At 38.0% G+C, this 50701-nt stretch overlaps 1 protein-coding gene across 4 annotated transcripts; it reads right to left on the minus strand.

Moving 5' to 3' along the window:
- Positions 1-726: 726 nt before the first annotated feature.
- Positions 727-31718, minus strand: Wtap (WT1 associated protein). 4 transcript variants are annotated; one of them, XM_003466336.5, is made up of 8 exons: positions 31529-31718; positions 22649-22686; positions 19571-19626; positions 17022-17080; positions 15898-16025; positions 9921-10099; positions 3800-3954; positions 727-1996 (listed from the first exon to the last, which is right to left on the minus strand). In XM_003466336.5, exons 2-8 carry the CDS (start codon positions 22676-22678, stop codon positions 1413-1415), a joined length of 1191 nt encoding a protein of 396 aa, XP_003466384.1. In that variant the 5' UTR covers positions 22679-22686; positions 31529-31718; the 3' UTR covers positions 727-1412. The 4 variants fall into 4 exon arrangements, with proteins under 4 accessions (XP_003466384.1, XP_013004339.1, XP_063089175.1 ...); XM_013148885.3 differs by having other exon boundaries at positions 31517-31696; XM_063233105.1 differs by lacking the exon at positions 31529-31718 and adding an exon at positions 31247-31364.
- Between the last annotated feature and the right edge of the window lie 18983 nt (positions 31719-50701).

Here is a 50701-nt window from a genome sequence, read left to right on the forward strand (position 1 = left end):
AGGAGAAATGTTTCACATTAACCATACATGAAGAGCTACTGATTCTAAAGGCGTTCAGTGCCATAGACCTTGATAGTTAATGTTTAATTGTGTTCAGAAAATAATAGGGCAAACTTTTGTCAAGTCTTACACCTTTAAACATTTTCTCCCACAGAATATATAATACATGGAAATAGGTAGTAAAAACCAGTAAGAATTGGTCAGTGTTTTACTGGTGTTTTAAAACTATCACTAACTACACAGATATATTAGTTACCTGAGACCAGATCACTAAAATTCTGCTTTTCAATTAAAAGCTAAAAATGATTTGGGTGACAATTTCCTTTTGACATTTTTGTACTTTCAGTATTTTGTTAACTGTTTTTGTATGTCAGGGAAAAAATTTAAACTATAACTACATTTTCCAAAACAGAACAGAAATTAAAAATGTACAATCAAAACTGACAAACAGAATGACCTATATTTCACCTTTATGGTAGATTCGAGGACGAATAGAAATTCAGCAGTTCAGCCAGATTTGGTGGCACATGCATGCAATCCCAGCACTTGAGAGAGTGGGACAGAAGGTTCTCCACAAGTTTGAGGCCTACGTAGTGAGAGGCCAGCTTGAATTACAAAATGAGACCCTGCCTCAAAAACAAAAACAAAAACAAAAATAGAAACTTAGCAATTCAATGTAAATAAATGACAAATGCCAAACACACATAAAACAAAATGAAAAACTAATGAAGTTACAATAAAAATTTTATTCAGGTTGGTCAGTACAGGTAAGATATACTGGAGTCACAGAGCAATATGCATTAACAGGATACAACAGTTCATAAAAACTGAGTAACTATGCACACATATTTCTTAAACATTCAGTCACCTAAAGAGAAAATGCACAGATGTATGGTGGGAAAAACTGTTATCTAACATGGAAACTACTGTAGGACTCCATCAACAAGTCCAACTTTTAGTGATAAAAACTACTGTACTGGGCAAACTTGGCAGTCATAAACCCACATCTACGCTAACAAATCTGAATGGTGCAGAAGTATATAACAGCATGAGTAAGAATGCCCTTACACAGCACAGGTTTTAGATAGACACAGATTTATACAGACAGCATTGTGTTATACTTTAAGGAAAGATTTCCATTTACAACTTCACATTAACGCATATAAAAATAACTTGACCCTACACAAACTGTCCTTTTAGCAACAGTCAAGAAATTAACTGGTACAATTACCAATGTGGCAGAGATATTGAAGCCAAAAAAATCCCCCCAAACAAACAAACAAACAAAAAATAAAAAAACCAAACAAAAATACTCACAAAAAAGCAAGTTGTGACAAAAGTATGCATTAATTTTCTAGACAGTATCTTCTCCCAAATTAAATGACACTGTATAAAAATTTGCTGGAAAAATGTTACAAAACAGAACCCTGTACATTTACACTTGAGTCCAAGCCATTCTGGACATGGCGGGAACCCACAGTTCGGTTACCTTTCCCACTCACTGCTTTCTCCTCTTGAGGGTCATGACTGGAGTCTGTGTCATTTGAGTGGTGTGTGAGAGAGTTTTCACTGCCCGTGGGAGAGTCTACACTTTCATACCCCACACTGAGCTGGTTCACGTAACCACTACCTCCTCTGCCAGTTCTCTCCTCTGAGCTGTCGGAGGCCTTATTCCCACTCCCTGGAGAAGAAGCAAAGTCATCCTCAGGTGTGTTCCCCTCCCTGTGAAATCCAGACCCAGACGTCCTCTGACGGGAGGAGCTGCCATTACTTGGTCCATTTGCCAGACGACTGCAGTCTTTATTTGTCGCCTCCGCCTGTTCTACAGCTTCTGAAGATGTAGTCCTGCTGGTGCTTGGGGCGGAGGCTTGAGACTGCTGCTGCTGGTACTGAGCCAACTGCTGCCGAGTCTCCTTCAGCTGCTGCTGAAGAACCAGAATGGTGCTCTGCATGCCCTCTACTTCTTCGTCAAGTTGAATGATGAAGTCATTGAGTTCTGTGCAAAGAATAGTCAAGCCTCCTTTAATATGTTTTATAATAATGTATTTGAAAATATTAATCCTAACTGCCTGCCACAGGCAATTAACACTTCATTACAATTATAAATTACACAAACAAGTGCAATTCTAAAACCACAATATATTTTACTTGGCATTTTAAAGTAGTCAGTTAGGAATGAGTTTTTCTGGAGGCAAGTCAAATGCTTCAAATAACGTCAAATAATTTAAAACTGACTCAAAGTTGGACATGGTGGCACACATCTGTAATTTCAGCAGCTGGGAGGCAGAGATAGGAGGATCACCATGAATTTGAGGTTAGCTTGGCTAATAATGAATTCAAGGTCAGTGAGACCCTGTCTATATTTAACTCACTTTTTTCACATGTACTGATTATAGACAGACCAATAACTACCTGTGGGCCTAACACGGCCAAAGCCCTACCTCTTTACTTTCTTAGTTAAGTGTCTTAGCTCTGCAGCAGGTTCAGGCCTTAGGACACTGTGGTTCTCTAGTCTAATCCTTCAAAGAGGCCTATCTTCTCACCAAAAATGTCCCACAGGGCTGGGAATGTGGTTCAGTGGTAGAGTTCTTGCCTTGCATGCACAAGGCTTTGGGTTTAATTCCCATCACCACAAAAACAAACACGAACTGCACCACATATAAAATTAAAACAAACAAAAACAAAGTAATTTTTAGAGACTATACAAAACCTTCTACTCAACATGTTTATAAGTAATAAGAGCTAAGAACTATCACTCTGAAAAAGTTTTAGACATTACTGCTTCTCTTTGCAATTAATCAGATTATTAATTCTCAGTTTAAATTTTCAGTTTTTCTTTTTAAAATATAACAAGTACTGACGATCACAGGATGTAGCAGGAACAGGGAAAAGGGTGAAGGGAAAAAAAAAAGAATGAAGAAAAAAGGGATTCAAGCACAAAGAGGAAAAAAACTACTCAATTTTCAGTTTGGCTGTTTCTTACTATTAACATTCACAAACAGAAAAAACCAGCATAAATGCAGACATACTTGCTCCAAAAAAGATGGAAGAGAATAATTAAGTTTGGTTGCCTTAGCAAATACAAGTATTAAATCTCTTATTCACTAAATAGGACCTGAATAAGTACGATCAATTACAGTATTTTCTGACCACTGGAAATTCCACTTTTCTAAGATATAAGGAGAAACGGTTACATCTGTTCAGGAACTTTATTTGTCTGCAAACAATTTGCAGAAGTGCTTGACAAAACTTTTGTTTTCGTAAGCAAACTCTGTATTGCATAACAAACATGACTGTGACCATCTTTCCCAAACACAAACATGGCTATCTTTTCCAAAACCACAGAACAAATGAAGTTCGTGAACCTAATTACCACTGTACCTCTTTTCAAAGCACCAATACAAAATTTTATATCCTTTTTGTCATGTTTTTTAAAGACAGGGTCTTGCTATTAGGCTGGACTTGAATTCAATGGCGATCCACCTACCTCTGCCTCCTAAATGCTGGGATTACAGGCGTGTGCCATTACACCTTGCAAATGTTTACATCTTAAATACAGTATCTTTTCCCTAAAAACAAAATCTTAAGAAACTTGAATAAGCAATTAACAGAAAAAAATCCTTTAAAATTAAATGTTTTTGTTTGCTGATACATCTAAAAATGGTTATATAATTTAGTAATTTAATATAGCCACAGGCAGAGAACATTATGTACAGAATCTAACTTATTTGTCGCTGGCAGTTCTTTTAAAGCCAGTGCAAAATTAAGCAAATTTTTCAAAAATTTTAAAGCCCCTTACCATCCTGACTGCTCTTAAGCTCCTCACTATATTTCTTCTGTAAAGCCAACTCTGCTTCAAGCTGTGCAATACGGCCCTGGGACAGTTGCCTTCCAAGCTCCTGGTTCTCCTGGATAAGCATTCGACACTTCGCCATTAACTTTTTGCCTGTTTGGCTGCAAAGGAAAGAGCCAACCATCACAAAATGTAGACAAAACCCTATAACCTTCTTTGCTTACAATTATTACAGCAACAAATATAACATGAATGGAATGTAACTACATCACAGATGCCAACCTATTTACCATCTTTGCAGGAACATGTTCTCCTTCTGCTTTTCGGTATTTTGCCGATACAGCAGGCAAAATGAAGTCCTAAACAAAAAGTGCCCAAATAGTCACTTTTTGTTTCTATCACATGAAAAATCTATTTTCATCCTTAAATATAATCTGAAATACAACCGGTATTGTGGCACAAGCCTGTAAACCAAACACTCTGGGCAGCTGAGGAGGGATGCTCCCAAGTTTGAAACCAGCCTGGGCAACTTAGACTGTCTCAAAGGTCTGGCTAAGTTCAATCCCCAGTACAAAATAATAGTGACAACAACATTTTAAAACAGAAACACACCATTGAACATACACCTTAAATATACCAGTCTTAATATAACACCAAGACACTTAGTTTTATTGAACAGCAGTTCTTCAAAATGTACATGAACTAGCGATCATAAATGTATCTACTTTATAATAATACCTCCTCTAACATATCTATAATACCCAAGATATATTTATCCTCACTTGACAAATACATACAAGTCCTTGTAACAGTAGCTCTCTGGTACATTCATCTTCCATACTTCCCAAGAATATGGCTTTTACAATAAATGAGGTACTTTCAGTATTTTTACCCCCATATTTTTCAGTACTGTGGATTGAACTATTCTAGACAAGTATTCTACCACACTGTTACATGTACATTGTTTTTCATTTTTTTGAGACAGGATCTTGCTTAACTGCTTAGGTTGACCTTAGGCTTGTGATCCTTCAGCCTTAGCTTAAGAAGCTGGGATTATAGAAATGTATCACCATGCCATGAGCTCTTAAATCTTAAGACTTTCTGGTCTGGGAGGTAGCTCTGTGGTAGAACCATTACCTAAAAACAAACACAAATCCCCAGTTTAACCATCAGTACCATATAATCAGGAGCAGTTACTTTTTCTACTCAATTCTTCTTTTTTTGGGGTGGTACTGGAGAGTTGCATCTTTGCACATCTAAAGGATCCTGCCTTTTTATAAAAAATCATTTTAAATTTTGAGACAGGGTGTTGCTGAAGTCACTAAGTTGCCCAGGCTAGGCTTGAACGTCTGTTGCTCCTACTGCCATAGCCTCCCACAGTGCTAGAATTCCAGGTTTTGATTTTTTTTTTAAATTGTGGTAATGGCCATTAAACCAGGGCTTTGCAATGAGATACCACCACCTCAGCCCTTTTGAAAATTTCTAGTGTCTTGATAAGCTGCTTAACTCTACAGGCTAAGCTCCGAATCACAATCTTCTTGTTCAGCCTCCCACCATAGTGCTAAGATTACAGGTGTGTGATACAATGCCTGGCTTCATATATCTTTTTTATATGATTAATACACTGTTGAGCTGCCAAATGGGCACTGAGGACTAAATTTAAAAGAATTTACTATTGATACATGGCTAAGATTTTACTGACATTATAAAAAGATCAAGTTACTTATTATAAGCAAATATGATATGAAAGCATCCGCCAAATCAGGAGTATTGTGCCATCAATATGTGTATTTCCAAATGCTACTGCCATATACTATAAAACCTATATACATATACATGAAGTGTAATTCAAAGTCCAACTGTTTCTCAATAAAATTTACTACCTTCTTTCAGCCTTGCAATAGCAGAAATTATAAATCTTTAAGAGATGTAAGTACACAATTATATTCACTTTGAGACTTGAATGAGGAGGATATGACATTCTTGTCATTGTGTTTAGTCCACAGGAACGTTCTGTGTTAAATTCATTTTTTATCCTAGCATTTCCTTCTTCTAGGGGGATTTTGCCTAATATACTGCTTTCAGGGTAGATCTAATCCCATCAAACCTTAGAACCTTGAAACTGGGAGTACTTTGTCAGCAATTCTCAATTCTTTCAAGTAGTGCTATACAGGGTTCTTTTACCTGTCTGTATATGTATTCTAATCTAACAAAAAGTTTGGTAGCTGGGTATGGTGATGTATACCTGTAATCCCAGCACTCCTGAGGCTAAGGCAAGAGTATCCCTGTGAGTTTGAGGTCAGCCTGTGCTTAAATGAGTCCAATGCCAGCCTAAAGTACAGAGCAAAAGCTTGTTTAAAAAAAAAAAAAGAGCTAGTGTTTGGGATTCCAAACAATACATTAACATTAACAATAACCTGGTAAAGTAAAATCTGGCTCACTACTGCCCAAAGACACCCCTGTGGCTTGAGAGCCATTGTTAGCACATGATAAGGGCTCAGGCAAGGCAATTCTAAAACTGTTGGTGTTCGTCATTGGTGCTGCAACTTTAGATTTCCCCTTTCTCCCATGGGAATCCTGAAACTTCCAGTGAATAAGCATTTCAAAAAAAAAATCAAACAATCAGGAAGACACAGTCATCATCATTACAGTGGAATCCCTGCCATTTGGCTGCCGATGCTCCAACTTTGCTTCTTGCAAAGCACACAGCATTGGTGTTTTAAAAACTAACCTTAAATTCTCTCCTTTTAGGCAAACTACCTAAAGACTAAGGACAAAATAGACAGCTGTAAAATACAGTTAGGACTTAACCTAATGCCACTGTTTTCTGAAGCATTCTATAATTTCGTGTCATTTTATTAATCACCTCATGTAGAATTTGTGTTTTGCTCATCTGATCACAAAAAATGAAGAGTGGGGGGTTTATGCACATGTGTAGTCCTGGTTTCAATTCCCATCACTGTCCCTCCATCCCACAGAAAAGAGCTGGTTATATAGCTCAGTGATACAGCATTTACATGAGTTCGACCCAGCAACACAAATGAGTGAAGCCAGGTGTGGTGACGCACTCCTGTAATCCCAGCACTCGGGAGCCTGAGGCAGGTAGATCATTGCAAGTTCGAGACCAGCCTGGGCTACACTTTGAGCCCAAGGTCAGCCTGAACTGTGTAGTGAGACCCTGTCTCAAAAAGACAAAACAAAACAAAAACGAGTGAATGAAAAGAACTGCAAATAAATGTTTATAGAATAATTTTTTAAAAATCACAGAATGCTTACCACCCATGATGGCAAATATCTACAACCCTAGCTACTCAGCAGGATAAACAAGGAGGATCACAAGTTTAAAGTCAATTTTGGAAAGTTAGCAAGACTCGATCTCAAAAGAAAGAAATAAAAGGCCTAGAAATATAGATGCCTAGGATTTGGTTTGATCCCCAGTACTGAAAACAAACAAAAAAATACCCAACCCATTTCTAAAATCAAGTTACCAACCAAGTGAATAAGTCATAAAATACTTTTGAGAGAGGTTTATAAAAAAGAATGAACATTGTACATTCATTATAAAGGTAAAGATTGCAAGACTATTAAAAAGATACATATACAATTACTAAAGTGATTAAATGCAAACTAAAAACTGCCAAAATATTGAAATATCCCTTTTCAACACTGTAAAATGAATCATGAAGTATTTTAACTACTGCAGAAGAGAATTCAGGGAATCTAACTCCTTCAAAACAGAAAATAGTGAAGTGTAAACCCCCAAATTTTACAAAACAACTATTTGGAGATGATTAAATTATGATTAATATAACAGCTTCTAGGTAATCATTAAAAATGTAATACAGATATATTAAAAAGATGCTCCAAAGTGGGAGGACAAGCTGCTGCAAGTTATGTGTACGAACAATATAACATTTAATACATATAAAATAACTGTATGGGTGTGTGTATATATGTATATATACACACACACAAAAATGATTTTGATGATACCCAGTTTAACATCAGTTACTGCTCCTAGAGAGGAGAATGTGTAAGGTGGAGATCATGTCCAGGAGTGACATTCATTTTTCGTATCTACCTCTGTCTGGTATTTCAATTTCATAAATGAACATGTATTATCTTAAAAGAAAACCTTAATAATAACAAGACTAAAAGTCCAATATCTCTAAATGACTGGCACCTAAATGGCTACATTTGAGTATACAATAATAATACATTTTATGAATTACTTGGCCTGTTAAAAATATACTTAAGCCATTACTAGTTTTAAAAGGTGTAAAATATATACAAAACACTTAATATGGGCATAAGCTAAATTCAAACAGATTTGCTTTACTTACCCTCCACACCTCACAAACAGTGAGAATTTCAGAAACAAGTTTCTTGCTGAAGTCATATAAATCACTTCTTCAACCCACCCTCTCCCACAATCAGTTCTCTAAGCACAAACATGAGATACTTACAATTGATTTGAATGATTAAGAGAGAACTTAAGTCACCCTTGTTAAAAATGCACTTAAACGTTGGGACAAGCTGGAACATTTATCTTCCACTCATCTTTGACTTCATAACCACCAAGCGTAAATTCAAATTGGTGACTTATAAAATGATCTGACGAAAAAAATTCACCTCCAGGATTGGATGGACGCATGAAGAAAATAATGCCTTATTTATCTAAATGATCAAATGAATTTGCTAGAAATGGTCACTATTCCTTGTTTTTTTTTTTCAAATTCACAAAAATGCCTCACTTAGGCCAGCCCACAGTTCCAACACATTATTTCCCCAATCTTCTGGCAGGCACCTTGTGAGACTGTCCCACATTAGTTCTACTGCAATATCCAGGGACAAAGTGTCAAAATGCAACAAGTGTCATGTCTCCTTGTCCTTTAGGTACCAGCTGGAATAAAGTACATCTTTTAAAAATGAGACAACCTTTTCCTTCACTTTGAAGAGCACAACCAATTTTCCAAAACGAATCTGCTCTCCACAGCCCCCCATTAAAATGTTAAAAGAGTACAACAAAATCATCATAGTATTCCTTAAAACTTAAAAAAAAAAAAAAAACCAACTATTTCAAGGCACATTTAATTTAATATCAGAAGTGTTAACACAAAAGGCCCAAATACAATGAAGGAACACATTCCCCCATTAACACCAAAGACAATGCTCTTTTAACATGTGCCTGTTGAATGGGATGAGGTTTTTCATAAAGTTCACTACTAAAAAAAAATAACGCAGTGATTCTCATCACAGCCAATACCCTTATACAATCTAATTGTGAAATGAATGTTCATAATGCGTCAAACAGTTTAAGCCTAAAATTTGATACCACTCCTTCATGTTTGTACAGTCCTTAGTTAAGATTATCTACAGTTTTTGCAGCCATTCAAAGAACACACCATTGATTAAAATCATATCAATTTAGGCTCTATTAAGTAATAGAGTCCTAAGCTAAATGGTTAAATATATGTGCTACTTTACCAACATGTTACTTCTCTCATGACTATTAAAGTTGGTTCTTAGCAATAAACCCTTTAAAGGCAAAATTCACCTCATTTGAGCTTTGACCCAGACGTTCAACAACAATCACGAAGTCCACAGTCTTATTGGCAAAACTGATATACAGTGTCTCTAAGTCACTATGCTCAAGGTTAAGAGCGATGCGTATTCCGTTTTTACATTTAACTGGAATTTTACATGTTCAATTCATGATTTGAAATCTCTAGGTTTTCAATCCTCCAAATGTCTGAAGACACAGTGTGCCACAGACTAAAGACTTCTGTTTTTCCCTCTATTTTCTTCAAACAGAAACATTCCTCAAGTGTCTACATGTTCTAGAAGGGGAATTTTTCGAAGGTGGCCACTTCTTCGGAATAGTCCGACGGCATCAGGCCTCTGAAGCAAGGGGAAGGGGGAAGAGAAAAAAGCTGAAACACAAGGTTCATCTGGTAAGTTTTATATTAACCATTACAAGCTGGACAGTATAAGAATGTGGCTTTTTTTTTTTTTTGCTCAAAAAGTCTGAGTCTTGGTGTGGAAACGAGTACTTGGCTGTCCCACCACAGCTTTCTCGTAGTGGGACTGTCAGGGAAGTCTTGACTGGGGAGTATGATTTGTTTACCTATCAGGCGTAAACTTCCAGGCACTCAGTTCATTTTGGGCTTGTTCCAGTTTGTCTTTAGTCTGTTCCAGTTCACCTTTCATTTTTAGGAAAAACAAGTTGATCGCTGGGTCTACCATTGTTGATCTCAGTTGGGCAACACTCGGCTGCTGGACTTGCTTGAGGTACTGGATTTGAGTCTGTGCAAGGCAAAAGAAACAATTACTACCAAATCGAAGTACGTTAAGATAAGGAAAAGGCCTCATTCATTAACTTGATTTATCAGTTCATTTATTAAACTTTATACTCTTTCATCTTAAAATTCTTCCTATGGGAGGTCTATTTCCACAACACAGCACACTGTGTGCAAGGCTCTAGGTTTAATCTTTAGCACAACAAAATAACAGAGATAAAAAACCTCCAGAAAAAGTACAAATTAAAAACAAGTACTCATAGGAAAACAAAAACAAAAACAAAAAAAGGATTCACAGGAATTGTGTTCATCTGATTTGGACTTTATTTTTTTTTTATTTTTAAAGTACTGGTGATCAAACTCATGACTTCATGTTTGCCAAGCAGGCACTTAACACTGCTGAGCTAACCCCCAAGACTTTTAAATAAAGCAGTTATATCTTTAAAATCAAAGCAGCACATTCCCACTAAGTTTGTATTAAAGATCGTGACACCCCCTGGGGAAAAAGAAAACCAATTAAATTATCAATTATAAAAAAGCCAATGAAGTCTTAGCTCACTTGCTTTGTTTGGTCTTTTGAGTCAGGGTGTTGCTATACAGTTCAGGCTGGCCTTGAGCCCACTTTGCAGCCTATGCTAGTCTCAAAAGCAAGGATCCCCTCTTGCCTCAGCCTTGCAAATGCTGGGATTATAGGCATGAGCCTCCACACCCAGCTTCATTTGCTTTGGTTTCTGTTCACGGAATTATTCTACATAAAATTTCTCTAAAAATACACCAGAAACAAAATTATGACTTAAACATTAGTATTTCTTTTTTTTTTTTTTTTTTGTCTTTTTCCTTTTTATCGGTACCAGGGATCGAACTCACGACTGCCTGCTTGCAAGGCAGGTGCTTACGCCGCTGAGCTAAACCCCCAGCCCCAACATTAGTATTTCTTAAAACTGAAAGGTACACAACTATATAAGCTGCCAATCTAACTTCGTGAAGAGCAAACTCAATAATTGAGCACCTGAAATTAAGACAAAGTATATAATTTATCCTTTTCCCCCATGAGTAATTTGAATCACAGAATTATTGACCTAGTCCAAAAGGCTGATTTTTGAGAGATCAACTATGTTAACTGCTTAAGGATACAGTAGGTCAGTGTGTGCAATGTTACTAAGACTCTAGTTCTCAAATGGGTATGGTGGCTCACACCTGTAATTCCAGCACTTGGGAGGCTGAGGCAGGAGGATCACTATGAGTTGAGACCAGCTTAGGTTACAAAGTGAGCTCAAGGCCAGCCTGACCTGCATAGACAGACCCTGTTTCAAAAAGACAAAACAAAACAAAACAAAAAACCCAAAAAACCCTAGTTCTCAAAACCTCCTGACTTCAGGTCTAGAGTTTCTTTCGTCATTTCAGGACCCCTCTACTAACACATATGAAACCTTCACATTCAACTTCAGCTGTACTATTTCCTAGTACACTAAAAATATTTTCTAAAATATGAATTATTAGCACTTAATCCATCCATACCAAAAGTAGAACTGTTTTCAAGATCCTGCTGCACCACTAAGGCTTAAATGGGATAAAAGTTAGAATTTCTACATTTAAAATAAGGCACAAATATAGTAAGTGCATTAAAAATATTTTAAATTATTATTTCACCTTACAAACAGAAATGTTTGACTTTTAATAAAGATTTTTTAAACTGCAATTCATTTTAAACAAATACAACTGCTTCTTCAATGTAAGGCTAACTACAAAAATAAATTTAGACAAGGGTGGGTGGCACCTGTAATTCAGCATTTGGGAAGCTGAGACAGGAGGACTGCAGCAAGTTGAAGGCCAAACGTGGGCCACATAGTGAGTTCAAGGTAAGTCTGCATTACAAGTGAGACCATGTCTCAAAAAAAAAGCAAAAGGAAGTTGTGCGTGGTGGCTCACGCCTGTAATCCCAGCACTTGGGAGGCTGAGGCAGGAGGACTGTTGTTTGAGTTTGAGACCAGCCTGAGTTACAAAGTGAGCTCAAGCCTGGCTTGAACTGCATAGCGAGACCCTGTCTCCAAAAAAAAAAAAAAAAAAAAATTTAACACAGAGAAAGTAAAGCATGTCTGCTAGTATATCCTATATAGTAATAAAATTTTTAAAAAGTGTCTACAGTACTGACTTGGACTCAATTACAATTTAGGATTGCACTGTTCTAAAACACTATTTTCTGGTCATGTAAAGAGAAGCACATGTTTAAAATAAACTCCAAATGTTAGAGAAAAGAAAACTGAATAAAGTATCTTCAAAAGTCAGTTTTATTTTCAAGCTATTTTGAAGTGACTAGCAAATAAAAATGGAAAACATTTCCATTCTAATGGTCCCCAAGAGGCTGGAGACCATTTTGAGTTCAGTGTGAAAACAAAAATGGAAAAATAGGAAATCACCAAGAAAAGCAAAACTGATTTTTATTTATAAAAACAGAGCTAAACAAGTATTGTAAAAATGTAAATGATGGGCTGAGGTGTAGTTCAGTGGTACAGTGCTTGCCTACTATGCTCAAGGCCTGGGTTTGCAGGCTCAGGACCAAACAAACAAACAAAAAGCAGTAACTTTGTTTGGCTAAATTAGGAGCTGGGTTCCAGTACCACAAGACACTACCAAATGACTTGGGAAATATGAAGAAAAAAATGAAGAATTTATATAATCAAGAGCTGGGGCATGATTAGTATCTCTTGCCCAGAATATAACACAAGGCTCCGGGGAGAAAGTAAGTATGTTAGGCAAACAGAAGACCTATGTAGATTTCTTTAAAAAACTCTTAGCTTACTTTGCAACACTGAAGATAAAACTGTCAGATCCTTTTTCAAAGATAGAATACAATGCTTAAATAGTGTTTCTTACATTTTCAAGGGTACAAAGAGAACTCTCCTGGCCCATGGTCAAACCCTTCAACTACATTTGTTTTGACCTGTTCATCCCTTCTCCTCTGACAGCTTATTCCCAATCTTTCTATCCTTTGAATTTTGTATATCTAAACTACAATACTGCCTCTAGAGCCTAAAATTTTCTAAAATGCCTCACCTTAAACTCTCTCAATCTTGTACAACTACCACCTAGAAACTCTTCAGTACTAAACCTTATTAAAGAAATAATCTTACCCATGTCTTTATTTGATGCACACTAACTATTATTCATTGATTGGTAATCTTGCTCTCTTCTAATCCTCTCTCCTAACTGAAACAGATTTCACTAAAGTGGCCCATAGCCTAATTGCCAAATCTAGTAATTTGAAATTAGAATTTTAAAATTCGAATTTGAGTTACTTTTAACATCAATATCCTTTTATTGCTTTTTTTTGGGGGGGGGGCACACGACAGGCAGCCTAACATTATATTCTGCTCTTCTTAAATATGCATTTTTGGGGGTTGGGGATTTAGCTCAGTGGCTTAAGCGCCTGCCTGGCAAGCATGATATCATGAGTTCGATCCCTGGTACCCCCCAAAAAAAGTGTTTTTTTTTTTTTTTCTGTTTGCGACAGGGTCTCGTTATACAGTTCAGGCTGGCCTTGCCTGTCGAGTGCTGGGATTATAGGCATGCACTACCAAAACCAGCTCTAAATATGATCTTATTGATAAGTTCTACCTAGTAGCATCATTCCCAGTCACACAAAAGAGAACTTTGATAATCTGTGACACTTCCTAAAATGTACTCATTCCTTCCCCAACAACACTGAACTGAGTTAAGTCCTATAGATTATGCCTCTACAATATGCTATAACCCTCTGCTACCAGTGGCTTTGTACCATATCTGCACTTTTTTTTTTTTTTTAATTCTTCTGGACTATTTAAAGAATCTTCCAGTTGAGTTTTCTTGTGGTGGTCCTATTTTTCTCAAATCTATTATCCTCCATACCCAAGCCAACGATTCACCTAAGATGTTTATCTGATCCATCACATAAATTTCCTGCTTAACAATCTTTTGGTGGCTTCATCTAACTTATCAAAGATCTCAAGTCTTTTGTGTGTGTGTGTCCTACTTTTTTCAACTTCACTAGAAATGTTAACTCTACCTGCTATATATAATCTACCCTGTTCCTTGTGTTTTTGTATAGTCTACCCTACCTGCCATACTTCATTATCTATCAGTGAAATATACTGCACAGGGGAGAGCTATAAAAAAGTATGGCTGAAAAAGGTTTTATTTGAAATCATCTTAAAACTCAGGTTGAAAACGAAAAAGGTGACTGAGCATTACTTACCCAGGTGTAATGATCAAAACTGCCACTACATACAGAACATCTGTGGATCCTACTGTGAGTCAGTAGCAGATAATCTGGGAAAATGTTAAGAACTGCCTAAACTACGGTATAAAGAGCACCAATCAAAAGAATTTATAACTAGTTGTTGGAGACCAGGCTATACAGGGTTAAACTATTATGCACATGGATCTCTGGCATATGCACAGTGCTCTGAAGTCAAAATAACCATAGGTGAAGCAACCAAGGACATGGGTTGCTGACAACCCCTATTTCAGAGCAATAAAGCTGTCAACTTTAGAGATAAGATAGTTCTCTTAATTGGCAAAAAAGTCTTTGAACTGACTCCCAAGGTCCTGCTCAGTTCCCAGACTTGCCTCAGTATCCCCTTCCTTTGTTTACAAACCAAATAAATATGGGCTGCCCAAAGAAGTTCTTTGCTTCAACCCCCAAGGAATCTCCAATTCCTTGAGAAGGTTTTGATCTTTCCACAGCCCTAAAAATCATACTGTTTGTCTTTTTTATTTAAGCTGCTCACTGTCTACTTATTTAGGAGGTTGTGGGCCTGATCTTTGTTATCTAGTGATCTGAGATACTGTTACCACCCATTTACATTCGCCCAAGTGCATTCTGAGAGTAAGATTCATTTTTACATAAAAGGGAAATAGGTTAGTAATGGTGAAGAAAGAAGTAGCAGTAGTAGTGAGAATCAAAGTTAAAATCAGAAACAAAAGAATAAAAAAGACAAGGTAGAGAAAACAAAAGGTTACTCTTTGGCAAAGTAGGAGGTGAGGAAGTCATCTTTAAAAGTGAAGAAGGCATAGGGACTTTTGTGGAAACGCTGACAATCTCTGAACAAGAAGAAAAGAGATAATGATGGAGTACTAAAAAAATGTCCTATGGGAAGGAGAAGAAACAGGACTGTGGCAATATATTTTTAGTGTCTCTAGGGACCAGAACACTATCTTTCACAGAAGATTTTAATAAATATGTATCAAGCGAATGGAGAGCAAATGAGTTTAAAAAGATATTCAGGTTTTAGAACTAGAAACAAGAATGGGTAGGGCTAAGATTATCAAAGACAGCATAAGACTGACACAGACAGATGATCAAATGTCATTAGATTTCAGATCTCTGTAGACATGGCAAAGAGCACACGAAAGCTCTAATGACTAGATGGAAGTTGCTGATAGTAGGACAAACAGTTCAATGTGGAGGGCCAAGAGAGTAGAATATACTACTCACCTCCAGAGAGTGGAAATTAAGCAATGAAGACCACTTTTTATTGTTTATACCCCCAGATTATAAAGCAATTTGAATAAATACCTGGAATTGATACAGCAATTCTCAGCATGGAAAATTTAAAGAATGTTTTCTTGCTTACACACACAAAATTTTTTCATCCAATGATGAAACACTATGTATGAGTTTACTGTTAGCACATTGACAACTAACATGTATATAACTTTAATAAAATATACACATATTTGCTATTGCTACAAAGAATTTAAAACTGGTGTGGGACAATTCAGATTAATCTAACTCAAGTAGAAGTTTACACAATTTAAAACACTTACAGTACACTCTTGCATCTCTTGTTCTTTAGTTGCTAGCCGCATCACGAGAATGTTTTCCCTGCGTGCAGACTCTTGCTGTTGTTGCTTTAGCTTTTCTTCAGATTCCCTTAAGCCAGTTACATCATTTGCTGATTAAAAAAAAAAAAAAAATTATGAACATAATTTCAAGATCAAACTAACCAAAAAGTTCTATTTCTGCCAAAGTAATAAAAAAAGCTGGCTGAAAAAATTCATCAAATTTTTAGGTTTTGCCGTATTTTTGCAAAAAGAATTTGCTCCTGATGATGAAAACTCCTTTAGGAAGCAATGGTACTGTTACTTCACACTACTTAACACTAGTGTAAATTACGGGTTTCTATTAAGCTAGGGTTTTGCTAGGTAGTTTGGGCTAGCATATCATGATGTCTATAGTACTCACAAAAATCCTGATTAGCGCTTTCCAACGAATTCCATATAAAAGAGCCAATAATGACATGAACAACTAGCACTTAAATCTTCTATAATGTTCTTAACATCTATGAATAATATAATCTTATATTATTAAAATTTCAGGGTATTAAGCTTTTGCAGTTTGAAAGCTATAAAAATGTCACGTTTTCTAAATACAAACTATTATTCTAATTCAATGAGAAGTGACACTAAAATCATTTAGAATTATTAATTTTGTTGGTAATACTTTCCAGCAGGTTTTTAAAAATCTATAAAGTTGTATCCTAATGTTTCAATTTAAATTTTCAAAAATCTATTACTGGTTGCTTCTACATACCTCCCTTATATACTAGTAAATTCATTCTTCAATTCAAACCCCTAGGTATGGGTCAGGCATGCATCAAGGAAAGTTTGTGTTAGTTTCAAATTATCCTAATAGTCTCTTAGAACCTTGCCCTTAAATTTGCTAAAAATAGTCCTGCCATTACACGATTGGCTGTCTTCCTCAATGACTGGAAAGTACTCAAAAGATCATGGTGCACTTATCATCCAACAAAATGTGTACACATACATCTCATAATAAAACAATTGAGCAAAAACTACATTTGCTTAACTAAAGGCAGCTATCCCATGTTTATACAACAATGTAAAGAAGATAACTATTCAGTCCTAAGGAAGCTAAAACCCAAACTTACAGTTAAGATCTGTGTACTTGCCCTCCAAAGCTTGAACATATGCTTCATATTGTTTCCATCTAATAAAAAAAAATTCACATCAGCTGTTACAATGAAACTTTTATTAAATATGCCAGATAATCATTCACAATCTTTTAAGTACTTCTGAGACTTCTGCTGAATTATTTTTTTTTTTTCAGACCTCCTCTGTGGTAACTGAATTACTTTTAATTGAGCTAATTATAAATCTAAAGGAACCAATAATAAATCAGTCACCTCACTATTCCTTAATTTACAGGAGACAAGTGAAAGGAGACATACAGAGAAAAGTCTTTTCCACTAAGTGTTTTTTTCTGGGTGAGATCGTATCGCAGATTCATTTTTATATCACTGATACATGAGACAAAGCATAGACTGCAGATGTTGAATGACAACCATACACTACAGATATGATGTTCCTGTAAAATAAAAGGTATATAAAATATGTACGTCTAGTTATACGGGACTAAATAAGGGTCCTTCTGTGATAATACACATGCCTCTCTTTAAAAACATTTTTCATTTGTGTTTAGAACCTTCAAATGTCTCTCTTCTAGTTCTGTGTAACACTATTAATTTCTGTCTGTAAAAAGACAGCCAGTCATGGCAGCTCATCCTTGTACTTCTAGTACTCAGGAAATTGAAGCAGAAGGATCTAGAATTCAAGATCAATCTGAACTACGTGACATCGTCTCAAACAAACAAACAAACAAACAAAGACAGGTATAGTCCAACATACCTGTCTGGAGTCCCAGCACTCAGAGAGGCTAAGGCAGTAGGATCACTGCAAGTTTGAGGCCAGTCTGAGCTACACAATGAGTTCAAGGTTGGCCTTATTACATACAGACCATATCTCAAACCAACCACCAACAAACCAACCACAACAAAAAAAAAAGATGGTGGCATGTGCCTTTAATTCTAGTACCCTGGGAGATCACAAGTAGCCCATCCTGGGCAACTTTGCAAGACCATTTTAAAAATTATTAAAAGGGCTAGAGGTCTGGGATACAGCTTGGCGGCAGTGTCTGCTCAGCAAGAATGAGGCCATGAATTCAATCTCCACACACACACACACACAAAAAAAAAAAAACAAAAAACCACACAAAAAATTTAGCCAGGCATGTTGTGCTGGCACAAATCTGTAATCCCAGCACTTTGAAGGCTGAGGCAGGAGGATTGAGAGTTCGAGAGCAGCCTGGGCTAAATAGTGAGCTCAAAGTCAGCCTGAACTACATATAGCAAGACCCTGTCTCAAAACACAAAAACAAAAATAGGACAAAAAGGTTAGGGATACAGGTCAATGTGGAATTGCTGGGTTCAATCTCTAGTACTTACCAAACAAAAAAACAAAAAAACCTGAAAACAAATAAAAATACAGAAAACATATAATTGGGAGGAACAACTGGCATATGCTATCAGAGTGTGAGGGTACTTTTCTTCCTTGTTGTAGCCCTGTATCTCAATATATAGGCTATTACCCCCTGGAAATTACTGCAGATAAATAATAAACATTTACCAGTTGCCTAGGGGTTAAACAACTTCCAGCAAAGAATACCTTGCCCTGAATGTGTACTATCCTGCTTAAGAGCTAGGTTTTCTAGTTGTTCTTCCAATTACAGCTAATTAAAATTTTAAACTAGAAAATGACTTTGTTTATAATCAAGGTATGCTGTAAGATTTATTAAAAATTATGAGCAAAAACATACTTTATACCAACCTAATCAACTTTCTGTATAATGACTACTATCCAGCTAACTCAACCCCTTCAATTGGTATAAAAGCAAATGAAGGACATTAAGTTAAATGAACTAGCCTCAGTCATGCTTAGAAGAAAGAGTAACTTCATTTCATTAGTATAAAAAACGTATTTCTTCCACATTAGAAATCATGTTTTGGGGTTTTTTGGTTTTTTGGCACTGGGGATTGAACTCACAACCCTGTACTTGTCAGACAGATGTCTGTGCTGCTGAACTACACCCCCGCCCTAGAAATCATGTTTTATGATCATGGTTTTTTCAAATGCTACATACGGAAAAAACAAACAAAACCAAAAAACCTACACCAAAATAAGTCTATTAATTTGTTAAACTGAAAGTATCTTAAGAATCAGGTCTTTCCCCACAAGATATACACTATGTACAAATACTTCTTGAGTAACAATTCTGAATATTTTACCTGCAGGGGGGAAAAAATTCAGATTCTGTTCAGGTTGACCTTAAACTAATTATGTAGCCCAGGCTGGTCCTGAAATCATTACAATTCTACTGCCTCAGCCCCACTACAGGAATTTACAGATGTATGCTACTATGCTCAGTCAGGTCCTGTTTAAGTTACCCAAACTAATGTAGTTCTCAGAAGTGTTGTACTTTCTTAAGTGTCCTATAATGAAGAAACAGGCCACAGTAAATATGTTCAAAAAGTACTTAAACTTGCTCAAAAAAGTAACTTGACAAAAACAAATTTCATATAAACTCTGCAGCATAAATCACAATGATTTATAGACATTTTTATATTTTGATAGAACATTTTACCTTAGAATTAACTCATCTCGCGCCATAACTTTGAAGTCTGTTTCACTCAGTCGAACCTATAATGACAATTTTAAAAATAAACTAAATACTCTTTTGAAGTTAACATTTGCAAGAACTCTTAAGCCAGGCTGGTGGGTGAACATCTATAATCCCAGCAAACCCAGAACTTGGGAGGCCAAGAGAGGAAGATCTTGAGTTTAAAAAGCCAGCTTGGGCCACATAGTGAGTTTAAGACGAGCCTGTATTTATATTGCAGGACTATCTAAAAAAAATCAAAAGGGAACACTGTAATAAAAATATTTTATTAGAAATTTTAAAAGGTGAACTACTGGAGATGTACATAATGATGCATGCCTGTAATTCCAGCTACCAGAAAGTCTAAGGTAGGAAGATCACAAGTTCAAGCCCAACTTGGGTGAGACCCTATCTCAAAATAACTCATTAATCATCCATAGTCATAGTGCAGGGTATGTAGCTCAGTGTAACGGTACTAGGTTCTATCCCTGGTACTGGGTTGAAGGTGGGTATAAAAAGCGAGAAACAAAACAACAAAGCTACAAATGGGTATTCATATAACCCAGGAGTCACCCTGATCCACTCCACTTAGGGCCCTCAAAGCCAGGGCCTCCTCATGTATGATAGGCAAGTACTCTACGAATAAGCTGTATTTCCAGCCCCTTCTATTTTATATTTTGTGATAGGATCTTACTGTCCAAGCTGGGCTCAGGTTTACAATCCTATTGCCTCAGCCTTCCAAAACAGCTTGATTACACGTATGCATCACCATGCACGACTATCACTTGTACTCAAACTAAAAACCACTCAATCTTTAAAAGGTCAATGTCTGTAAAACTGACACATCTACAGTATGGAATATTGTTTAGCAAAAGAAAGAGACTATTGGTATATAAAACAATTTGAGAAAATTACACTAAATGAAAAATATATTTCATGGCCAGGGATACAGCTTGGAGGCGTAAGTGCCTGCCTGGAAAGCACAGTTCAATTTCTGGCAATAAATAAATAAATAAATAAAACATTACAATATATAATTTCAAAAAGAAACTTACTTCATGATTTGCTTTATATAATACTCATGAAATAGCAGTTATAGAAATTGAGAACTAATACTTCCCAGAGATTTAGGGATGAAGGAAAATGGATATAGCTAAAAAGGAGTAAGTCAGGAGCACCATCCTTTGGGGTGATGGTTAGGGCATGTCTTGATTGCTATGTCTGCAATAAAACTACACAATTATAGAAATACAGAGTATAGGTACAGTTGATAAAACCTGAATAAGCTCTATGGATTGTACCAGTGGCAATTTCCTGGTTTTCATAATGTCTGAAACATACATAGTTCAGAAACTTGTGGAGATCCTCCTGCCTCATTATCTCAAGTGCCGAGATTACAGGCATGTGGGTCAACACATCTGGTTAGATGTTAACATTGAAAGAGGCTCAATGACGTATGCACAGAATTTCCTTCCCTGTGCATTTCTTTACATCATCCTGTGAAATCTATTAGTTACTTCAAGAGTTAAAAAGGAGGCATAAATTGAAATTGTTTCATAAATTCATAAGCATTGTTTTCCCTATACCAAGTAGTGATTGCAAAAGTGAGGTACATTCAGTTATAATAAAATTTAAAGTCCTATTAATTTCGCTTTAAAGATACATTGGTTGAGCCAGATGTGGTGGCACATGCTTATAATCCCAGCATTTGGGAAGCTAAAACAGGAGGATCACTGGGAGTTTGAGATCAGCTGGGCAGCAAAATGAGCTCAAAGCCAGCCTGAACTGCATAGTGAGATGTTGTCTCAAAAAGACCAAAACAACAACAACAACAAAAACAGAAGATACTTGGGTTGTAGCTATGTGCTAGAACACTTGTCCAACAAGCCTGATACTGTAGGTTTGATCCCCAGCACATCTCAACATGTTTCGAAGGGTAATATTAACTAATAACAGTTGTGCTGCAAAAGAAAAGCAGGGGCAACAGGCTACAAATGAAGACTCCCAAAGGAAGCATACAGTAATTCTCATATTTCATGAATAATTTGATTCCAAAAACAAGTATAGAAAATTCCATAACACATACCCAAGTACTCAGTTGTTCTACTCATCGTGGGCATATGCACTATCTTATCTATCTATTTATCAACAGAGAAAATAAAGGTTAAAGTATCAAGTGGGAAAAGTTAGGTTAGAAAATAAATTTTCAGAAAAAAAAGGTAGATTTTTAGTCCAGATGTAGTGGTGTGCACCTGTAATCCCAGCACTTGGGAGGCTGAGGCAGGGGACTACTGCAAGTGAGGACTGCCTGTGCTACATAGTGAGTCCAGGCTAGCATGAAATACACAGCAGGACCCTGTCTCAAAAACAAACAAACAAAACAAACAGACTCGTAAAAACTAGCTATTCTCAAAGCAAGGTGTGGCGGCACACCTCTGTAATCCCAGCACTTGACAGGATGAGGCAGATGGATTGCTGGAAGTTCAAAGGTAGCATGTAGTACAAAGTGAAACCCTATTTCAAAAAAGCCAAAATTACTACCTAATCTCAGCGGGCGTGCTGGCTCCTGACTATAATCCTAGGATTTGGGAGATTGAAGCAAGACTACTGCTGAAAGTTTGGGGCCAGCATCAAGTATATAGAGACACTGTCTCAAAACAAGCTAATCTGAAATATATGCATACAGTTTTAAAAATTATAGTCATTGCTGGGTGTGGTGGTGCACTCCTATAATCCTAGCACTTGGGAGGCTGAGGCAGGTGGACCACCGCAAATTTGAGAACAGCTACAAAGTGAGCCCCAAATCATCCTAAACCTCATAGTAACACCCTATTAAAAAAAAAAAAAAACCAAAAAACAAAGTTATACAGATTTAAATTAAGAAAAAAGCACATTAATATATAATATATATAATTGTGAAATAACTTTCTTGTGGTATATATATGTATTTATATATGTATTTTAACAAAGATTACTATTATAAATGCAATATATGAAAATGAAGCAAACAATAAGCCTCTTAAACTTTACCATTAAAAAGTACTTAAATGCTGAAAAGCATACCTTTTTGGGAAGAGGTTCTTCGTTGGTCATTTTGAATCCTGAAAAAATAAGATTGGGGAAAGGTAGTTCAATTGATTTTCTTCCAATTAATGCAGAAACAAGTTAACTAGTTTTTTCAAATCAATTTATCAGCATACTAAATTATACCAAATCTACAGATTTTTAAAAATATAAATCTTTTATTTTGGAATCATTTTAACTTATAAAAAAGTGATAAAATATGAAGTTTGTGTATAGTCAAAAATCTACTTTCTCATTTAACATATGTCATTATTATGGCTGTTAAATAATTTTAATTTTGTATCAAAATCTTACCTGCCCCAAACCACTGTGAAACAGAAATTTGAGAGTGAAGCCCCTAAGTATGCTAAAGTCAGATACTGCCTCAGGCAATAAGCTAGGCATACTGGTGACTGAATACTGGAAGGTATTATCTGTTTCTAAGCCTTTCGTTTTACAGCATTATGCTGTTACAGTAAAGTAACCATAATTATGATTCTACCCATAATTATGATTCTACCATAATTATGACAGCTCATTACTCTCCAATGGCTCCGTATTTTAAAAATATGTATTTTCTGCCTGGCAAGTATGAGGTTGTGAGTCTGTTTCCTGATACAAAAAATTTTACATCTTAAAACATTCCTACACTTTTATGCCACAGAATGTTTCAAAATTAGCTCCTTTATAAATTTATTCAATGTGCTTAACCCTGCTGCACCAAAAAAAGTAAATGTAAGTGGAAAGTCACTTTAGAATAGTCACTGTCTTTTAGAATAAAGGTCAACAGCAGTTATTACTTAACTTTCACACACTTAAAAAAACTAGTTTGTGCTGAAAATAATAATTTATGTAAGTTAAGAAATGAAGCTAGATGTGATCATAAACATCTATAATCCCAGCACTCTGGGAAACTAAAGCAGGATCACAAATCCAAACCTGTATTTAGAAATAGTGTGCTAGTTTACCAAGTAAAAGCCAAATCCTATTGATTTTTTTTATTTGCTTTTCCTGACAAAATTATCGTATCTTAGAGTAAGACATCTTGCACATTTGACTTTCATAGCAAAATATAGGTCATTTTTGAAGAAATATTCAAGAGTCCCATTAATTTTCCCAAGGGTCTGTCTTTATCCTTTGATATTCAAATCCTTTCCTTTTTTAATTAATGGATTTTATTGGTACATTTTAATTATACATCATGAGCACATTCATCACAGGGACTTTGTGCCTATCCATGACATACCTTAGTTCCTTTTTCCCCATTCTCCTACCATCCCCCAATCCCTCTTCTCTCCTTAACTTCAAAAGCTTTGTTTCCATTTTTTCCTTTTCCCTTCCTTTTCCCCTCCCCGCTTCCTAGTTCCCCTTCCTATTTGAGCATTTTCTTCCTATTTCATAATATTCTGGTCCTTAATTTATACTTTTGGTTTCTCACAGTAGGTATTATTTCTGACAGCTCACTTATAAATGTTACTATATTTTAAAGTATTTCCAGCTGAACTACTAAAAATTAGACCACAGTACATGTTCAATCAAGTTTTTTTTTTGTACAGCAGAGCAAACTCATGACCTTATGTTTGCCAAGCAGGCACTTACGCCCCTGAGCTAAACCCCCGGCCTTTCAACCAAGTTCTTAAAAGGTACATTGTTTCTTAGTGAATATAAGACTTTTCAAAAGGAGAGTTTTCAACATTATTTTTTTCAATACCTCTTTTACACACAACCCCAACTCTATAAATCAGGTACTCTAAACCAGGAGTGATGGTGTACTGTAATCCCAGCATTCGGGAGTCTGAGGCAGGAGGACTGTTTCGAGTTTCAGACCAACCTAGACTACAAAGTGAGCGCAGGCCTGCCTGAATTGCATAGGAGACCTTGCCTTAAAAGAAAAAAAAATCAGGTACTCTACTTATATTGTCATTAACCCTGGTTTTCAGATTATGTTGTACTAAAGAAGTCAACTGTTTTGGGGAGAGGGAAAATCACAAACTGACCACATCAAATTACTGGCTTGCTTCCTCTTCCTTTAAAAAAAATTATACATTGGCTGAGTATCACTGAGTTCTGTAATAAGGCACCTGTCTAGCATGAGCAAAACCCTGAGATAATCCCCAGTGCAACCAAACAAATGAACCAACCCAAATCTCATGAGATATAGCAAATACATAAAACCTAAAGGTATTATTTGTTTCTGAGTTTATTAATACAATTTGTTTACTGTTTGTTTTGAGAAGGGGGTCTTTTGAGATGAAGTACTGCTATTTTACCCTGGGGGTCTCCCAACTCCCGGGCTCAAATGATCTTTCTGTGCTAGTCTCTCAGGAGCTGGGATTATAGGTAAATGCAACCATACTTGGCTCTGTAATTTGTTTTGTTGATCAAGTTTCTGTCCTATGAAGTCATGCTCATATTTCTACAACATAAAGTTTGTCTTTTTGTTTTTTAAGGAATTGATCCTTACTTTTCAATCCTTATTATCTTATTTATATATCTGCTACAGTAATAACAGACTACTAAGTGACTATCTTACTCTGATAGTAGTCCCACAAATAGCAAAAAATGTCAGGTCCAGTGAAGAGACCCCTGCATCAGGATCCCTGAAATGACGGCAATGGACAGGATGACATTCTCCTCCAAGGACTTTTCCTTCATCAGGGAACACTGTCACAATCAGGAGCAAATGCTCCCATGATCTCAATACATTTTCCCCTTTAGTGTCCCACGTGTAAAGGACAAGTTTGCAAGCACTCCTGTAATGTAAATAGTTCTGTGTGAAGTTTTTTTGGTATGTTACAATTAAATGGCAAGCACTATGACAACTTCTGTTTGTTCCCATTATTTTATGCTTTAAACCTCCACTTGGCAACTTCTAGGAAGATGAAAACTTTGGCTTTAGTCTTTCCTATGTATATTGTTAGACACAAAATCTTTTTTTGGGTCTTTTTCCTTTTTATCAGTACTGGGGATCGAACTCACCACTGCCTGCTTGCAAGGCAGGCGCTTATGCAGCTGAGCTAAATCCCCAGCCCCCCAAATAATTTTTGATCAAAAGTTTAAGCCAAGTGAAATGAAAGAAAACTATGTTATATATGTTTAAGCAGGACATGTCCTTCCTTTTCTGGTGTTTCACACATCAGAGCTGCTTATATAACCTGTACATATGTGTGTGTAGGGAATTGGGGAGTGTGTTTTTTCCAGTTAATTGTTAGAGGTGTACCATATGCTTTCTGTGGTTGAGCTTTGTTCTTAAGATCATTACATTTCTTTGGTGTGCATTTTCATATCCAGTGATGTAGTTATTACAGTAAGGCCTTTTTTTTGTAATAAAAAATCATTTTGTTAAAAAAATGAACTATAATTAGCGTATATGTGCATTTACGTGTTGCTTCTCATTTCATCCAACAGTACATCTTTTGCTATCGTCTCACGTTGGCCCTATTTTTCTTCATAAGTCTTAATTGAAGCCTGGCATTTTACATACATATTCTGTTTTCCTAAATTAATTTTGGGGGTGCTTACCAGGCAAGCACTTGAGCCACTGAGCAAAACCCTCAGCCCCTTGTTTTCCTAAATTATAAAGTAGCAAGCTCCATAATAGAATTGTTTCATTCTGTGGGCGCTAAAACACATTAAATGAAAAGCATAAACAAATGATCTTGTTTCAGTTAGTAAAATCATGAAGTTAAACATGTTTGAATAAGCCAACCTAACTTTTTTTGTGCCCTAATAGGATGCTCATACCATCACATAAAATTTTAAGAATAAACACAAACCTAAATGTAACAGGTACTATGACAGAGTTCTAAGAACATTTCTTTTTTATTGGTACCGGAAATCGAACTCAACCGTACGCTTGCAAGGCAGGCGCTTATGCTGCTGAGCTAAATTTATCCCTAAAGCTATAAGACAAGGTCTTGCTAATTCTATGAGCTGAGCATATAAATGTGTGTGATCCTTCTGCCTCAGCCTCCCAGAGTAGTGGAATTAACAAGTGTGTGCCAATATGCCTAGCTGTTTCCTTGTTTATTCCCCTAATATATGGTTATGATTTTTAGCCCATAAAAAATAAAATTAACTGAGAAACACAATGGCACATATCTATAATTTCAGCACTGAACGAAGGAAACTGAAGCAAGAGGACTACAACTTGACACCAGCCTAGGCAATTTAGTGAGACCTTGTATCAAAATAAAAACTAGCTAAACAGTAGATCATCCCTGAATCCACAAAACCACACAAACAACCAAAAAACAAACCAAACATACAAACAAAATATCCCAAAAATAAAATGCAAGCTTAATTAGCATAAAAGAGATGCTAGTTTGCTTTTAATATCTGGAAGGACCCGAAAACAAATGAAGTTGTGGTAACACTGGTTTTCTAGAAAAGACCACTAAACTTTGATAATCAAAAATGGTTAGGCAGAATACTGGAGTACCAATTTTTCCATCTCAAAAAAGATTGTGACTATCAAGGTCCAAAATTATAGTACCGTTTTTGAAGATGGCACATGAATGGCATGATAGCATGGTGAATGGCACAAAATAGACATTTAATTATGTTTCTTTCTCATCAAATAAAAGACATACTTCTAATCAATGTTCTTTGAAAATCCCGAAGGGAATTCACAGGACAAAGATTACAAAGAGTATTCCTATCTCTATCTAAATTTTATTGAAAAAATCTTTGTGAACTCCAATTTTCAGAATTCTTAATTACTTTTATTTCTAACATGGGCTTCTCAAAGTGTGGGGGCTGGAAATGTGACTGCCTAGCCTAAGAAGCCCTGGATTCAATCCCAGCATTGGGGGAAGGGGTCGCATGCGGGGTAGCACTGGTGTTGGCCTGTGCACAGTGGTACACATCTGTAATCCCAGCTACACAGGTGGCTGAGGCAGAAGGATCACAAGTTCTAGCCCAGCCTGGGCAGTTTAGTGAGACACTCTCAAAAGCAATAAAAAGGAAACACAGCTGTGAAGAGCACTTCTCTAGCTTGTGTGAGGGCCTGGGTTCAACCTACAAAATTAGGGGAAAAACAAACAAAACAATCACCACCACCAAACTAAACCAAACCACCAAAAAAAACAAAAACAAAAAAACAAAAAAAAACCTCCTTCAAAGCCCTTGATATACCCCAAAGTTAAACACAATCTGACAAAAAGCTAATTACAATAGGTTTAAAATTTAAAAGCATCTAAAAACTTCAACTACTTGAGTCAAAATAAAACCTAATTTTCAACTTTGACATTCACTTTACAGGAATGTGGTAAAGAATCTTACTATTCTCCACTTTTCAAAAAAAATTTTGACAGGGGCTGGGGATTTAGCTCAGCAGCGTAAGCGCCTGCCTTGCAAGCAGGCAGTCATGAGTTCGATCCCTAGTACCGATGAAAAGGAAAAAGACAAAAAAAAAAAAAAATTTTTTTTTGACAGGCACAATAACTACCTAAAGTCAATTTTACCTAAAGACAAATGATATTCCATTTTCTAAGGCCAAACCTATTTTTATATCAGAAAAATGGAATGACTAAAACATCATTTGGAGTCAATTAAAGTTGAACCCTAAATTTTAAGAAAAAAATGAATATATACCAGTGCTATGAATCAGACATCTAATAATCACAACTGTTCAAAGTCAAAGTTAGTCCGTATTTCCCAGGATGAAAATGACTGAGTTATTCAGTGATTTTTCTCAGGTTAAAACAACCATTAACAACTGGTTATTATGGCACTAAATTCAGTGTCTCTCAAAGGCTGGTAATTCACAAAAATGGGCACATAATTCTATTTACCCATCCTCAATAATGATTAAACTCAGCTGGGGTAGATATGAAGCTATAAAGAAAACCAAAGCAAGATGAAAAAATTCAAACTTGGCCAATCTGGCTACCTCTCAGATGTTTAAGATGACTGATTTTAAAATTACATAAAGGGTTCAGTTATTTTGTAAAAGATTTAGAAACATTTCAAATTTAGAATATCATCAACACTATCTACTCAATGCTTTTTAACACCCAGTAGCTTAGGAGGCGGAGCTCAGTTTTGGTTGGCTGGGTGCCTAGCATCCACAAGTTTCTTGGCTCTTAGCATTATGATCTTAAATTAGGCAATTCAGGTCTCTGTAGAGAAGCAAGCAAATTCAATTTCAGCAAGTACGAAAGTATCTCATTGAAATAAGTCAAACATGTATGAAATCAGCTATCTAATTACAGTAGTAGCCTTAAGCATTACAGTAGAAAGGGTTCTGGTAGAGAATTAAAAAACCATCTTTTCCTTACTATTCTATCAGTCATGTTTGTGATCTTGAGCAGGTCATTCATTAACTCACGGTCTCGTCTCCCAAGTTTCTAAATCAGCAAAAAACGATACATACTAATTTGGCCTGCTTCACAAAGGGCCATAAATCTCAATGCTTTCAATCCATAAAAATACTATACAGGGGCTCGGGATTTAGCTCAGTGGCCTAAGTACCTGCTTTGCAAGCAGGTGGTCGTGAGTTCGATCCCCGGTACCAATTAAAAAAAAATACTATACAGCTAAAAAGTGTGATGGACAGGCCACAGGAATCTGAGAGGCTGAGGCAAGAAAAGTCCAACTTTGAGGCTAGCCTGGGCAACCAAGCAAGACATAGACTCAAACCAATAAAAATGGGAGGAGGACACAGCACAATCATTTTTTTGCCTAAAATCAGAAAGCCCTCAGTTCAGTTCACAGTGCCACAAATAAAACAGCTATACAATTAGCAATTTTCAAAACAAGCAAACAAAAACTTTAAAAAGCATTTCAGAAACATTTAACTTCACGCAACTATATATTCAAAGGTGGAGAACATTCATTTATAGCAATGCATTCTAGTCTGATGGTACATCATAGTGTTACATCTATAATATTTATACACTATTATGTGTAATATTAAAAGTTTTTTCTCCAAGTTTAATAACTACAAGAAATATAAGAATTGGTTGGGGATATAGCTCAGCAACACATGTCCAGCAAGCACAAGGTCCTAAATTCGATTCCTGTTACCAAATAAATAAATAAAATGTTAAGACAATAACAAAAAGATACTCTACAAAACTACACACACATTAAAAAAATACAAGTATTTAGAGGCAGAAAACTGAGAATTAGAAACAAAAACTAAACACCACCAAGTCTTATTTTATTAAAGAACTCAGTAAACTTCTGAAAAGCAACATACACATAACATTATATAATAAAGAACTAGATCGCTAAATACAGTATTTTCAAGGCAATTCTACACTACATGCATGTGAGACATAAAAGACCTTAAAAGCTGTAACGTGCTGCACAGACATAAGTATCACAATTCTCATTTCCACATGAAAGGACAACTATAAATCCTTTAGGACATTAGAAATTTTGTAGTTTTCTTGCCATTGAAAAGATGTTGAAAATACTGATCTGCTTAGGCTACTGAAAATCCAACAGCACTCTTAGAAATACACCTACCCGGGGCTGGGGATTTAGCTCAGCGACATAAGCACCTGCCTTGCAAGCAGGCAGTCGTGAGTTCGATCCCTGGTACCGATAAAAAAAAAAATAAATAAAATAAAATAATGAAATACACCTACCCAAGCTCTTAAAATTCAACCTTAATCCCATCACAAAGCCACTGAATAGACTCATCTTTTCCCAATCTATCTAATCAGATGCTACTGAAAGAAACATTGTAAGCTACTTTGAAAACATTTTTCCCATACAGTATTTTTAATGAGGTTTTAAACATTTCATGTCCATCATAGCAACCTAGAAAGCTAAAACTGTTAAATAAAAGGAGACTTTGTGATGACGGGTCTATGATTTCTGCAAATCTTCCGAGGCAACAGAATTTAAGTGAAAATGCAGATGAAACAAGCACAAATACAAACTCATGACTGCAACACGGTCATCGAAGCATTTTCCTACTGGGCAGAAAGAACCGTTTTTTACTTTACAATGACCGTACGATTTTCACAGTCCTTTTGGGAATCAAATGAACTTTCTTCTATATCAAAAGGAATTTGGGTTTTCCCATTATGTCTTCACTGACTTATAAAACAGTTCAAAAATCAGGTAACCTAAGTTTCATACGAGTTCAAGATGAGATTAAATTCACAAAGATTTTCCAATTTGTGAAAGCTGTCCTAAAAAACCTTAACGTTCTTCCTTCCAAGGCATGCACTCATTTAAAAATGGAAGTCCAGCGCGAACGTAGCTGCAATGCTACCCCACTGCGTGACGTGAAATGTGGCACACACACCCTTCCTCTTCTCCTGGCAGACCTCGTCGGTGCCGCCAAGTCCTCGGGAGCCGGCCCGGGACGGTGGGAGGGAGCGACAAAGGCGGGGAGAGGAGGAGCGCGGCCAGCGGCCCGGAAAGGCGGCCTCTTAGTCTCTCCAGACGCTAAAGGGGGAGGGAATGGCCTCGGGCGCGGAAACCTCTCTGCAGGCTACAAAGGGCTGCGGCCAGCGGCGGCCGGCGCCGCCTGAGGCCTGAGTCGCCCTTCGGCCCTGTACACCCCTTCCCAGGCGGAGGTCGCCGTGACTCGGCTCTCAGCAGCCCGGGTCGCTCCCGCCGCCCGCCCGCACTTACCTCTGCAGACCCCGGCCGCGCGGGCGCCGCCAGTCACCCAGGCCGAGGCCGCACTGCCAGTCGCTGGCCTCGCCGCCCTTCTTCCGTCGTACCCCGTCGCTCCCCTTTATTTGTGGATCTGGCTGCCACAAAATGGCGCTGAGGGAAGAAACCGGCCCTACCGACCGGCCCTGCCCCGCCCCACCCCGCCGCCCGGCTCCCTACGCCCCGCCCCGCAGCCCGCCCGCTCGCGCCGCCGCCGCCGCCCGCCATGATCTCCACCCAGCTCACCAGTCCGCTCACCGAGCAGTCTCCTCCAGGGCGTGGCCGCAGTCACTCTTGCCCGCGGCTAGGCCCCGCTGGGGGCGTAAGGCGAGGGAGGCTGGCGGCTGCTTCAGCCGGGTCGGGGCTTCAAGACGCAAAGCAACAGCCGCAGCCCACAGAGGCGACCCTACTCAGTCTTGGAGTCCGTCGCGCGCCCCGTGGCTGCCGGGGCTCACCACGCTTGCTAGGGGCGGGGAGGGAGGAGGCCGAAAAGAAGGATGGCCTGAGAGGTCGGAGGTCAGCCGCAAGGCATCCCGGGACGGCAGCCCCCGGTGAACGCGCTCGCCGGAGCCACCTGCGGCTGCGGCGCGGCTTCAGGCGGAGGGATCTGGGCAAAGGAGGCGCGTGATAGGTCACGTTTTGGTGCAGCCACATCCGTGATGCTTCCGCGCGCTGGCGGCCAGGTGCTGCCTCAGAGCTCGGCCGGTGGGCGGGAAGTGTATTGTGAGTAAAGCGCCGCCTCGTGTGAGTTTTGAATCTCCTGAAGAACGCTGACCGCGCTTACTTCTGCCTCAGCGAGTGGCGTTTGGGCTGCTAGATGCCTGTTAGGGCAAAGGCGCGGAGCTATTGTTCTCTGGTGGAGAGGTTGTTCCTGTGTTGGTGCCTCGGACACTTTACCTCGGAACCGAGGTGGAAGGAGAGACCCTAGAGGTTTTAATGAACCCGATGAGAGAAGCCCCCTGGTCGAATATCCCTTAATCAAGACTTGGTGCCATCTGGACTACTGAGCAATAACGGTGTTAACCTGTAAACCAGCAACAGGCCCTTTAAATTTGCTGCAGGGCCAGACAGTTCTTATTGGTAGATGTACTTAGCCGCTTTGCCAGAACCGTGTGTTCCCAAGATGTCCTGCCATGCAGTGAGTCCTGATATAAAGCCCCACTCAGTCTGGAGAAATTACTTTCATTTGCCCTCACAGGAACTGGGGAAGACTAAAAAAACAAAAGATCCAAAGGGGAAAAACGGAGAATTTGAACAGATGATTCTCAGAAGAAGGGGTGGAGATGCAATGTCCTTTAACATGAAAGGTGCTCAACAGAAAAAAGGGAAACTATCGGGTGTTGTGGCACATGCCTGTAATCCCAGCACCGGGAAGGCTGAGGCAAGAGGATCACTGCAAATTCGAGGCCAGCCTGGGCTATATAGTTCAAGACCAGTGTGAATAATGGGAAGGCCCAAACTAGTGAGTGTTACTTGTGCTAAGGGCATGTGGCCTGGCTAGAATACAAGAGAGGAAGAGGGCTACTAGCCGTGTGAGGTGGCACACACCTGTAATTCCAGCACTTGGAGGCTGAGACAAGAGGATCACTTTTAAGTTTGAGGCTAGCCTGGGTTATACAGTTCAAGGCCAGCATGAGCTACGTAATGAGACCCTGTCTCAAGAAGACAACAAACAAAAAACCAATAACAAAACAGGGTTGCTGTCCTTGCATGCTGCTTGCTTCTTGTTACTTTGCTGCTTTCAGCCTTGTTCCCTTCAGTCTGCCATGAACTGTTCATCCTCAGCACTGCCCGTTTCTTGCCACCCTGCTTTGGACCCAGCTGATTATGGATTGAAATATGGATGAAAACTTTAAACTGAACTAGAACCTTTGAGTGTTTTTTAATTTTTAATTCTTTTAATTTTAAAAACAATAAAATGATACAGAATTAAAAATAATAAAAATGATACAGAATTTTTTTAAAAAATAGGAAATTTGGCCGAGGGTTTAGCTGAGTATAAGTGCCTGCTTGGCAAACATGAGGTCGTGAGTTTGATCCCAGCACACACGCACAAAAAAAATTAAACTAGTTAATATAGTGTATACTACTATCTTGAAAATAGTTGTTCAGATTACAAGATTTAGGCTTGAAAAAAATGATCAAACATAATGAAAACAAACATTTTTTGTGTTTACCGGTACCAGGGATCGAACTCACGATCACGTGCTTGCAAGGTTGGCACTTATGCCACTGAGCTAAATCCCCAACCTCAAACAAACTTATTTTTAATGACCAGAGATCAGTAGTATAGTTATCGTGCATATGTTTATGTACACACATACATTTGTGTATATATAATCTTTTCTTTCTCTTCTCCTTTTCCCTATCCCGGTTCTTTTTTCCTTTTGAGCCCTTTTTTCCCTTTTGTTTTCACAATATCTATTTGTACACTTTGAATTTTACTTACTTTTTTTTTTTTTTTTTTTTGAGATAGAGCTTACTATGCAGTTCAGTATGACTTTGAGCTCACTTTATAGCCCAGGATGATTTTGAATTTGCAACCATTCTCCTGCCTCAGCTTCCTGAGTGCTGGATGTGTGTCACCATGCCTGGCTTGCTTTCTGATAGGTTCTGCTAGCCTGGGGCTTAGCTATCTGTAACATGACATCTGCCGCCCCCCTCCCAAGAGAAACAATTTCTCTCTCCAAGAGTAACTTCTGTGTTCTAGTTCGGGAAATAAACCTCCCATTCCCTTTTTGTGTGTGCAGCAAACTCTCTCTGATCCCAAAACTCCACAACCACCCAAGCCTCCACCCCTATCCCCCAGTAAATCTTTCTGTTTCCTGTTTTACACAGGCAGATGCTCCTTCAAATCAGCAGTTGATGTCATTTTGCCCACCTCTCAAACTCCTTCCCACAGCTAAAACGGATAAAAGTAGTCCCACTTCTTTGCTCTTTTTGAAAGCTGGTATACCCCTATGAAACTCTTCTATGCCCACATTAAAAGCCTCCTCATCTCTCATTTCTCTGGGCAACTTCAGATTGAGTGCCAAAAATAATCGCTTTCTTCTTTTTTTTAACAGTAGGTTGACAATACAATGTTTACACATGCAAGTATGATTTATTTCGTTTATGAGTATGGTTTCTAGTTACATCCATTTATATATAAAAGCCTCAAGTTTATCATTCTTTACAGTTAAGTATAAAAACACCACTACAGGGCTGGGGAGTTAGCTCAGTGGCATAAACGCTTGCCTGGCAAGCACTGAGGTTGTGAGTTTCATCCCCTGTATGACAAAAAAAAAAAAAAAAAAAAAAAAAAGAAAAAAGCTACTACAAAGACACCCACCTTATGTTTGACAAGGGGGCTAAACGTTCACTGGAAGAAAGATAACCTCTTTAACTAATAGTGCTGGAAAAATTGGTTTTTCACCTGCTGAAGACTAAAACTAGACCCATGTCTATCACTATACACTAAAGTAAAGCCAAAATGGAGCAAAGATCTAAATATTAAAACAGAAACACTAAATGTACTGAAAGACAAGATAGGTAGAAATCTTGAAGACATAAGGGTAGGCAAAGAGTTAATGAACAAAACCCAAACTGCATGGGAAGTACTTCAAAGAGTCAACAACTGGGATCTCACCTGATCTTTGCACATCTAAAGGAATTACCACTGGGGATTTAGTTCAGAGGCATTAAGCACCTGCCTGGCAAATGCTAGGTCCTGGAGTTTGATCCCCAGTACCAAAAAAAAAAAAAAAAAAAAAAAAAAAAAATCACCAACAAAGTGCAAGGAAAATATGGAAAGAAAAAAAATTTTACCCAACTGTCACTCAGAAAAAGTACTTCTACCTAGAACATACAAAGAATTGAAAAACATCAGGCCCCTCAAATCTTTGAACCCAATCCAAAAATGGGCAACTGAGATGAACACAGACTTCTCAGAAGAAGAAATACAAATGGAAAATAAGTATATAAAAAAATGTTCAACATGACTGGTCATTCAAGACACGCAAATTAAAACAACACTGAGATTCTATCTCACTCCAGAAAGAATGGCTGTCATCAAGAAATCAACCAATAACAAATGTCAGCAGGGCTATGGGAGAAAAGGAATCCTTCTCCACTGTTGGTGGGAGTATAGAGTGTCAGAATTTTTATCTCAGCAGTAAACCAAGTAAGCAAGACACTGTGTGACCATAAAAAAGAATAGTGTTGTTTTGGGATGAGTCCTAGCTTATTTTAAGTGCAGAAAGCAAGGCACAGAAATACTTGTTTAGAAGCTAAGGTTTTGGGAGGATATCCAAAAAACAATAAGAATAATTACTTATATACAGGGGGGAGAGGGGAGATGGAGGTAGAAGTAACACTTCTCTGATGTTGAACTGTCAAAGTTTTGTGTAGTGAAAAGGTAAATAGAAAATGAAATTGTTTCAAATTGAGAGCAAATTGAAACAAAACTTCAAGTCAAACTGATAACAACTTAGATACATAGTGTAAAGCATTATTCTCTGGGGCTTTTGAATATGCTATTTTGGTAATGTATTGGTAGAAAGATATATTCTAAGAATAAGAAAGAAACACAAAGTACTATAATCTTCAGTTTTACTCAGTGATGTATAATTACAATAGTATCATTTGTCTTAGTTGTTTTTCTTTCTCTCTCTCTCTTTTTTTTTGTTCTGGGATTGAACTCAGGAGCTTGTGCTTGCCAGGTAGACACTGTGCTGTGCTGCCAAGCTAAATCCCCAGCCCAGTTACTTTTCTCTTATTGCTGAGACAAAACACCTGACACCCAGTGTTAAGGGGATTCCATTTTCCAATAAGAAGACCCAGAACTTGGAGAGTTGGCTGATTCCATTTCTGGAGAGAGTAAGTCTGATATTTTGTTGTTCTCAGTTGCAGAGGAAGTGCTTGGGCTAATGAGACCATGTCAAAAGGATTTAGGAGAAAAGACAAAATTAATGCACTGAAAAGACAAAATTAGTGCTAGATTTCAGATCAGTAGTTGGCTAAGAGGAGAAATCAATTGGAAAGAAAAAGGGAAAGAAAAATTGGGGGATGGTAATAAAAACGCTGTTTGTGGTTACCAAGTAAATGTACTTGTATGTGATGGTTACCCAAGTATACACATTGCTGTAACTCTCACTACAATAAATGCATCTCATTGCATGTAAATTATACTTCAAAAAAGTGTGGAAACAAACCACTGTAAACTGAGAAAAGCAGAGTTTATTTGTTGAGAGTTTGCTATAGCAAGTGAGAGGGCCGTTGACATTTGTGTAGGCAGAGACCCAAAAGCAGGCAGATGAGGGAGAAGGCTTCACAGTGGAAAAGAATATCTCAGCTGTGCTTTGGCTGGAGGCTTGTGGCACTGGAAACCAGAGTCAGACGATGAAGGAAGCAGGGTGTCCTGTGTACTGGGTTAGAGGAGTATATTTGTCTTTCTCTGGCCCTAAGTTGGAAGTAAGAACAAAGTGAGGGAAACTATCAGTGTTTAATCAAGTCCTGGCTACTCTGAACTGATTGTTACAGAAATTAATAGCTGCATGGATTATTATAGAGCTAGCAGTCTGACTTTATGGCATGTTGACTTCCCGAATTGGTTATTGTTGAGATGTCTTCAGTTTCCTGGGCTGTTGTTATAGGTTATGGGTTAGAATTGTACTTTTATGCAATATATAATCTGGCCATGGTGCACTAGTATATTTAATCACTCTAAAGTAAGTCTTAAGTCATAGGAACCAGTTTGAGGAACTTCTCACAGGTCCAAATTTGGGACAATTTTATCATCAAAAGGAAAATGATTATAATCAATTACAAGTACTCAGCAAATTAAAATCTATGACTCTATACTTGAAAGTGGGGTGACTATCATCACTGAAAGTAACTGTTATACAAGTATATTGTTTAAAAATTAGATACTATAGTGTGGATAGCATTTACCTTAACTTTTTAACAAAAGAACTAAGGTTCATCCTTAGTTCATGAGGGAATACTTCTACAAAACAGTGCCAGTTAACAATAGAATTAGGAAATAACCATTATCCAAACTCCAATGAAATACTTAAGTCAGCAGGCATGGTGGCTCATGCCTGTAATCCCAGCACTCGGGAGGCTGAGGCAGGAGGATCGTTTCTAGTTCAAGACCAGCCTGGGCTACAAAGTGAGCTCAAGGCCAGCCTGAACTGCATAGTGAGACCCCATCTCAAAAAAGACCAAAAAAGAAAAGAAGAAATATTTAAGTCATACATGGATTACTAGTGGACTTTAAAACTTTTATATGAGACTGGGCATGGTGATGCACACCTGTAATCCCAGCCCTCAGGAGGCTTAGGCTAAAGAATTGCTGTGAGTTCAAAGCCAGACTAGATTACAAGGCCAGATTTGCTAGATTTCATAGCAAGACCTTGTCTCAGAAAGGGAAAAAAAAAAGAGGAAAAACTTTTACATGAAGCCAGGTGTGGTGAAACATCCCTTGAAGTCCAGCTACTCCAGCTGCTGAGGCGGGAGAGTTGTGAGTTCGAGGCCAGCCTAGGCAGTTTAACTTAAAAAAAATTAAAAAGTCTGAAGATGTAGGTCAGTACTTCTTGAGTTCAGTCTGTAGTATATGGACACCTTTACATATAATATAAGACTGCTGGGAAATGCAATATTCCTGCAGCACCACGTACGCTCTTAAGTAATTGTAGAGAACAAATCTTTATAGTGGAGCTATGTGGTGGTTGCCCTCTGGTGGTCATCAGCTGAAATATTCATCAAGGTTAGGATTATTGATATACCATGGTAGGACAATCTCTAGCTTACAGAAAATAGAGAAAGATTTGTAGTGCAAATCTAACCACTAGAAAAATAATTCCAAAAATTTTTTGAGACTTTTAAGTATTTACTGAACAGTTGAATTAGTCATATCATAGTCTCAGTATTACTATCCAACCACGTTCAACCTGCCATTTCAAATAAGATATCAAAGTATAAAGAAAGTTATTTGCATATTACTGTATTAAATAGGATGTATGACTGAGTTAGACTTATTTAGCTAAATTGGCCACTTTTTTTCCCATCAGCCTAATACTTAGCCTATAACTCATTTACTAATTCTTAGCATAACTTAAATTCCTAGTATTTTAATTTAGGAATCACCTAATAAAATATTCAGTAAGGAGACACCTGGTTCACTCAGGCTGCTATAGCAAAGTACCATAGACTGGGTAGCTTATAAACAACAAATCTTATTTCTTCCTCGTCTGGAGACTGGAAGTCTGAGATCAGGTTTCCAGCAGTGTCTGGTTCTGGAGGGCTCTCTTCCCACTGCATAGTGCGGACTTCTTACACCTTCACTTGGCAAGAAGAGCATGAGCAAACTCTCTGGGAGCCTATTTATAAGGGCAGAAATCTCATGCATAAATGTTATATTCTTTTTATCTCATTTATCTCCCAAGGCCCTGCTGCCAATATCGTCACATTGGGAGTTAGGATTTCCACGTGTGAATATGAGGGTACATAATCTAGTGTAGGACAGAGGAAAAAATAAAGAAAAAACAAAAGTCTCACCTTTGGTATTGGCATTCAAGGGATACTGGATACAGAACTGAAAAGACATTTAGAATGCTTTCATGAACTCAGCTGTTGTGACCATGACCATATGGTACTATTTCACAAGGCGGTACCTTTGTTAGGTCGGTCCTTTTTTTTTTTTTTTAAATTGGTACCGAGGATTGATCTCAGGACCACACACTTGCAAGGCAGGCGCTTATGCCGCTGAGCTAAATGCCCAACCAGGTCCATCCTTTTAATCTGGTATTTTTTTCTGCTCTTCCTAACTGGAAAGATAGCCTATGCCTCATTATCAGTTGCCTTACAGGACATTATTTTAGCATCCTTTTAACCTGGAATGTTTTTTCTACTCTTCCTAACTGTGAAAGATAGCCTGTCTTTCATCAGTTGCCTTAAGGGACATTATTTTAGCCAGGCACAAAAAAGACAAATACTGTATGTTGTCATTCAATGTGGAAGCTACAAAAATTGATGTAATAGAAATAGAGATTAGATCAGTGAGCCAGGCCTGATGCCACATACCCCTACATGGAAGGCTGAGGCAGGAGTCATAGTTCATATATATATTTTAATGCTAACGAGGTCTGTGCATTTCAGGACACTTAGCATTGCTAGACCAACCCCTACATGCTGGTATCACCTTCTTGAGATAACTCACAACATCCTTCCACATTTCCAGACACTCATGGCTCTGATGAGAACATCTAGTGTAAGATAAGGGTAAATACCGTGATCTTTTAAATAAATAGTGATGTTCACAGGCAGTGTGGAGCAATTCTGGCTGGAACAACAACAACAAAAAAAGCCCAGGGCTTCCAAGAGAGAATTTCCTTCCTTGGGTAAGACAGAGGCACAGAGGAGAAAGTATTTTTCCCCACTTTTCCTTTCTGTTTCAGGTTGGGAGGAGCTGCGGTGCTTGCTCATACAGAAGCCATTGTGTAACCCTGAGGCAGTAGGTTGGGGAACTAAATCATGCTGCTGGAAATGCTGAGTCAAAGATGGAAAGTCCCTGGCTTCAGGATGAGGCTGTTGAACTTCCAAACTTACACAGGGATTGTGAGTTTGGGACTTTTTATTAAGTGAGACAGAAATTTGTTTTTGTACTTAAAACTAAGTACATCATGATTTCTGTGACTCATAGCCAAACACATTCTAATGATTCATGAGTTAAAGAAAGTAGGAAAAAGAAGTGGCAACAAATCTAAGACCCATCTCTTAAAGTTTCTTTCACATTTTGCTTTATTGTTGTTTTTAGGTTATCGTATGATGTTCAGCTCCATCACTATTTAGTAGTATGATAAAACAAGCATTTAAAGATCACTATTCTGGGGCCAGGGATTTAGCTCAGTGGTGTAAGTGCCTACCTGGCAACCTGGCAAGCCCAAGGTCGTGAGTTCAATCCCCAGTACCTGCCCCTGTCACTATTCATTGCCCCCCAAGCCCCACAGTTACATAAGACTTAGCTACATTAGACCTGTATAAAACTTAGCTATATTAAGACCCTAAGGATCTTGGAGAACCTTCAGAACTTTTCAAAATACTGTTCTGTTTGCCTCCAGTGCTTGCTAATTATGTTTAACGTTATGGATACAACAGGTGGAAATCTTACTTGACTGAACATGCAGTGAAATCGTTCTTCCTATGTAGTGCAGCCCATCCCAGGTTGACCTCAAACTCAGTATCACTCAGTATCCTGAGTGCTGGGATTACATGTGTGTACCACCAGCTGGGCATCCCTTCTAATTTTTTTTTGTCTTTTTCATTTTTTTTATCGGTACCGGGGATCGAACTCACGACCACCTGCTTGCAAGGCAGGTGCTTATACCGCTGAGCTAAACCCCCAGCCCCTATCCCTTCCAATTTTTAAAAAGGACAGGTTCCTTTTCTTTACAAATTAAAGACTTCCAAGCTCAGGAGACCATAAGTACATCTGAAACATGTACCTATTGGAAAACTGCAAATTGTAAATTTATATACTTCTGACAGAGAAGAGTACTAGACTTCAGACAGTTGTTCTACTGTGGATCATGCAGACCACCTGTTACAGACACTTGTTAGAAATGTTGGCCTGAGAAAACAGTACCCAAAGAGTGGCTCTTTGACAAACTGAGCTGGAAAGAGTCTCAGAGTGAAGGTCTCACTGACCTTCCACCACCTTCTATTTCTGATTTTCCTTTTCTTGCCAAAGCTCAGGGCAAGATTTCTCTTAAGTCTTTCTGTGTATACAGAGACCAGATCCACCAAAGAGGAACACAACTGTCTTCAATGTTTTTACTAAAATTTTATGAAGAAAAACTAAAGGCATATTACAGAGGACAATATTATAGTAGACAATACTTTTCCATTTTGCTGTCACTAAGTACAACTAAAAATCTTGGGCATAAGAAAACTGAAATGTAGAGAGAAGGAAGCAAAGAGCTTCAGGACTGGCACCTCCTGGGTTTCCTTTTTAAAAAAAAAATTTTTTTTTTCATTACTGGGAATTAAACCTAGAGTCTATGCACTGAGCTGTTCTCCTAGATAATTTTATATTTTAATTAAAGACGAGAGGCCCTTGAGTCACTAAATTAGCTAGGTTGGGCTCAAACTTATGACCCTTCTGCCTTCGGCCTCCCATAGTACTGTAATTCCAGGTGTGCACCACCACCTCTGGCCCTGGGTTTCTTTTTCTGCCTCAATATTCAGAAACCAGCCGGCTGGAAACATCAGCAAGCACACATCAAAAACAAAGAAGCAAACAAGCAGCCCTAAAAAAATGCCTGCTGTCTTCCACCAAAGGATCGGGAAAAGGGCAGCAAATCAAGACAGACACCTTTTAGATGGTAACTGGTGTACTGTGCCAGGCAAGGGAGAAAAATCAGTTCCTCCACCCATCCAGTCCGGGAAGGCCTACTGCGGAAAACACCGGGGCGCTGGGATGCGGTTAATGAGGCAAGACCTTGCGGTAGGATTTCACAACCTGGCGGAACTGCACTGAGCGCCACCTGGTGATGCAACTAAGCAAAACAGCTAAGTGCCGTTTTGGAGTGTTGATCACAGCGAGTGTTGGCAGCCTAGGGAGCGAGGTGAGGAGGGATGAGTCAAAACCAGATGGTGTGTGCTGATCTGTGTCCAGTCATGGCCAGGCGTATCCACCGCAGGAGGAGAACGGTGGTGTGAGATGGTCAGATGTTGTAAGACTCAGGAAACCGCTGGATTTCTGGAAAGAATAACTAGAAGAAGGAAGGGAACACAAGGCAGAAAAAATGGAAAGCTATGTTTTCTTGTTAGTCCTAATAACCCGACATCTAGGGAAGTAAGGTCTTGTGTTCATTCCATATCCGACGGAAGAGCTGAGGCTCAGTGAGATTAAACGACAGCATGGCTAACACAAGGTAAAGCTCTGGATGAAGTTAAATATTCCAGAGCCCGTTCCTAAACATGTACAGTAAGTTTTCCACAGGGACGCATGCAAAAAACCCCTGGAACCTTCGCCATTGTGCTGATGCAGCTAACACAGAGAGTGTGACAAAATATGTTTAATCTCATCGGACTGTTTTATGATAAAAGTTAATGTTCCCTTCTTGGAACAATCTTATTTTTTATACCAGTAGACCCTTAAACTGAAAAACAAGTCTCCTTCTCTGTAGGAGAAACCTTAGACACAGGGAAAGGGGTTTTATTCTTGTTCTCTAGGAAATAAATGAGAGAGCAAGAGAATACATGATTAGTATATGTAGTGTGAGCAAAAAATATTAATATTAACATCTTGAAATTTATTACAGTAGAAGACAAATTGCCATTAATCCCCCTCAAAATACCTTCTCTCACTTCACGTCTCCCATCATTCTTGCCCGTGATTTTATTTTTAATTTAAATTTTTTTTGGTACCAGGGATCGAACTCATGAATTTGCACTTACCAGGAAAGCACTTGAGCCTCTGAACTAAGTCTTTGGCCCTGTTTTTATTTTTTATTTTTATGTAATTCAGGCTGGACTTGAACTTACAATGGACCCCATGTTGGCTTCAAATTCACAGAAATTCTGCTTCCTCAGCCTCTTAAGTGCTGGGATTACAGGCATGCACCATCATATCCAGCTCTTGCTACTTTCTGAAGCAGTTCTGGAAATTCTCTTTCATGAATATGTTTAAGTGCCTTGTAGGCACCTCCACGTCCTGAATTGATTAAAAATGTTTGCCTTTCATGGTCATTTTGACTTTGGCAAAGAGCCAGAGATTATATAGTGCTATATCTGGTGAATAAGGTGTATGGAATGACATGTTACATTTTTATGATCCTGGCTTTCAATTGGATGGCTCTAGGCAGCAGCATTTATTTATTTATTTTTAAATCTTTATGAATAAAATCCAGATTGCATACTTCCTGAAAACATTCACAAAAGAGGACTCCCAGAACTACTTCAAAAGCTGTAAGAACTGCACTCTGGAGGCTAAATCACAGCAAGTTTGAAGCCAACTAGGCTACAGAGTTAGCTTAAGGCCAGTCTGAACTACAAGCAAGTCCCTGTCTCAGGCCTGCTGTTGTGGTGCACATCTGTAATCCCAGCACTTGGGAGGCTGAGGCAGGAGGATTGTATCAGTTCAAAGTCAGCCTGGGCTGCAAAATGAGTTGAAGGTGAGCCTGAACTGCATAGAGAAATTCTGTCTCAAAAAGACAAACAAAAACAAAAAAAACTTTGTCTCAAAACAAAAACCAAACAAATCAAAAAGAAAAAACAAGCATTGAGAACTGAGAACAAATGCGATTCCAATCAAAATTCCAATAGCGTATCTCACAGAATTAGAGAAAACAATCCTAAAATTCATCTGGAATCCGAAGAGACCTAAAACAGCAAATGTGATTCTGGGCAGCAAAGACAAGACAGGGGGCATCACCTGATCTGCATTACCTTGATCTGAAGTTATAAGGCTACTGTGATAAAAAATAGTATGGTACTGCCAAAAAAAAAAAAAAAAAAAACCCAAACCAAACCCCCCCCCAAAAAAAAAACCCAAAACGAGACCCAAAGATCAGTGGAATAGATTAGAAAAGGCAGAAACACGAAGTCACCTATCTTTGACAAAGGTGCCAAACACATTTATTGGAAGAAAGATAGCCTCTTAAATAAATGGTGCTGGAAAAAACTGGCTGTGCACATGCCTAACATTAAAACTGGACCCATACCTTTCACCATATACCAAGCTAAAATCAGAATGGATAAAAAATCTTAATATACAACAGAAACTAAATCTGCTGTAAGATTTAGTTTAGAAGTTTAGAAGATATAGTAGGTAAAACTCTTGACGACATTGGTGTAAGCAAAAACTATGAATAAAACCCAGATTGCATAGGAATTATCATAAAGAATCAACAAGTGGGATCTCACCCTACTGAAAATCTTTTTTTTGGTCTTTTTCGTTTTTTATCGGCACCAGGGATCAAACTCACGACTGCCTGCTTGTAAGGCAGGTGCTTATGCCGCTGAGCTAAATCCCCAGCCCCTGAAAAACTTTTGCACAGCAAGAGAAACCACCAACAGAGCAAAAAGACAATCCACAATGTGGGAGAAAATGTTTGCTAGTTGTACTTCAAACAAAAAATTACTGCTGAGAACATATAAAGAACTCAAAAAAATCATTCTCCCAGATTTAAGGACCCAATCCAAAAATACACATCTGAGATGAATATACACTTCTCAGATGAAGACATACAAACAGCAAATAAATATGTGAAAAAATGTTCAACATCACTGGTCATTTGAGACATGCAAATTAAAACAACACTAAGATTTCATCTTACCCTGGAAAGAATGACTATTACTAAGAGGTCAAGCAATAACAAATGCTGGAGGGGCTGTGAGGAAAAAGGAAGCCTTTTCCACTATTGGTGGGAATGCTGACTGGTGCAACCATGTGGAAATCAGTGTGGAGATTCCTCAAGAAGTTAGGATTGGAGGTTCCATTCAACCCAGCTATTACCCTTCTGGGTATCTTCCCAAAAGAATTAAAAACACCGTACCACATTGATATATATTTGCCCATGTTACAGCAGCACATTTTATAATAGCTAGATCTTGCAAACAACCTAAATGCCCATAGACTGAGGGATAGATAAAAAAGAAGTGTTTTTTTGTTTTTATTTTTGGTACCAGAAATTGAACCCACAATCTTGCTCTTGTCAGGCAGGTGCTTCTCAGCCCAGAAAGTGGTATTTTTATATAATGGAATACTACTCTTCTTGTACAGTGAGTCCCATCTCAAGGAGAAAGTGCCACCAGCCACCTCCTTCTTCATTGGAGTTTCTTTCTTCACTCTCTTCATGGGCCTCAATTTGCACTTCAGATTCTTTCTGGGTCCAGTGGACTCACTTCCTTCCTTCTTATCTTCCTCACACAATAGTTCAGTGTCTGGATGGCAACTCTCATAGAGGTTACTGTCTCTGCTTCTGCTTTTTTGTCTTTTTTGAGACAAGGTCTTGCTATGCAGTTCAGGCTGGCCTTGAGCTCACTTTGTAGCTCAGGCTGGTTTCAAACTTGCAATGATCCTTCTGTATCAGCCTCCCATTAATTTTAACACTGTGCTTTAAGCACAAATATAACTATTAACAACTTCTAAAAGGCAAAATACATATGGAAAGAGTATGAAAGTTAACAGAAGTATAAAAGGGAATGCATTAGCTAGATAACCTTAGGAAAGCCGTTATGCTCTTCAGAGTCAATAAATGTTTATGGAAATTTAAATAATTTTAACTTTAGAAAGACTATTATTTTTTGTGTCAATAAGTGTTTATAAAAATTTTAATAATGATATTAAACAAGATAAACAATATATTTTAATCATTCTTGCATAACAAATACACATGTGTACTTTAACTGATAGAAGCTCAATGAATATAGAACCTAACACAAGTTCCACTCCATACTACATCTAGTGACTCTCTAGATACTGAAAATAATCTGAGAGGCATGCCTTGTCACATGACTGATGCTGTCACCCAGATGAATGTGAGTAGTCTGTGCTGTTATGCAACAGTCCATCTAGAACAATGTCAGAAAACAGTTCAAATGACATTAAAGGAAGCACTGGTTACAGCTTTCCCCAAAGCCAACGTCTCACAGTGCATTTTGGAAAAATACCTAGGTTAAAGTCATGCCACAGTTCAACCTTAAAATACTTATGAAATGTGATTTTTCTGTATTTTCTAGAAATATTCCTATATAGAATAAGTATATTTATCCGCTAATATTTATCCTCTCCATTCAGCTAATTCCCCATTTGCAATAACTAAGATTCTCAAACACCACTGTCACAAAAAGACAGATCAACAGACAAAAATAATTAATAATGAAATATTAGAACTGAACCAAACTTTTGAACAAATGGAAGTAGTAGTTATCTATAGAGTTTCCACCTTACAACATCAGGATACACATTCTTCTCAGCTGTACATGGGATGTTCTCCAAAACAACATACTGGCTCATAGAACATGCATAAGTAAATACAAAGGGATTGAAATTATCACATGCATACTATCAGACCATAGTGCAGTGAAATTGGAAATCCATGTCAAAAGAAACCACAAGAACTTCATAAACATGTGGAAATTAAAATAGCACCATCCTAAACAACCAATGGGTCATAGATAAAATTAAAGAAGAAATTAGGTAGTTTTTACAGATAAATAATAATGACAATATAGCATACTGTACTGTAACCTATGGGACATAATGAAAGCAGTCCTAAGAGGGAAATTTATAGCAGTAAATGCCCATATCAGGAAAGCACAGTAAGCACATATAAAGAACTTAATGGTGAACCTTAAACTTCTAGAAAAAGAAGAGCAGGCAAAGCCAAAAGCTTGTATGAAGGAGAAATTATAAAGATCAGAGCAGAAATTAATGCATTGGAGACTAAAAGAACAATACCAAGAATCAATGAATCAAAGAGTTGGTTCTTTGAAAGATTAAATAAAATTTTTTATGGAATTTTTTTAAAGATTAAATAAAATTGACCAACCCTTAGCCGATCTGATCAAAAAAAGAAAGAAAGAAAAGACTCAAATCTGTGCAGTTAGGAATGAAAAGGGTAAAATCACAACAGACCCTGCAGAAATCCAGAAAATTATCTATACCAACTTTGAAAACTTGAATTCTAATAAGATGGAAAATACAGAAGAAATGGACAGATTCCTAGATACATGTGAATTACCGAAGCTGAATCAAGAAGATATAAAAATCCTACATAACTCAATATAAATAAATGAAATTGAAGATGTAATTTTTTTTCTTGTCTTTTTCGTTTTTATCGGTACCAGGGATTGAACTCACGACTGCCTGCTTGCAAGGCAGGCGCTTATGCCGCTGAGCTAAATCCCCAGCCCTGAAGATGTAATTAAAAACCTATCAAGCAAGAACAACCCTGCCCCTCACAGAATCACTGCTAAATTCTACAAGAAATTTAGAGAACACCTAACTGGAATTAGAGGTGTGCAACACCACACTCAGCTAAAATTACCTTTCACAGTCACTGTGCAATACTCTGTATTACGGCCTTTGTAATAATAAAGATACACATATTCATCTACCTGATAGTGCACCAATGAGCTCAGCAATAGTCTGGCAGCTGAATGCTGAGAAATGACTGTAATGTCAAGTACTTAAATTAACTAGCTGAGGGGCTGGGGATTTTTAGCTCAGCGGCATAAGCACCTGCCTTGCAAGCAGGCAGTCGTGAGTTTGATCCCTGGTACCGATAAAAATGAAAAAGACCAAAAAAAAAAAAAATTAACTAGCTGATGTTTTGTTTTGTATTTTGAGAAACGGTCTTGCTATGCAATTCAGGCTGGTTTTTGAGCTCACTACATAGCTCAGGCTGGCCTTGAACTCATAGCAATCCTCCTGCCATTATCTAGCTGACTTTACAATTAAACTATCACTACTAAATCTTTTCATAAGATAATATCTTTTTAAAAAATAAAACTTCAGGGGCTGGGGATTTAGCTCAGCAGCATAAGCACCTGCCTTGCAAGCAGGTGGTTGTGAGTTTGATCCCTGGTACCGATAAAAAAAAAAAAACACTTCAGATTTTTTTTTAAATTTCAGAAGTTCATTATGTGATGGTAATATCTGGATTTGACCAAATATTAACCTAAACAAATGGCTTTTAGGCACTGAGATGAAGTGCATTTGTGTACTTATTGTACTTCTAAGTTCTTTAGACGCTAAATATACAATTGTATTACATATTTCTTGCTATTCTGTGATCATTAATTATATTTAACATGTATTATAATGATCAGTTACACCAACACTAATAACTTGCTTTTACAATGCAGTAAATTGGATTTTCTGTTTCTCTCACCTTGTTGTGGTTTTAGGGATTGAACAGAGGATCTTATACATGTTAGGCAAGTGCTCTGTCACTGAGCTATAGCTGAGCTCCTTTTAAATTCTATTTTGAGACAAGGTCTTGTTAAATTGGCCTCAAACTTGTGATTTTCTTGTCTTAGCCTCTTGGGTAGCTGGGATTATAGTTTTGCCTACCATGTTCACTTAGTTTGGATCTTGCACATTCCAAAGGGCTTTGTCCCCAGCCTTTGGAGGTTCCCAACTACTGGGAGGTGGTGGAACTGTTAGGAAGTAGTCCTGGTGGAAGGGCCTAGGTCACGGGGGTGGGGTGGGGTGAGTCCTTGGGACTTCATCCCCATCGTGCTTTTCTCTTTGCCTCCTGGCTGTGACTGGGGTGAAATTTCCTCTGCCACGCACCCTCTCCATGATGTTCCGTCCTATCAAAGTCCCAAAAGCAACAGTCCATCCAACCATTGACTAAAACTTCTGAAACCATGAACCAAAATAAATCTTTCCTGCTTCACAGATGTTTACCTTAGGTATTCTGTTACCAAAACAGGAAGCGGAGGAGGGCAGTGATGATGTGGCATTTTTTTGTTTTGCTTTTTTTTCAGGTACACTATTTTCCCAAGATCGTTGTCATTGTTTTGTTTGTTGGTTGGTTGGTTGGTTTTGGTACTGGGAATTGAACTCAGGCCCTGCACTTGCCAGGCAGGCATTCTGCCACTGAGCTATATTTCCAGCAATTGTTGTCAATATTTATCCCAATTTTACTCTGATATATTAATTTTAACCAACTATCCTTTCTTCATAACAGATCTTAAGAACTTGTTCATTTTACTTTAGAGGTTACTTATTTTTCTACTAATTTTAAGCTTTTCAGACCAAAATTTAGATCTTTTTGGTTTTGTTTTTTAAGACGGGATCTTACTGTGTAGTTTAAACTTGACTTGAACTTGCTATGTAGCCCAGGTTGGCCCTGAATTAACTTTGATTCTCTTGCCTCAGCCTCTCTAGTGCTAGGATTACAGGCATGCACTACTGTGCCTGGCTCAGGCTTTTTGTTTTGAGACTGAGCTCAGATATGGGAGCAGGGGTGTCTTCAAATGTAATTAGCAAACTATACCCGCTGTGTTATCACCCACTGCCTTTGGCTATAACTTGGACTCCTTTTATCTTCTGAGCTCTTCATAGGCTCTGATCCTGCTCTTCAGTGTGGCTTTCCATGATCTGGCATCCTTTGCTGACTCATCCACATAACTTGATGTTTTGTAATAATTTTATCTCTATGATAGTAGCTCCTGACAGGCAATGATTTAGTCTCCTGTGGACATTTGGAAATGTTTGGAGATATTGCTGGTTGTCACACCTAAAGGTAGGTGAATGCTATTGGCATCTGACAAATAAAGGGTAAGGATGTAGATAAATGCTAGGTGTAGTGTTGCATGTCTCTAATTGCAGTACTTGGGAGACTGAGGTAGGAAGATCGCTTTGAGTTCAGGGCTAGCTGGGTTACATAAATGAGTTAAAGTCCAGCCTGTACCACATAGTGAGACCCTATCTCCAAAAACAATACAGAAAACAAAGCAAAACAAAAGGATGTAGATAAATACTTTCTCATGCACAAGATAGCCTCTACAACAAAGTTTTATGATTGAAAATGTCAGGAGTGCTGAGCTTACGCAATCCTGCCCTTCAGGTTCTGGGCTTTGACCAGACTCCAGCCATTGGGCAGCCTTGAGTCTCATTGTCATCACTTTCAAGTGCTGCTATCTTGCCTGGTGGCAGGATGTCTGTGTATATGGCTGTAACAAAGCTTAAAATAGTATCAGATGCATCACTTATATAAAACCTCCCATATGCTTTCTGTGAAGCCCATTCAAATGAAAGTGGACCAGGCTGGGCACAGTGGTGCTTTCCTGAATTTCCAGCACCTGAGGCTAAGGGAGGAGGATCACTTGAGCCTTGACACAAGTTTGGGCAATATAGTGATATCCTATTTCAAAACCAAACCAAACCAAAAAGTCTGAACAACCTAGGAAATATCTCTCCTCTCCCAGGCCTTGGGAGGTACTGGAGATGATATTGCTAATACCCAGGAACAAAGGACATCAGAGCAGGAGCCAGATGACAGTGGCCATCTGTCCTGACTGCAGGTGGGTACTGGCCTGTTCTCTGAAGAAACAGGCTAGGTAGGGAGACGTGAATGCTACGGGGGAAGTGTCAGTAGACGAAACATGTATGACTGAAATTATATTAACAGTGAATGAAATTTTGAGTATCAGATCAGATTAAAGAAGCTGCTCAACTGGTATATTAGTTTTCTCCATCTGCTATAACAAAAGCCCACAGATTGGGTGGTGTTTGTGGGGTTGCCTTCTCATAAGGCTGCTCTACATATAGCTACCTTCTTGCTGTGTCTTCACATGTATGTTGATTGCTTTTCTCTCATTGCTGAGATGAAATACCTGACACCAAAACTTAAGCAAGGAAAGTTTTCTTTAGCTCACAGTTTGTGGAAGTTTCAGTCCATACTCGGCTGGCTCCAAGCCATGGTGGCT

Source organism: Cavia porcellus, unplaced genomic scaffold (genome assembly GCF_034190915.1).
Source record: "Cavia porcellus strain 051 isolate PalLab524CR breed Dunkin Hartley unplaced genomic scaffold, mCavPor4.1 scaffold_22, whole genome shotgun sequence".
NCBI lineage: Eukaryota > Metazoa > Chordata > Mammalia > Rodentia > Caviidae > Cavia > Cavia porcellus.

Excerpts from the sequence above, each read along its gene's own strand:
- Wtap (XM_003466336.5), bottom strand. The coding sequence starts at position 22,678 with ATGACCAACGAAGAACCTCTTCCCAAAAAG. Across the intron at positions 19,627-22,648 it reads AAGAACCTCTTCCCAAAAAG|GTTCGACTGAGTGAAACAGA; the intron begins GTATGCTTTTCA and ends TTGTCATTATAG. Across the intron at positions 3,955-9,920 it reads TGGAAGTTTACGCCTGATAG|CCAAACAGGCAAAAAGTTAA; the intron begins GTAAACAAATCA and ends TTTCCTTTGCAG.